A 72089-nucleotide genomic window follows, 5' to 3' on the forward strand; every position below is an offset into this window, starting at 1 on the left:
AATTCATGACAGCTTCAACCTTAGCGGGATCCACTTGGATACCACGCTCACTCACAACGTGTCCAAGAAATTGGACTTCTCGAAGCCAGAAATCACACTTAGAAAATTTGGCATAGAGCTTTTCTTGATGTAACTGCTTCAGAATACATCGAAGATGCTTCTCGTGGTCAGCTTGATTCTTCAAGTAGATAAGAATGTCGTCGATAAAGACGATGACGAATTTATCTAGATAAGGCTTGCAGACGCGATTCATGAGATCCATGAATGCGGCAGGTGCGTTAGTGAGCCCAAAAGGCATCACTAGGAACTCATAATGACCGTAACGAGTCCTAAACGCAGTTTGGTGTACATCTTCATCCTTGACCTTCAATTGATGGTAGCCTGACCTTAGATCGATCTTTGAGAAGTAGCTCGCTCCTTGAAGCTGGTCGAACAGATCGTCGATCCTGGGCAAAGGATACCTATTCTTTATAGTGACCTTATTAAGCTCACGGTAATCGATACATAAATGCATCGACCCATCCTTCTTCTTGACAAACAAGGTTGGCGCTCCCCATGGAGACGAACTAGGTCTAATAAAACCTTTGGCTAGCAGATCATCTAGCTGCGTCCTCAATTCCTTCATTTCTGTTGGTGCCAATCTATATGGTGCTCTTGCAATAGGTGCAGCTCCTGGAATGATGTCGATTCTGAACTCTACTTGCCTATCTGGTGGTAAACCAAGTAGTTCTTCCAGGAAAACTTCAGGGTAGTCAGAGATTACTGGAATATCTTCAATCTTGGGTCTCTCCTCACCAATGGTTACCTGTGCCATATAAATGACACAACCCTTCTTCAAACATTTGGATGCCTTTAGTAGTCACTTGCTTAGGTAATCCATGTTGAGTATCTCCCTGAATGGTAAGTGGCTCACCAGACGGAGTCTTGATCACCACTTGTTTCTTATTGCACACTATCTGAGCTTGGTACGCGATAACCAATCCATGCCTAGGACTATGTCGAATCCGGCTAGCTTAAAGGGTAACAGGGATAAAGGAAAAGAGTGGTTCCTAATGGATATGACACATCCATCTAACACAGTCGAGACTGTTTCCATAGTCCCATCAGCTAATTCTACCTCATAATTCACACTTAAGGCTTTAACAGGCAATTTTAAAAATTCACAAAACTTACTATCCACAAAGGATTTATCTGCTCCAGAATCAAACAATACTCTTGCGAAAACATCATTAATGAGAAACGTACCGGTTATAACGTTGTCGTTCTGGATGGCCTCCTGAACATTCATCTGAAAGACCCTGGCGTTGGTCTTCTTCCCTTCTTCAGCCTTCTTCGCTAGTTTTGGGCAGTTGGTCTTGATATGCCCTTTTTCATTGCAACTAAAACAAGTTGCATCCTTCAGCTTCTTACATTCGAGGGTTCTATGCTCAGAGGACTTGCAAATCCCACACGCCTTCGGCTGGGATTTCTGTTCATACCTGCACCTCCCGAAATGGTGCTTCTTGCAAACCTTGCACTTGGGCCTATCGCCCGACTGCTGATCACCCTTCTTGGTCGCCGACCCTTTCTTGTGGTCACGGTTCCCCCTATGCTTCTTGCTTAACCGACGTGAATTATCATCTTCACATTTCTTTTCTCTGAGTCAGCATTTCTCAATGATCTCTGCCTCACTGCATCCAGTGTGAGGGACAGAGATATATCCGCTACGGATCTGAAAGTAGCGGGCCGAGAGGCTTTCACGCTAGCTTTGATTTCTGGGGCCAAACCCCCAATGAAACGTGCGATTCTTTTGGGTTCCGGGGTCACCAGGTATGGAACCAACCTGGACAAGGTGTTGAAACTTGTGAGATATGCCTGGCAATCCAGGTTCTTCATGACCAGTGATAGGAAATCAGACTCTATCTTCTCAACCTCATGCTGAGGGCAGTAGTTTTCTTTGATAAGAGCAACAAATTGCTCCTATGACATGTTGTACAAAGCAACTTTTCCCGAAGCTTGAATCAATGACCTCCACCATGCTAGGGCTTCACCCTTAAATGACTGGGATGCAAACTTCACCATGTCCCTTTCAGCACAACCACTAATGTCCACAACAGTGTCTATTTCATCCAGCCAGGTCATACAATCCACAGCGCCCTTTTCCCCAGTAAAATCTCGGGGCTTACATGAAACAAAGTATTTATATGTGCAGCCCTTGGCGCGGGGTGCATCATCGAACACTATCTTTTTAGGGTGAACACTGTTCTCATTTGATGAGTGTCGGTCATCATCCTTCTTAGGTTCATCCTTCTTAGACTTAGGCTGGACAGAGGGTGGTTTGCTATGAGCCTCAGAATGGGTCTTTGGCTTGGAATGAGGTGTAGACAGAGTTCTACTTTGGGTCCCAGAGGACTCACTGTACTGTGTATCCAAAGCTTTTGCAACGGCGTTGTCTACTAGTGCTTGCAGCTTCGCACCAGTCAACTGTATTCTGGAGTTATCGTGGTCTTCCACCGGATGGCTATTTACTTCATCCGACCCCGCCATGTAGCTTCAATTGCTACGTATAAATAAATAAATGGGCAAGGTTTTATTTAGAGTTTTTTACAGTATTTCTTATCTTATTAACCATGGTTTTAAATTGTCATTTTAGGTTAATTTGTTAAAATTTTAGGATCTTTATTATTACCCTAAATTATGAAATAATAGCACATAAGGCCTAGTCACAAGGACAATTTTAATTTAATTATGAACCAGGAATTTATAGAGTCCTGGTATTCAGGTTTGAACCAAAGTTCGTTACCTGTTATTTACAGGGAGTCATAAGCTACCACTGTTCTTAGTCACAGAGGACATTTAATTATTGCCCACAGGCACTTCGCCCCTAAGAAGCGGTTATATAATTAAGGGAATTTAAATTAACCCTTTTTAAAGGATGGCCTGTGTGACTTTACTGATTCACAGTTTGCCAAGATCGTTAACATACTAACAGATGTTAACAATAATTGGAATCTATTGTGTGGGTTCTACCATTTTGGCCATGTCTGCAACAACATATAGGCTAGGTTTTACCTCTAAGATTCCTTTAATAATTAATGCAGAATAGTCCTAAATTGAGATGTTAATATGGATCTTAATCTAATTTTGGAACTACCATCTTGGCCTTGTTTTATGATATCACATGGCTAGGTCTTTGTCCTTTTTAGATTTTACCATTTTAATATAACGGCAGATCTTTTTATTATTTTCATTTATTTCATGTTTTATGCTCATAATTAACAATAAGTAAATAAAATGAAAATTTAACTAGAACATCTCATAAACTGTTTAAACAAGTACATCATTTGCCCTAAACGAGACTTCTACGAAAATAAATGCCCACGCAGGGGCGGAAAAACCAAAACAAACCCACGCAGGGGTCAACTTAAAGACATGCCCACGCAGGGGCAGAATACAAAAGACAAGCCCACGCAGGGGCTAAGTACTGAAGCAAAAAGTCCACGCAGGGACTTGATTACAACTAAAATAAATGAAACAAAAGGTCTTCAATGACCTCTTCTTTTGGACTTCCCTTTGATCAAGTCTGATAATCCCTTGAAGAAGCCTCGTGTGTTACTGCGCTCTGTTCGGATTTCCCATTCACATCGGTCCAATCTCTCAAGGACCTCTTGCTGGCGCTCAGGCGGGATCAACTGTGGCTGCGGCGGTTGGTACAGAGGTTGAGGAGGTGGCGGACGCTGGTACCCATAAGTTGGGTAACCAGTGGTCCAAAGACCACCATTGGGTCCCTCTGGGTGACTAGCATTGTAGTCCCATGCCTCCTGGTATGGGTCTACATCAGGATAGTTGTAATGGGTATGCGTCGGTTGCTCAAAAGGGTTATACGCCGTTGAACCGGCGTAGGCAGGGATTGCGTTGTCAAAACCCACTGGTGGCGCCATAGGCGCAGGGTTGACCTCTGGGATGGGGTTTGATGGACCTCCCATCTATGGTTCTTCTTCTTCCTGGAGTGGCGGATAATGACTGCCACTCGAGGGCTGAGGAGTGCTGATGCGGACTCCTCCTCGCACGGACATCCGTGCGGTTGACCTTCTCCGCCTCGGTGGCTCCGGAGGCGGTTGCTGTTCCACTGGTGGTGGTGGTGGCGGAGTGACTGCCACAAAACGGTGATCCTCGAAGGATCCTGCTGCTGCTGGTATGGGGACGAGTGTTCAGAGGGCGTGAAATACCAGTCAATCTACCTGAACCTCGCCTCGTAGCTGTCAGGACCACGATAAGGTGATCCATGGAAAGATGACCCATCGGAGATTTTGATGGGGTGGTTCGGTGTTCCGGACGCAGGCTCCACGGGATCGGTGTCTTCGTCCATGTCGTTCGCGTGATTCCCGGAAAAGTGATCCTCAGGTCCTAGTGGGTTAAAACCCACGGGTTCCTGAAAGATATTAGCCGGGTTGAACCGGCTCTGGAAGACAGGTGAAGGGTTGTCAAAGGAATGGTGTGAGTTCGATCTTTGCAAAGGTATAAAAGAAGGTGGTTGGTTGTTGGGCTCGTTTTCCGAGTGGGGCCCAAAAGAATGCAAATACGAAGGTGAGGAACTGAGAGAGACTGGCCGCCTCCCAGGTTCAACGTAGAGCCTCCATGGCTCCTGTGGGCTAGTACTCATGGTGATTGAAGGCGTTCGCCGGTGCGAAGGCCTGGCTTCATGATCATGGCCCGTAACTGGGCCCTTGCCCCGTCCTCTCAAAAACCTTGGTGGCATGGTTGACCTGCATACATGATTATGATAACAACAAAGATATATAAAAATAAAAGACCGAATAAAACAAAAACAAAACAGAGTTTGTCCAATGTTCGATGTCTAGACTCGGAACTCGAAGAATATGCAATTCGTGTACTGAGATTAAACACAAAAGGCTAGTGTTTAATTCACTCAGTGTTGGCTCTGATACTAACCTGTCACACCCCTAATTTCCACGTGTCACCGGTGGGCCCGGTGGGGGAGTATCGTGACGTAGTTGATATCATCATAGTCAAACAACACAAATTATAATGCACAGCGGAAGCAAAAAAGATAGATTTATTTCAACCAAACAAAATGTAATATCCAAGTATCACAATGTAGCTGAAATAGATCCACAGGCGGATCAAAATAAAAAGGAGAAACTGTTCAACAGATAATGGCATCCAAGCTTGCGAGACTCTAACGATGCTAAGGAGTGGCCAGCCTATTACGTGTAGAACCTGCACTTAATCTTTTTGGGGAAAATACGTCAGTTTACACTGGTAAATACAATTTAACTGACTCATTTTGAAAATCTTTTAAAAAAAATTGGTTTGAATGCACATGGCACAAAACTTTTTATAACTTGGGATAATTGATTAAATCTAAACTTGTAAAAGAATTACATGTTTGTTATGCGTTCAGTCGCCCGGTTCGTGCCGGGTTTAAGGTTGATAGACACACCACATAGTATAAATCCGCGGCGGGAAACCAACGGTTATACCTTAATAAATATGGACACATTGTCGGGTACGCCTACACCCGCGTGTCAAGGTCGTGGCCATTTCATGAATGATGCCAAGGATATCCGGGACATGGTCATTAAACTCCCAAAGGCGTAAAACAAACAAAACTAAATTTTAAACGGGTCACATTGATAATACCCAACTACTAATGAGTTAGGGTCAATTGCCCAACCAAGCGGTATTTTATATACCATACCCCAAGCCCGTATAAGGGAAAATAAGTTAAAAGTATTTACCTGAGTAAGTATAAACCACAATAAGCAAATGCAAGTGTCTTCTACTGGTCTCCTATTCTTGAATGAAGGTTTATAATAACCTATTAGAATCCTAACGGGTCTTTAATATAACCTAAGCTTAGACCGGTTAGTTTCAAGGAATAAATACGGTTTAATCGCGTGGAAGGTGAAAACCGGAAAGGAATGTGATTTTAGACCCAACAAGTTTAGAGGGTTGTATAATATGGGTAAACTAAACACATTCTGGATTTTGAGACAAAGATGATATGGTTTGACCCGTTTCGGCTAACATGCGTAAACTAGTTACATAAGTCGATCCGAACGTGAAAATGCGTAACGGGTAACCATATAAATCATATACAAGTTTCCTGAGATTATAAAATATGTTGTATCAGTAATATATGTCCTATTATGCCCAAAATAATTTTAAACTCAAACTACGCCTCATAAGGGCATTTTGGTCATTTAAAAGGGTATAAAAGAGTTAAACTAGCAATCTGAGTTATATATCTGAATAAATCAGTAAGTATACTTAGTTAACTATGTTATAACAGTATAGTATCACTCATATGTGAATTCTATTATTTATAACCATCCTATGCACCAAAAGGGCATTTTGGTAATTTCACATAAGCCTAAAAATTCAAAACTGGAAACCTGAGTTTACAACTTTAGTTTACTGTTATAATATAAAATTTTACTAAATATTTCAGTAGGTATCAACTCATATATATATAAAATAGTTTTGGTACATACTATGTCGTAAAAATGTCTAAAAAGGCGATTTGGAGCCAATTCCGGGTTTTGTATAAAAAGCTGATATTTATAACATTCCAGAAGGCTCAAAATAATTATTTTAATAAAAACAAATCAGTAGAAAAAGGTTTGGGGTCAAAAGGATTTATAAAACTCATTTTATAGCCCAAAAGGGCAAAACCGGCATTAGCCGAATTAAGCTTAGAACACTAAGTTATGCTCAGCCTAAAAATAAATAAAAATCTTTAAAATTCACAAAATATTATTACATATCAGTGGGTATAAAGTTTTGATATAAAAATCGGGTTTAGATAGGCTACATGCTAATTATGCTAATTAATTACTAAGAAAGCTTCTAATTACGTTAATGAGCATAACTCTTAATCTAGACCTCAAACTGATGTCAAATTTTGGTTATAAGTCTATAATTCAGTAACTAAGATGTCTACCCTTTTATACTTTCAAAAATCATATTTTATGGACATTTGGGCATAATGGTCATCATATGGGCATTTAACGGAAATTTGCATAATAATTAGACACTAGTGAACTAAGCCGTATAATCACAGAGGGTTATACTAACATGTTACTAGGTCCAAAAGAAGCTCTAAGGCAATCTTAAACTTGACTAAAACGGGTCAGAACTGAAAGTCAAAGCGAAAGTCAACTATGCGACTTTCGGTTCCAAACCGGGTCTAAACAGAAAATTGTCGAGTTGAACATGTTCTTACATTAATTACCAAGTTATATTAATGATCAAACAGGTTGCATGTATCCTACATTGCTAATTATGAGTTTATTTGGATGTAAGCATTCTGTTGACTTTTTAAAGTATACTTTGACTCGACAATTAACATCGTTAGAGTGGGAATCTGGAAATACCCTTTTAAGGGTTTGTTACCCACATAATTACATACTTATAGGTATTTTTAATCCGAGATTTGACTGAGTAATTATGGACTAATCTCGAAGTCAAACCTTAATTACGACGGTTTGACTTTTAGCTAATTAGCTAAGCTAAACTTAATTATGAATGATTAGGATTACTTACAAAGATCCTAAATAGGATTAGGGACTTAATGAGAACTTGTTTGCTGTCCAGAAATGCTCCAGAGAATGCCTTGAGTGCAAATAAAACTGAACAAGTTCTTGTGTCACTACTCAAGTCCTTATATAGTGAACAAGGGAGCTTAAGATCAAGACATGGAAGTCTAGGATGGTTACAAGATTACCCCAGGTGTCCCTAATAGGCTAAATACTGCCTAGCAGGTCCCTTGTTTCGAAAACCATCTCAATAAGGCGGTGCAACAGGCTGAACAGGCAGCTGTCCATTTTCTGCTGCCAGCGACAGGCTTACGGATCGTAAGCCTAAGCTCTTGCAGACCGTATGCTGAGACTGTTACGGTCCGTAACCGACCTTTGCTGAAATCGCCCAGGTATGCATCTTACGGATCGTAAGCCTAGGACCATACGGTCCGTAACCACTGACCAGAACCAAAAATTTTTGCAACTTCCAAGTATTGACCATGCAATGTATAATGCCGAATTTCTCATGTTTTTACTGCAGTGTAGGGACCATTTTGCTCAGCCTTTGCATGCCTAGCATGCTTCTTACAACTTTGGCATCTTGTAAAAGCTTAGATTGACGGAAACTTCAAGGATTAAATCTTGGATTCTCACAAAGGTTAAACATGTTTTATTAAGCTAGTTTCAATCCTCCTTATACCAAGATTTAAATCGGGATTTTAGTAGTAACATCCTTAATGACCCAATTTCCATATAAGAGATGGAATTTTATTTATTTAGAAAACAACCGATTAATATATAAGATGTTTGTCAAACGATTTAAGGATCTTGGGATTTATAAATTTGGGTCGCTCATAGGTGTTTTAATAACATGTCACCCTTGGGTCGTTCAGAGGTATTTTTTTAATAACATGACGCCCTCTTTAAAAATCCTACCATACATCTTTTTATTTGTTCCGGATTCCTGACACGTTAGTCCCGCATGACACATGTCTTTATTTTATTGGGCAGGAATTTCCGAGGTGTTACAACATCCTCTACCTCACAATAAATTTCACAAATTTAACTTTTGACAAATTTATATAACCAGACTCCCCCTCAAATTTATCCAGAATGATATAACAATGTTAATAATTGATGAATCCACTTGTAATTAAATATTCAAAACCTTTTCTCATTTAAACACAAGCTCCCCCTCACCACATGCTCATCATGTTTAGCACTTGGAATGCTCATCATGTCAAAAATCTTTTTGGATTTTTCAAAATTTTATGCTAAAACACACTAAAATGTTTTTGGATTTTTGAATGAAATGAAACATGTAGAAAAGAAGTATTTACAATCAATATTTTTGTGAGTTTGTGTAAGAGGATCATATCAGTTTTTGACAAGTCACAAGTACCATTGAGCTTAGTTACACATTAAGAATTAAACAATTCACTTAGATTGCCAATATACTGATCCACTTAAATTTTCACACAAATTTCAACTGATTCAGGATATGAATTAGATGTATTAAGGACTTAAACTCATTCATGTGTCCCACCTCTTGAATATACTCCCGTATCCAGATCCCAATATTCAGTCTTACAGGTGAGTATACCACAGATGATATCTGTAAGGGGTTAAATGCGAAGAACCGTGAGAGCTCAGGTCAGAACTTCCGTTCAGCAGAGAGATGACGGCTTCGACTTTTGGTGGGTCCCCTTTAGAGGATCTTTTTTACAACAGCACATGATTAGCATTTTTCAATGTTTCATCATTTTTTGTACTGAGGGCAGGCTTTTATTTCAAGCAAGCGTAAAGTATTCTCTGGGGACTAGGCCATTGCTTTCGCAAAATCAGAAGTCCCAGGATAATACCCCAGATATCACTGAGCATAAAGACCTAGTATCTCAGAAAGAGGGATCTTTCAAACGAAATTTTAGGGGTTACCTATATATCCAAGTAGTGTTCCCCACAAAATAAGCAAGTTTGAATTTGAATTTAAGTTTATATCCCGAAAAAGCTTACTAAATGTGTAAAAACCTATCGGCATATCATCAGTGAGACTGTTTAACGCTATTTAAACATTACATTTCTTTAGCATACTGTAACTGTCTACTGATGTACTATCATTTCCTCTTTTTCACAACAAACTCATTTTTTCATTTTATCATGTTTTTGGCGTTTTCAATTTTCTAATGTTTTTGGATTTTCTGAAAATTCTTACTCCCCCTAAAATTCACAAACATTTAAAGAAAAATGAAAACAAACTATACAAGTAAAGTTGACAACTAATATCAAATCACATCAATTCGCCATCCGCTTGGCATAAACAATCAGAACTCCCCCTTTCAACAAACTATTTTCTCATTATGATTTCAAAACACTTAAGTTTGTTTTAACCAAAATGATTTTTCCGGAAAATAAGGTTTGCTGATTTTACCACTTGTAGGTTAGGGGTTCATCATAATGTTTTTCTCAACCATTTGACAAATATAACAATTTTGAATTTTAACAACAATATCACTTGTAGAAAATCAAGTACAACTTAATGTCCCTGATTTACCACTTTGAAAGACGAAATATCACAAAAGTGAATTTCTCAAGAAAGATGCCGATTCCTGCTCCACACTTACCAACCTGGGAGCTCCGGTAAGTCAGATTTTTTAATGAAAGAAAATGTCCACCCAAGCCTGACAAGCCTTGGGCGATACCAACTCCTCTTTTGTTGGGGTGTAGGTTGCTTTTTTCGTAGCATAAAAATCTTTTACCCCTTTAACCTTTCTATCGATCATCTTCCCAAAAAAATTCTTTACATTTTCATTAAAAGCTTTCTCAACATCAAATTCATTCTTCTCAGAATTAAATTGATTCGAAATCTCAACTTTCCCAATCTTTTGTTTAAAATTCTCAGCCCTCAATGGTGGAAAGTTCTCATCATCCATCGGAGGAACTGAGTTTTCACTTTTTTTAACAACATGTGGCTCCTCTGATTTTGTGGAATCAGACTCATAGCCAGATTTTACATCTGATTTCTTAACAACCCAAACTTGACTGTCAAGATTTCCCCTTCGTTTGTAAAATCTTTTCGAACATTCACCAACATCCTATGTTGAGTTTTTGAACACTTTAAATTTCTCAGTTGGTGGTTTGGTTTTATCAGCAACAATTTCTTTCAGTTTTTCAGAAACTCCCTGTTTTGTGTTGGTCGCTTTTGGACAGTTCCAAGTGATGTGACCAACTTCTTGACATCTAAAACAAGTTCTTGTCTCTTTTCTCTGATGAGCTTTATTTTTCTTCTTTTCAGCAAGAAATTCTTGATTTGACCGTCTCCAAAATGAGTTCTTCTTTTCTTCCTCAGCAGATGGTCCTGAAACAAATTTTGTATTTTTAGAAATTTTCTCATTTTTATAATTTTCTGGTGGAATAAAACCCAATCCTTTCTTTTTGTAATTACCATTATGGTTTGGTTTCTTTCGAAAGTCTAAACCATAATTGCAACCCATTTTCTTGTTTATCTTTTGTTTTATTCTTGAGGTGTAAGGTCTAGGTTTTTCAGAAAGATTTAAATCTTTTATTTCAGAAATATTAATTTCTGTAATTTTGAAAACCTTTTTGATCATTTCAGGTTTAACACCTCTTATTGGAAACTCTTTATCAAAATATAATTTGTCAGAATCATTCAAAGTATATGCAACTTCAAATGTTTCGTCATTCAAATTTGATTTTGACAACAAAAATTCTTTACTATAAACCCGTTTTCCCGACGATTTTGAACTCCTGACAGACGAACTTGAACTCCCGACTGACAAACACGAACTTTCGGACTCAGACTTTGACTCTGACTCCTCTTCCTTATCCAACACCTGATCGACCACCATTTTTATTAATTCGGACTCATGATCTGTGTCGGACGCTGTGAATGTGACGTCGATATTGTCTGGTAATACATCGGTTATCTTGGACTCTAACTTTATATTGACTGCTTTTTTTAGTTGTTCCTCATTCGGTTTCCTAGGCGAATACCCTTCTCAAATCAGAGGTGGACACTTATTGTAACAGACACTCTGTTCTTACCAGTATCCTTCTTCTTTGACTTCTTGTCTTCAAATGCTTCAAAACCTGCAACAGTTGGATAAATTCTGTCAATTATATAATCAGAACTTGTATAACTTCTCAATAATCTTCTGATTCTTTCATTTTCAGCTTTCTCGGTTTCCAACTCTTGCTTCCATTTCGCACATTCTTCGATGTAAAAGTTTATCTCTTTCTGCTTCGACATCATTGTTGCATTCATCATCTTCAAAGCATTTTCTCTTTCTGATTTTGTCTTTTGCAAACTGTTCACTGTCTTGTTCAAAACATCATACGATTCTTTTACATTCTTAACATCAAACAACAATTTTTCTTTCAATTTTTCTGATTCACTAAACCTCTCGTCTTTCTCTTCACATTGTTTGCAAGAAACTGAACATGTAAGACAAGGTTTTGTGACTTCAACAATCTTTTCAACCTCCACAATCTTCTCCACTTCAACTATCTTCTCCACTTCAACTATCTTCTCAACAATCTTGATTTCCTTCATTTCGTTTGCAGTTTTTCTCTCTTTGAGTTTCTTCAGTTTATCTGCAAAATAAAATTCAAAACTTTCAGAAGATAAATGAGTTTTTCCAACATTAATCTGTGCAATTTCTTCATCCTCATCACTGCTTTCTGTTGAACTGTTTTCTGATGAAACATATTCTCCATCCTGACTTTTCTCTTCATCTGATAACACGGCTATCCATTCCTTTATTAACTCTGGCTTTTGAACAATCTGAGCAATGAAAGATTGAACATTAGAATCAGCTGGAATGTACTTGTCCCAGCTAAATCCTTCAGCCATTTTCTCATCATCTTGATCAATGATGCCATAATAAGCCTTCTTGTTCGCATCTTCGATCATTTTTCCATGTGCAGTTTGTGAATCCTTTTGTTGATGCGGTTGATAAGTGATTTGCTGATATATTGCCTTCCGATAGTAATCATCTTTTCCGAAAGGATTCTTTGCTCCACTATTCTCCTGATTCTTGCACTCTCTTTTGAAATGGCCTCTTTTCCTGCATTTAAAACAAGTAACTTTAGATTTATCAAAACCTAAAGCTGAAAGATGAGCATCCAAAAAGTCATTTCTTCCGGTAATCATTTTGAACTTTTCAGCTCTTCTTAGAACACTTGCTAAAGCCCATTTTATATCCATAAGCTCCAATTCCTCTGCATCAATCTGGTCGTAATCTTCCTTTGTTAGCATCGGATTGCCAATTTTTCCAGCAATCAATCCTTCATAAGATTCCAACGCAGTAACCAGCAGTGCCATATGATTTTTCACTATTTCTTCTGAAAAATTCTGTCCATTTTGAAGATGTAATGCCACATTGCACTGAATCATATGTTCACTACCAGCAGTTGCACTTTGAACACTTGGGGGATTAACATTTTGAAATCCACTAGTGTTAACTGAACTTTGACTGACTGATCCAGATGAATTTCCTGCACTAAACGCGCTTTGGATCTTTGGACTAGCTTCAACAGTTTGAACATTCCCTTTGTAGTACAGTTTGATATCTTGTTGATGACTTGAGCTATTCATTCTTGAAATCTTCTACTGTTCTAGATCCTGTGCCTCAAGCTTTTCAATAAACTGACCAATTGACAACCTGCTAAACTCCCTAGAATTCTTTAAGATCATGAGATAAGTACCCCATTCTTTCTGCGGTAAAGCGTCAGCAAGCTTTTCAACCCATTCTGCTGGAGTTTTGGTGATTTTCAACTGAGACATAGTACGCACAAGATGACAGTATCTCTCAATGAGAGTCTTTGTAGTCTCACCAGGCATACTAGTAAATAATTCAAACTCCTTTTTCATCAAAGATGCTTTACTTTTGAGCATTTATGTGCTTCCTTCAAACTTCTTTTCAAGTGCCTCCAAAATCGAAAATGCACTACCATCATGCTGAAGCAAAATGAATATGTCTTCTTTGACAGCTTGTTGTAGAAGACTGATCATCATTTTCTCTCCTTTATAACTGTCTCTCTCTCTTGTTCTGTGAATTCTGAAATGATTTTATCAACTCTCAAAGCAGTCTGTGGTCTTACATACTTTGTTTCAATACTTTCCCAAGCTCTTAGATTGTTTGTCTGAACCCAATTCTCAAAACGATTTTTCCAGCCATGATACTCTTCAATTCCCATAAGCTTCGGGGGTTTTTGTAAAGTTCCAGTTTTGTTTTCCAAGTTCATGTTTTGAGCAATGGAAGTCGGAGTAGTTGAAGATGTAGCAAACGCGTTATAGAACTCTTCTTCCATGATTCGGTAACGAAGAATTTTTCAAACAAGCTTTCAAACTAACTGGTTCACCTCGTAAAACACTTGTATCACCTGTAGACAAACAAACAAAGAAAACACAATCAGTTTAAAGACTTATCAATTAACTGAATATGACTGGTACTCGAACTGGTGATTATTCTGTGTGAAATGAGGTTTAAATTGTCAAACCGGGCAGACTGCTATGACCTGGATCCAATTCAAATGACCTGACCCTATTACATGCAAACTGATGGACTTTCAAACGACCTGATGAACTTTTGATAACTTGGAACTCCAAACCGTACGAACTGGAACTAACTTTCAAGCAAATTGATGACTTTGATACAAAATGAATTTTCAAGCGAACTGAGTTATCTTTCAAACGAATTGAACGTTTTCACGCAACCTGACCACACTAAACGACCATTTCGTGCGACGTGTAACAAATTTGATGCGACCTCGTGAACAATACGCGTGAAGTGAATAACCTGTTTGGACCTTCAAAACTTGGGCTGAAACAATTTCGAAAAATTAGGCCGGCAAAATCAATTTTCAAACAAATAAGATTGGGCCGATACACTCTTAATTCTTTTATTAATGATTTAACAGTCGGGCCGACACTTTTTGTTCAAATAATGGGATTGGGCTGTGAATTATAAAACAAATCAATTTGATTCCCTTTTAAAAGAATCCGACAACAGTATTCTAATAATCAACTCTCTTGGGCCGAAATACAATGTTCAATGTTAATTGGACCTTTTCAATGACTTCACTTAAGATCACATTCAGCCGACAACTATATGACTTTTTATATGACTTTTATCAACACAACTTTAAATGTATATTGAATTCTATTGGACCTTTTATATCGAATACTGAAACCAATTTAATTCAATCACATGCAACAACACCTCGATCTTCGATTTTATTGGACCTCACAACAAATGATCTGATTGGGCCGCTCAAACTAATGGACAGATGGCCGACAAGCACAATGTTAAAACGATATTATTGGACCATTCAAATTGGGTCACACACTTGTTTTTTATTCAACGTATTGGACAGACAAACCACTTGATTCGCAATATCACTAAAATCTGATCACATTAATATCACTAAAATCTCATTGGACCAACACCATTATCCAATCACATGCACACATGGTTGAAATCTCGTGAATACATCAAGTGTTCAACAAAATTGATTGGACCGAACACATTTACAGACTGTTACTCGACAACACCACGTTTCTTTTTATTTGATCTAGAAACACATGCACACATTAAATGACTGATTTTACTTTGTCCAATGAATATTATTACATGCAGCACTTAAACCGACACCATCAATTTTTATGTGAATATGATTGGGCCGAAAATGTGTATTCAGTCACTTTTCACACGGAATACCAATTTTACAAGGTGATAGCTTTTCAAGCGAAATCAGGACTTTCAACTGTTACAACTTTTCAAGCGGAATACTGATTCCGTTTGAAATAACAATGCAGATTCAAGCGGAATTAGTGAACTTTCAAGTGGAATCAGCGATTTTGGAGCGGAATATGATTTCGCTTGAACTAACACAGACAATTTCGAGCGAAATAAGGTGTATTTCAAGCGGAATTAGGTGATTTCAAGCGAAAATAGGCTGTTTCAAGCGGAATTAACCTGATGTCGCTCGATATCGGACCGAAAAATTCAGATTTCTCCCAAACGGCTTGGAATTAGGATCTGAAACTTTGTAGGGTTGTAGATCAGGTGTTTTCGCACAACATATTAAAAAATCAGCCTATTTGGACCGTAAAAACCCATTCAATTTTGAAATAATCAGTTAAAAACGTGAAAGAATGAGTAGAAATCAGATTTTTTGGATGAAATCAAGCTGAATCGCTAAGAACTCTTCCTCCAGAGCTCTGATACCACTTGTAGGATCGAGTAACGACCAAAACGAGTCTTTCAGAAGAGTTCTAGACCAAAACGAGAGGCGAAATCACACGTTTCGGTGTCGGTTCAGCTTGATTTGCACTAGAAAGTAGTTTAACCGTCTTGTTTATTGATATGACACGTTTACAGACCTGTAGACACTTCAACAGAGCTTCGCTGCTGGAATGGGAGAAGTTACAAATGAAAAGACTAAACTCCCTATTTATAGAGTTTCTAATTCCCCTTGAAACTGCAATGTTTCTAATTCCCATTGAAAGTGCCATGTCTATTGTGTGGGGAATCAACATTTCGTGGGAAATGATCTCTAAAACTCTATTTTCCTGAACTAAGTAACTCGATCTAACTTTTTTATTACAAGACTCGATACAAGACGAAGTCGACAGATGTATGCACCAACATTAATGACTTAAATATTACCGTGAGGTGGGTTATTTCCTGAGGTACCTCCGCTGTGTTCAGAGCGCAAGGCCTCATGTTGTGCGATTGCTTGTGAAATCCGTTCTTGTAGTTCTGCCTCTGCTGTGGGCAGTTGGTTGTTCCTTCGAGGAGGCATCTTCTAAAAGAAGATTGTATAGGTCAGGTCTTATGTATATAATAAGTAGCATGTATATAGTAGCATTTGTCATAACAAGTAAGCATGTAATCATCACAATCATGGCATAAACAAATAATTTAACATCGTATTTAATGAGAACATTACGATTGAGCTTTCATTAATCATCGACCACAAACACAGTTACATGTTTTACAAAGTAGCACATCAAAAGGGACCACAGGGTCACACTACCCTTGTCCAAAATGTCTACCAGTCTACAGTAGTCATATAATCAAAGGCGGTCTCCAAAAGGCTTCACTAGCTCAGCTCAATAGCGGTGCTCTCATCAAAAGCAAGCTACCTACATAAAACCAAAAACTGGCTATGCTGATGGTGGTGGAGAAGGAGATAGAGGAACAAAAGGCAAGCTGCACACATGCACTAGCTCCTCCTCAAGATCATAAACGTGACGCAGCAGATAGCTGATCTGGTGCTCAACAGTAAGAAAACGAGTGTCAAACTCGGGAAATGGAGTAAGCGGTGCAGGAGGATGTGAAAATGGGGATGGTGATGTACGAGGAGCAAAAGCAAGCTGCACGGACATGGCAAAGGTCGCGGTATCATCTCAAGCTCTAAAATCCTGTGACTCATGATCTCATACTGAAGCTGCAATGATAGAAGTAACTCATCCCATGTATAACCAGTAAAGTGTGAGGGATGGTAGGGATCAGAAATCGGCATGATATAGGGTGGGAACCATCTCAGTGGCTCATCTAGTGGTGAAGAAGTAAAATGAGCAGTAGGTGTATACTGAGGCATGTGAGGGAAAGCTGCTGATACATGTGGGTCATGGCTAGGCTGCTGGCTAGAAGGGCCTTCCCCAGGATGGGGTGGAGGGATGTCCTGCAAGAAAGTGATAGGTAGGTCAGTGCGGTGAACATCGGACTCAACAGGGCGAAAAGAAGCATCATCAATAGGTGCAGGTGCTAGTGGGGGAGTGACTGGCTCAATAATAGGAAGGTCAGCAGGGTGCAGGAGCTGGATCTGGTATAAGTGGCGCAATATCAGGTATGCCAAATGGGACATGGTCATGATCAGGCAAAGGCTCAAGAGCAGGTATCGGCTCAGGATCAGCGGGTGCATCAACAGGCTGATCATCGGGAACAAGGTCTAGCTCAAGGCCAGGCTCAATGTCATGTGGAGGAATCGGTGTAGCTGACATAGCTGTATCATCGTTAGAGTCTATGGTGTAACGTCGCAGTCCAACTGCATGCAAGGCGGATGATGAAACAGACTCAAAGGAATCGGGGACAGAATGTAAGCTAGAATCAGAAGAAATCTCAATAACGGGAATCCCCAGAAGTGGAATAGCAACAACGTCCTCATCGAGCTCTCCATCACCCTGAGCGTCGTCGGGAGGACCATCGACAAACAAGTCAAAATCATCGTCAAAAAGATCATCGAATGGCCAATCCTCAAGAGGAATAACCACTAAAGGAACAGGAGGGAGGATCGGTGCCACGACATGCTCACCATCGGGGTGACCGATGATAAGGTGATCGTACACAGGAATGGGAATAACAAATGGATCCTCGTCCGGGATACCATCAGCGAGTAGTAAATCATCTCCGAAATCGGGCAGCGTAAAGGGCTGAAAATCATCGTCATCGTCGGACATCATCTCCGGCTCACTCTCGGTATCAGAAGTAAAGATATCTGGCTCAGGGACGATCTCATCATCAGAAACAACAGCCATAGGGTCATCGGTATCAGACAGTCCACTCTCGGATGATGACATAGTGTCTGTAACAAAACAATCACAACATATGCACATATATCAACTACTCACATTAAACATGCAATAAATAACAATTTAATCACGTATCCTTCCTAGTTTCCCAGACTAAACCACTAGTCTCCTAGACTATCCCACACAGTCTCCCAGACTGAACCACCTAGTCTCTCAGACTAAACCTCCCAGTTTCTCAGATTGAACCACCCAGTCTCTCAGACTGAACCACCCAGTCTCTCAGACTGAACCATAAACATAAACCTTGAGATGTGTTTCGTGTCTTTTTGTTTGTAAAAATGTTTGTTTCATGGATCTGGGCGTTTCGTGTATGCGGTGAAAACATGTTGTACAAATATTTTCGTGAGAGCCCTAATAATTGTAGTCTAGACTCGAGAAGGAATCCTAGTTCACTACAATCGAAGCTCTGATACCAAGCTGTCACACCCTGACTTTTGCTGAAGCATGATTATGTGTGACTTTCTTAATACCATTGCATTCAATCATAACAACAACTATATGATAAGACCATAGATCGTCATCCATTAAATAGAATTGAAAACATCACAAACATCATTGTTTAAACAAGACTCCAAATTCTAGTTTTACAAACCATACGAATTGTTTAAGAGTTCACAAGGACTCATCAAAAGACTCTAAGTAAAAACCAAGATTTGGAAGAGGTGTCTTGTCCAGGATAGGACACCCTAACCAAACCCTAAGACCATGGATGACATCTTTTATTTTTAACAACACTCGGAACTTCCAAACGCCCGCAAGATCCACCTTTAATTCCCTGAAATACATGTAGTTTGAAAACATCAACAAAAGTTAAGCGAGTTCATGTGTTTGTTTGTGAGTATGAATAACCTTTGAAATCATTGAAAGTATGTATGTTCGTATGTGAAAATGAACAGATCAATTAATGGTTTGCAAGGCCATCAATATGTGTGCAACGGTGTAGGAAGGCTCAATCCTTTGCGTATTTCGTACCAGGCCTCCCGGCTGGAACGACATAGTCACCACGTGCGGTCAACTCGCGGACCCATGGGTGGGGCTCGCAACACCCAAATAGATCTATCACTCATGCCCCTCGATCCTTCTAAAGGATTATTGGTCTCAATATAACGCCTACCCTTTCACATGATCTAACAGTTCATTTCATTTGTAAATCATTTGTAATCGTAATCATTTGTAACATGTACTTCACCCCCGAAGTTATAAAACAAAAATAGTTAAAAGAAATAGGGGGACATGAACTCACAGTCTTACGTCTTCAGCAATCGTAATTCGAGCTTCTTTGGTGAACACGACCACCTACAACGTACTAATGTCTATTAGACGAACGGTCGTGCCTTGACTTAGTATTAATGTCCTTGAGTTACGTTTCTTTTGTGTCTTCGATATTATTCCAAGTTATATAATTATTTGTTAAAATAATTAATATTTTAACTTAAATTATATTTACAAATTTTGGAATAATTATTAAGCAATATTATTGTAATAGTACTTCCCAAGTATTTATACTTGTATTTCCTTCCCAAGGATGGGGGTATCTTATACATGTGTATTTTTTCCATGTTTTGGGGTCGTATTCCGGTGTGTATTTATACGTACGAGAATACGTATTTTCATTGTATTCATTAAGTATCCTTACACTAAATTTCACATTAATTATTCCGGAATATTATCTTTAATAAAGATCCAATATATATTTCCAAAATATATATATTTTAAGGAATATTACTTAGAAAATTATTTATAATTTTTCGTTGTCAAAAATATTTGTATTCTCTTATAAGTTCCAAAAATTAATATATTTTCAAGTCCACTTGGAAAATATATATATATATATATAAACTCGTTTTTTCCCAAAAATGATATATTTCATATTTATTTGAGAAAATATATTTCTCCCAAAAGTATTGTATTAAACAATCAATGATCAACAAGCATAACAACTCATATTCATCATTTCTACAAACAATCAATGATCAACAAGCATAACAACTCATATTCATCAAGATTACTTCATTAAACAAACTTATGTTCATGTTTCATGCTTATGATCTTTACTGTTCTTAAAGTTTTTGATTATGATACTTCTTTAACCACTAAAAATGGAAGTAATATAGACAGATCAAGGTTCTTACCACTAGCTCAAGGCTAGGGATGATTCAAGTGAAGAAAATGAGTGGATAAAAGCAAACAAGAGAGGTCTTTCAAGCTTCAAGGCCACCAAGCTTCCTTGTATGATCTCTAACACCCTTCTATGTATGTAGATTGTATGAAGATGAATGATTGAAGATGGTTGTGTGGGGGATGAAGTTTGGCCGAGAGTAAGGGAGGAGAAGAGAGGAGAGTTTGAGTGTGAAGTGTGTGAAGTAATGAACTCAAGATCCTCTCATGTTCTTCTTATATCCATTTTAAGCTCTTAACTCATGTATAATATGTCTTAGAAAGCACAAACATGATCCAATTTAATATGAAAACAAATCCCCTTGTGGGACCCTTGTTGGAGCCGAGAATAGGTGGGGGGGTCTAGCATAGCTTCTAACTTGATTAGTTAGTTTAAGGTTAAAAATCAAGTGTTAGTTACATGCTTTAGTTAGTAGATATTTTGTATGGGGTGTTATGATGTTCGGGGACCATAACTAGCTTGGTAACGTTAAAGCAGTGCTTCTAGTGTAAATTTGATGTTTCGGGTAGTGTCCGGTTGTTCGGTTAGATACTGGTTCGTTAAAGTGATAAACTATACAGTTTAGTGTGCTTTATGTACTTTCAATTCCCGACACTTAGAAAAGCATTCAGGACCATTTAAGCATATTTTTGCATGAAATTAGATTGTTAAAATGCTGATTTATGCTGAATTTTGCTGAATTCATCACTTTGGGTGAGTTTTAGGCACTTTCCGGCACTTAAATTATCACTTAGAAAGGCAGTTTTGGGATCCTTGCTTCCCTACACACTATACTAGTGTAGTACTTAGTTTCTGGCTCATTTTATGTCTCAATGCACTATCTGTCTATGTGCTGAGTTCTATCAGCATTTTCCTGATTTATCAGATAACTGTGCTAACTGTAGTTAATGCATCATTCGAGGCAATAAAGCTTTCATGCAATATTGGTATGACATTAAACAATGTATGATGCACATGTATGTGTATGGAAGTAATCAGAATGCAGTTAATTGTAATTTAGCACAGTCATTAGGCACTAATCATGATTAATTAATTATACGGATACCTGGATTTTTGACAGTTGTCACAGAAGTTTTATTACTTTTTGGGTAAAATATGAAGTTATATTATATCCACCAAACAAGAGTAAATTGTCCGAATTGTCACACCCCCACCAATGGCGAAAACATTAGGGCGGGACGAAATAGATTGCTCGAGACTTCATAACGTTTAATTGTGACAATATTTAAATAACCAAGATTTCATTTCATTACTAAGCAAAAGTAGAACGTCGGAAAAGAAATTACATCAACTTGTTCATAACAAAATCAACAAGGAAATACAAAACATAAATTAATAAATGCATTTCTAGTCTACCCTAAGTAGATTTTCTTGAAATGTCACCATCAATTTCCTGTAACATGTATTAAAATACAATTAACAAAAGTTGGTGAGTATACAAGTTTGATTACATAGCATACATACAAAAGATTGTCTCAAATCTACCATGGCAATTCTTATACTAAGTTCAAATTTCATACAAGAATGCAAAAACTATAAGTCAAGCCAAAGTGTCCAATAGCGTAATCTTATCATTGTAATAAAAAGAGCGTAAAGAATGATTGAATACTTAACAATGACCCAACCAACGAGCGGTATGCTACTCCTATAGCGTGTTATACATGTTAAGGTAGGCTTGCGCAAAGTTAACGACAAATAGTTTGCATGTATGAGTATTTGAGTATCTAGCATGAATAGCCTAAGCATAGCAAATAACATGTTTGATGGATTGAGTGATTGTATAAGTTTGATTGTGTGCATAAGTGTTTTTTATTAGGTCATACATGTTACACCCCAAAAGTGTTTAAAGCGTAAAAGGGGATTCGAGTATAATCATGGTTTGCATAGAAATTCCACGAAAGTGAGTTGATGAGTCGGAGGTGTTTGAGAACCGCCTAGTTATCCTACAAGGATAAACGAGGCATGTGAGTTCGATGGATTTTGGATTAGGAATAACTATGAGATGTGTGGTTTAGAATGAAAGTATATAAAAAGTTTTCTTGACAAAACACCCGATTTTGGACACCATGATTATGTGTTTTTCATAGGCACAAGTTTGCATATTGGAAGTCCATACATGAGGTATTTCGTCTAAGATAGTATAACCTATCCCTTAACATCGAACCCTGAGTTGGTTAGTGCTTAGGGTTAGGTTAGTAATATATATATATATATATATATATATATATATATATATATATATATATATATATATTATGTCCTATAGTCATGTATTAACAAGTATGTCAAGTAAGGAGGTATGATGATTTTCATCCATTAAACCTCATCATATGTTTCACCAAAGCACAAAATCATCAACTTTGTTGATGATTTCGGTTGGTCATCAATGTGTAAATAAAACTAATAAACCTAAAAACAACCAAGTGAGCTAGCTAGATGCGTGCATCCCAAACAAGGAGAGTGTTTGGGGACGTGATGTAGCCTTGTCCCTTTATTGGAAATTGTTTTGAGGTTTAGTGGTATGAAGATATTAAATCAAACAAACGAGGTAGTAGAACATATTTGGAAAGCCAATGCTTCCATGATTCACATGTCATCAAAACCCAAGTCTCACCACATTGAATGTGGTGAGCTTAGGATGACCTCGACACTTGAAGGTTGCTTGGAACCTTGTTTTAAACAGAAAGATCAGGAGGTATTTAGACCTCTAATCTCATGGAAATCAATCATATTCAAGTCCCACAATCATGAGTTTGATTGGGAATAAGATAGGCACAAGATTTCTCAAAGATTAACAAGTTTAAGAAAGTTTATGTAAAATTTTAGTAAAACAGAAAGTTTGGACCTCAAAATGGTGATGTTCAACCTTAGTTTACCATGGTAAACTTGTGGAAACACTCCTAGAGGTGTTCCAAACAAATGTGAATCAAGAATTCATGAAAGAAGAGAAAGAAAGGTGAGTTTGAAGCTCACTTTTGAAGCTTGCAAGAATCTGTCCTAAACTTGATATTTCAGTATTTTAAAAGTGTTTTGAGTGAGTTTAGCATGTAGGAAAAGTGAAATGAAGGTGTGGGAAGCTTATTTATGTAATAGGTGATTAGGGTTTGTGTTTTAATGGTGAAATAAGGTGATTAGGGAAGAAAGGAGGTGAGAAAAGGTGACCAACCTGGAACTAAGAAACAACTCACTGCGGATTAAGCTTGCTCGCGTCGCGCAGCGTGTGAGGCCAAGGAGTACGCGCGACGCGGCATGTTACTTTTTCAGCCGAAGTTTGTTTTTTTTTTCATTTTAGCCCCTAAACTTCTATGTGATTATAATTTTATGCCCAAAGTCTATGTTTTAACATATTTTCAAGTATGGAGCGCGTTTGTAAGTACCGTGTAAGTATTGTGCACGTATAAATGATGATTCAAGCTTATGATAAATCTCGGTTTGTACATAAATGTGTACCCAAAGGTTGATTGTGTATAAATATAAGTATAACATGTATATGTATAAAAGTGAATTTTCATTATGATCGAAGTCTCGGATTACATGTTTGGAAATCAAATACGAATATGATATGATTACAAGTTTCTAAAAGTAAAAATGCGAAACCGACTTACTAAACAAATAAAGTACAAAAATGTGAAGCGTTACACGAATGGTCCGTGTGGTTTACCATTTATTCACCTATAGTCCTCAACTTTCTAAAAGTACATGTATGTTCCCTGTGGTATGATCATTCTTACTCGGATAGTCCCCTGAATAGATGATCGTGAGTTTGCTCAGTTAAGTTAAGTTGGTGTAAAATTACAAAATTACCCTTACTTCTATTGATAATAATAGTAATAATAAAATCTTATTATTTTTTAACGGTTAATTTCTTTTTAAATCTTGTTGTCTGTGGGACTTGAACCCAAGACCTCTCTCTCTCAAACCTAGGTGTTTAAAGGATTTTCCTTTACCAATGGACCATCACCCAAATAATCACATTTAAAGTAGGTCCCACCATTATATCTAAATAAAAAAACTAATTAACAAGGACAGCTTATCCCCTATCCAGATCACCGCAATGTGCTTCGCGTTTCAGACCACTGAACCACCACCGCATGGTCTCCAGACCACTGTCACTCCATTTACTACAATCCACAACTTTCTAGCAGGAAATCCCTCCCTTCGCTTTCCCAAACTGCATGCCACCACAACGGCCACATAGCGCCGTCAGTAACCTACGTAAACCCCGTTCATCTCATAGTCATGGCAGCCACACTTGCAAACTCTCAGGTGCGTCTTGAACCGTGATGCAGCCTAGACCATAGACAAGCCCAAAGATAGGCCCAATCGCTTGCGTAGGAAAGCCAACAGGATGTTGGGCTGAACTGTGGGGAATAATTGCTTGCTGGAATATTCGGGAGCATCTTTTGAAGTGCAAAATCTTCTTTATTTATCACATGTTAAATTCATTGTTGCATGGTTAAGTTAGTTATGCATTTTTAGTAGTGGAGCACGGTAGGAGTTTGTTACATGCATGTCTCCATAGAATAAGGCAACATGGGCAGCATGTGTTCATGACCATGGCATATTTATATTCTTGTAATTTGTTTTGAGAAGATACTATAAAATTTCCGCAAACTCTAGTCTCTAATTTGAATTCTTCTTGGGAGTTTAGCCTACTCGAAAATGCCTCATCAATTTGGTGCTTTCATTCACTCGATCATGCCTCCTCGCTAAGATCACGGCGACATCTTGCAAACCCTATGTGATCAATTCGCACAGTTCCTCACCCATAATAGCACCACCAATGCCAATAATGAAGCTCGTTCCATCGCTCAATTCGATGCCATACAAGCCTCCATTAAGCAACAAACTGATTCCACCAATCAACTTTTAGCCGTCCTTGGTATCAGAGCATCAGGCTCTAGGCATCACAAGGATTCGCAATCAGGTTTTATTTTTCAATTCGCAAGTTCAATTCAGTTTTTATTTTCGGTTCAAGGTTATCGAACCAGGGGGTTAGGAATCTAGGTTTTTTTGATTCCGGGGTTTAGTGCGAATTAGATTGATTGATTATTACGCGTCAGGCTATACGCAGGTTAAGGATTAGAGGTTTAGCGAAACCAAGAAAATAAAGTTTATTAACAGTGAAGATTGTTCGGTCAGAAGATATGTCAAGTGTAACCGAACCAAACCCACAAATCGTAATTCAAAAGGAAGGAAGTTCTCTTTCCCAATTCCAGTGTCCTATTTTGAAACCGACAAACTATACGGTTTGGGCAATTCGCATCAAAACGATTTTGGAAGCGAATGGACTTTGGGAAACCCTTTGAACAGACAGAAAATATACAAACAGATGTTAAGAAAGATAAGTCGGCAATTGCTTATCTGTTCCAAGCAATACCGGAAGATGTTATATTGCAAGTTGCAAATTGCAAGACTGCAAAAGAAATTTGGGAAAATTTAAAAACAAGACATGTTGGCGTGGATCGGGTACAAAAGGCTCGCTGGCATACACTAATGTCAGAATTCGAGTTAATGCAAATGAAGGAAGATGACACTGTGGACTCTTTCTCCGCAAAGATAAACAGTGTTGTTACATGGGTAAGTGAATTAGGGACAACACTGAGTCAACCAACTTTGGTACGCAAACTCCAAAATGTCGTGCCAGATAAGTTCACTCAAATTGTCTCCTCTATGGAACAATACTCCGATCTAGAAACAATGACGCTAGAAGAAGCAATCGGAAGGTTAAAGACTTATGAAGAAAGACTAAGTTTAAAGAAAGGAAGCCCATGAGATAGCCAAGATAAATTGATGTTTACACATCATGACAACAACTCAGGTAGAGGAAGACAGTTCGGAAACCGCGGGCGTGGCAGGTTCAACCAACCGCGTGGAAACTGGCGAGACAATAAAAAAAGCAAAGTACTAAGAATGAAGGATCTTCATACAGACCTTGAGGTGGAAATTCTAAGAATTGGGAGAAGTTTGGAAGGAACTAAACCGACACAAGTAAGATCCAGTGTTTCAAGTGCCAAAAGTTTGGACACTTTAAGAAAGACTGTCCTGAGAAAGATGTTGTACAAGAACATTCAAATCTCGTCGAGGAAGACGAAACACCAGTATTGCTAATGGCAATACAAGAAGAAAATGTTGCTCAAGAAAGGGTTCTACTAAACGAAGAACACATAGAACCAGCAAGTTACGCAACAGAAGATGAAAGTCTATGGTACTTAGACAACGGGGAAAGCAATCACATGACAGGAGTACGAAGTCACTTCAGAGAATTAGATGAAAAGGTGATGGGGAAAGTACATTTCGGTGACGGGTCGCACGTAGAGATTAAAGGCATTGGTTCAATACTGCTGGAATGTCTGAACCAAGAACAGAAGATTGTTTCTCAAGTATACTACATTCCAAGTCTGAAAAGCAACATATTGAGCCTCGGACAACTCATAGAAATCAGTTGCAAAGTAGTTATGGACGGAGACCTACTGAGAGTCCACGACAGAAATAGAAAGTTACTAATGCGAGTCAGGAGAGTGAGGAACATGCTGTATAAAGTAAAGTTGAAGATTGGAAGGCCAATCTGCCTGCTCTCAAATACAGAAGATTTAGCATGGCTATGGCACGCAAGGTTAGGCCATTTACACTTCGATGCTATTAAGGAAATGACTCGAAAGAACTTGGTACATGGAGTTCCTCAAATAAGTCATACCAATCAAGTATGTGACGCATGCTTATTAGGAAAACATAGTAGGACACCATTTCCAAATCAGGCAAAATTCAGATCTTTAAGACCTCTAGATCTAGTCTATGGAGATTTGTGTGGTCCCATATCCCCACCAACACATGCTGGGAGGAAGTATATATTTCTACTTGTAGAATATTATACTCACTATATGTAGGCATATCTACTAACTTTCAAGGTTCAAGCATTCGAAACTTTCAAGCAGTTCAAAGAAAAGGTGGAGACAGAAACTCGAACCAAGTTAAAGATGCTAAGGACGGACAGAGGAGGAGAATTCACGTCAGTTGAATTCAAAAAGTATTGCAAGATAACGGCATAGCGAGACAGCTCACAGCGCCGTATTCCCCACAGCAAAATGGAGTAGTGGAAAGAAAGAATAGGACGATGTTGTCAACTACTCGCAGTATGCTCAAGGAGATGAACATGCCATAGAATTTTTTGGGTGAAGCAATAAGACATATGTTATACGTATTAAACCGGATTCGAATGAAGGCTTTGGTGAACAAGACCCCGTATGAAGCCTTGAAGGGAAGAAAGCCGAATCTGGAGCACTTAAAGGTTTTTGGCTGCACAGCATACACTAAGGTATTACCACTTCAACAATAGAAGTTAGACGATAGAAGTGCACCCATGGCTTATCTTGGAATAGAGAAGGATCAAAGGCATACAGATTATATGATCCGGCGAAAAACAAGATATGTGTCAGTAGAGATGTAAAGTTCATGGAAGGTCAACAATGGAACTGGAATAGTTATATGGAAATAATACGTTCAGGGAATCCCGAATGGACAAACTTTGTCATTCAAGAAGCTGACAAACCACCAGAGTTAGAAGAAAATGCACCAAGTAGTCCTGATAGTAGCGGGCCACATCATGAAGATTCAGGAGTAGATCAGACAGAAGAACCAGACTCCTATGTAACCCCACCAGTACATTCGTACAATTAGAATTCATCAGGAAGTTCAAGAAGATTATCAAGTAGAGGTCCATCTACATCTGAAAGTACAACGGGAAGTATTAGTGACACTCCAGTAAAACTGAGAAGTCTCGAAGAACTATACAAAGAAACAGAAGAAATTCAAGTAGATCCACAAGAATTACTACTTGCTGAAGAAGAACCAAGGAATTATAAGGAAGCATCTAATGCCAGAAAGTGGATTGAAGCAATGAAGGTTGAGTTAGACTTAATAAACAAGATTAACACTTGGAAATTGACAGAGTTGCCAAGAGATCACAAGGCAATAGGTATAAAGTGGGTATTCAAGACTAAGAAAGATGCAAATGGAGAAGTCGTGAGATACAAAGCAAGGCTGGTAGCAAAAGGATATGTTCAACAACATGGGATAAACTTTGATGAAGTCTTTGCACCAGTAGCACGCATAGAGACAGTTCGACTAATGTTGGCTTTAGCAGCATATCAAGGTTGGGAGGTTCATCACTTAGACGTGAAGTCTGCATTCTTATATGGAGAACTCAATGAGGAGGTCTATGTCTCACAACCAGAAGGATTTATAAAGCTAGGATACGAAGGAAAGGTTTACAAACTATCAAAATCTCTATATGGATTGAGACAAGCACCACGTGCTTGGAACATGAAGTTAGATCAAACCCTAAAGTCACTTAACTTCAAGAAGTGTACTTTAGAGCAAGCAATCTATACAAGTACAAGTAAGACTTCTACACTAATAGTCGGAGTCAATGTTGATGATTTGATAGTCACTGGAACTTCTAGGAAGGAGATAGATGTTTTCAAGTCTCAGATGGAGAACAAGTTTGAAATGAGCGATCTAGGATTGTTAGCATACTATCTGGGAATAGAAGTTATTTAAGTAGGGGGTGAGATAGCCATCAAACTGATAGGCTATATCAACAAGATACTCAAAGACGCTGATATGTTAACCTGCAACGACACAAAGATTCCTATGAATCCAGGAACACAGTTAACAAAGACCCAAGAAAGAGATCTAGTAGATGCAACACATTACAGAAGCCTAATAGGTTCTCTCAGGTACTTATTGCATACAAGGCCAGATCTATGTTACCCAGTCAGTCTGCTTAGTAGATTCATGCAAGAACCAAAGGAGCAACACTTGAAAGCAGTGAAGCAAGTACTACGTCATATCAAAGGAACCAAAAAGCATGGAATTATCTACAGGAAGCAAGGAGGATGTAAGATCATAGGTTATAGTGATAGCAGTTATGGTATTAATACAGACAAAGGAAAAGGTACAACTGGTCTAGTATTCTACTTTGGAGAATCACCTATAACCTGGTGCACACAGAAGCAACAGACAGTGACATTATCATCATGTGAATCAGAATTCATGGCAACCACTGCAACAACATGCTAAGCACTATGGCTTAAAAGATTACTAAGTGAAGTTACAGGCTGGAAGGAAGAGAAGATAACACTTAATGCAATTACTGATTCACTTTAAGACAGGCGTTCATCTTGTAGATATCCTCATTATAACTTAGAGAAAAACTTAGATATTTTATTTGAAACAACTTGAGCTTGATTAACAACTATGCTCCAACTTGAGGAGTTTTAATTATATTTATGTATTATTTCTCAGGGTTATTATTAGTTTATGGCCCATGGGCTCAAGTATAGGCTTCCATAGGGTGACTTGTATATATTGAGGGTTCAACCTCCATCATTTTCATTTATTGTTTAGATATTATTCCAATCCATGTTACATTATAAGATCATGTTCACTTAAATGTTCTCAGACCCTACTAATGAGTGGCGGACTCTAGCAGGTCGGGTCGGATCATTTAAGACAAAAGAACATCAAACTAAAATTTATATAATCATCAAAAACACGTCAAACGTCATTACAAACGTATTTAAAATTGTGACCTACAGGTTTTCATTTTTTGAAATTTGTCCAAAACATCATCTAGAGATACTAAACACTCTATAAGTTTATTACATTCTTCCTCATGGTTCCTATCACATATAAATCGCTCCATAAGTTCATAAAACAACATTAAACACTTCAACAAAATAAACAATCATGCTCAACCATAGTCTATAATTTTCAATTTTATTTTCAAACATTCAAGCTCTAGTACTAAATGTTGATTACTTGTAACTAATCATTTAAACAAACAAGGCTATAAATAAAACAACAAAATCATTTAACTACAAGTCTATAACAACCAAAAAAACATCAAAAAACATAAAAAGATCAAACCCTTATACGTCTATATTTTTTCCTAATCATCACATAAAAAAAACAAAAATCAATAAAGAAACCATACTAGCTCTATATCGGAATTTTGGCGTAATATGGGTCGGTCTTCTTGGAATTTTGGGTTTTTTCAGGAAAAAAAGTCGCACGGTCGTGAGCAGTGGCGTCAAGTCGCTAGGAGGTTTTTTTTCTTTTTTTTTTTTGGGGGGGGGGGGGATTTGGAATTGGAATGGGTGGATGGGTTCATGGTTTAAAAAAACGCTCGAGGCGTCCGTTTTGAGGCACGCCTCGAGGCAAAACGTCAAGAAATCGAATCTAAGGCGGTGCCTCACTGCTTGTTTTTATACGTACGCCTCAAAGGTATGAGGTGGACGTTTCTTGTCGAGGCAGAACGGAAATTAAGAGGCGTACATGTCTTTTTAGGCAAGAGAAATTAGGGTTTTATAGGGTTACTGAAGAAAACAGGGTCAATTCTGAAAGAGGCCGGACAAAATACAGAGGTAGATTAAAGATGGAGACGTACCTGGCTTGTAGCGATGAGTGACCAAGAAAAGATAGGGTTTCAGGAATGGAGAAGATGATGGAGGCGTAACTCTTTTAGGGTTACTGAAAAAAGGACGGCTCCGTTATCATTCCATTTACAAAAACTTACATTAGGACCCTTAAACATTAAACTTTTATCATATTTAACCCAAAACAATTCTCACAAGTTTATTTACATTAGGAAAGTTGTATGTTTTACGTTTCGTATTTTATTTTTTAAAATATATATAATTTTTATATTTATTTTTTAATTCCGCCTCGAGCTTACGCCTCGTTTCGCCTCGAGGCTTGCGCCTCGTGAGGCGGAGGGAAAACAATTCATAATATTTTTTTCTAAGTGGGGCGGTTGAAAATTTTTAAGGGGTGTAGGTGAAAATTTCCAAGGGGTACGGTCGAAATTTCTGACGAAAAATAACACTAAAATATATTTTTTAAAGGGTGTGTCTGTCCACCAACGGCTTGGGGTGGGTACGCCCTTGCTACCAATAGCTTTGCTATGAGTAACATTTTACTACTTTACCTAAATGTCAATTTACGAGGAATCTTAGATAACTTATTAATATTCAAAAAAAATTGTTAACCCATGTGCCAGTTAAACACTGCATTTTTAGGCTGGAGGAAATACTATACATACAACCAGTCAACCACTATCAAACTGATATGTAAATTCAACATACCATTGTTGAAAGGACACAATTGAAGAAACTTTCAATATGATATATGAATCCAACATATTATTATTCGATTGTAATTTAGCAATGCACAATAAGATTCTAGGTCTTTATCTTCACCATAACTTTAGCAACCGTGCAACAATTGCGTTAAACATTTTCAATGCTCTTAAGAGAAACTAAAACCGAAACCACCCAATCAAAACAGCTACCTCTTCAACTAACTATCCAAAAACACTAAGCCTCACTTGTCAAAGGTATGCAAAGTGAGGTCCTTACAGTAAGAGAATCATCTTACCTCAAAGTTGAAACATCAAATAATAAAGGAGATATATGGGAGACTGGATCAAACTAAGCCATGCTTAGACGAACCATCTTCGGGTCGAAATTCTAAATGCCCCCATCTCATGATATTTGTGTTTGATCACTAGCGGGATTGATTTTTACGACCTTGCAATGTTTTGACAAATGTGACTTTAAACTGGAGTTGGATGCGGCGGCAAGAAACGTACCACAATTCTTGCACCTAGCCTTTTGACTTCCATTCGTCATTTCGCATAAGTCGAAATGTTGAAATAGTTTTGGATCCCTCGTCATTTTTAGGATCCTCTTCACGCTTACATCACTCGAGGAACCACGACACCAGTCAAATCATGAACACTCGAACTAGCCATTTCAAGCGTAAGAAACTTTGAAAGTTTTTTTGTGATTTTTTATTTCTCAAGTGTTTTTCTAGCTTGGAAAAGTTTGTGGCTGACCCAATACACAGAACACATAAATACATGTTATGGTGGTGAAAATAAGCAAGAAAACCAATGTAATGGCTCTTTAATGGCTATAAAGCCGTTTTCCAACGGCATTTTAACGGTCTCCAACGGCTAGTTCGGGTGAAAAAAAGTAGACCAGTTAACCGGTTAAAGTCGGTAAAAAAACCCGGTTAAAAAACCAATTACTCCTGCAAAATCCCAAACCGGCTACTAATTTGTGGTTAAAAATACCTAAAATATCAGTTACTCCTCTATCCATTAATAACAAGTGTTCCAGTTTCAGTTATTACCTGGCAACGGTTATTTAACCGGTTTTTTTACCACCTCTTTACAAGGGCACTTGCTTTATACATGGTATTATAATCTATTTTTAAATTCTTCTAAGTTCAAATATAAACTTATTGTAAAATGTAAAATTTGATTAAGAAATATTTTTATGAAAAGACAATCAAAATTATACGATCCATAAAATGCCAAAAAAGTGGGTGCTTTAGAAAAAATTAAATCAAGGGTATCCCAAAGAAAAAATTACCGTGCAATCATTCAATATAAAGAAAAACGACAATAAATAAATAAAGTAAAACAAATACCTAACTAACTGGGCCACAATATCAATCATATTATTATAAATTTGGGCAATTGGGCTGTTGTTTCAATCGGGCTCCCTTATTCTACAAGTTTGGTTTGGGTTGGTTACCGGTATCCTTGTATTATTTTAGGGATATCCTTGGTATAAAACCGAAAAAAAATAAAAAAAAAATACACTACGAATACGTAGTTGAGCCGTAGCCCGTGCTACGGCTGCTAAAGCATTAGGTCCGCCCCTGCTCACCGCATCATGGTATGTAGTGAAGAGCAATTGAAAAAATGAAAATCAGACTAAAGGAATGTACAAGTACTGGGGAACAAAGTACAAAACTCAATAGCCTCATTGTTCTGGGAAAATGATATACAACTGTCCCATATATAGATACAAACTCAACACACCAAATCTACATTTGCAATTTTGCACAATTTTGCAAGACAAGATCATGAACACTTAAACCTCCTATGCAATGAAGAACAGATAAAAAAATTCAAAACCATGATATAAATAAATTATATAATCAACTCATGGTGAAGTTACCACTTACGAAAACTGATAAGATTCATTTAGGAAGACTCGACCATCTTCGTTAAATCTAATTCTTCATCGGAATCGATCACGTCTTCAAAGTCATAGTAGGGGTTCACCTGGATCAAGATTTGATTTTCATATTGATCCCTCTGTTTATTACAAGTAATTGATGATAAAAAATAAAAATAAAAGGTCATACCTTGGGTCTAGGAATGCTAGCTTCAAAACTATGAAAGATTGGAGTATCGAAGTTGGGGGAATTCAGGACAATGTATGCTCCTTTGTTTTTGTACCGCTCCTCGGTTGCCTGACATGTCAAAAGAGAGTGTTTGGGTACAAGTTTTTGATTGATTTAAAGAATATTAAGATAAATAATGTGGATTTTTATAAAGGATATTATTATAACTAAATACATAAGGTTTCAAGTTTGTTCAGAGCTAGGAAAGATGCTCATACAAACACGCAGTCAAGGACATTTATATACCTATTATAGACATCCTTGTTGTACAGCTCGAACTGCTGGTAATTATCATACGCTCTACCTATGAACAATCCCCCTCTGACTCTTCTCCTTCTACGATGTTCTTATTCCGAGCGAAAACGTACAAGACCTGACCACTAACCTTTATCCCATATACTCGAAATTCAAATTGTGATTGTATATCACCTACCTTCTCTGTTAGTGTTGCAAGTCTTGCATCTATTCCTAATCCTAATCCTAAGACTACAGGGTGGTGTCAACTGTCAAGCAATGCTTATGAAATTATGGAATTGCATTGCACTGCAATCCACCGAGACTTGGGAGTTGGTTCCTTTACCTCGTGGAAAAACCAACGTCGGATGTCGTTGGACTTTACTCCAAAAATGGAGGCACATATATTGAACTGAATCAGAACACTCTTTTGTCGCTCAAACAATCTCTCTCTCACACAATGAGACAGAAATCGCAAAACAGAGAAGAAAATAACACCAGTTAACCTAATCTGACCTATGTCCATGGCTGCAACTAGCGAGACAATTATATTACTTTGGAGGTGATGTAGATAACAATTACAAGACAATTATATTTGTAACGTGACCTAATCATAAGCCATGAAATCTTCCTCCAAGTCCAGATCAACCAAGACATCCAAAATAACGGTCAATATCGTCGATAATGTCGGAACCGATATTTTGTAGAGGGCCGATAACCGATATCCAACCGATATTAACTGCATAGCTTGTAACTCTCATTGGGAAGTCGTATTGAGGTCTGCAAATGCTAGCTGGAGTATATCAAAGGAGCTCCTATTAAAGGATCAGTCAGTGTACAAGAACCAAGGGCGTATGAGGTTTAAATGTTATTCAGATGCAGGCTATGATGGATGTCCTTTAATTGACGATCAACTATTTCATATTGTGCAAATGTATATGAATTAAATTAAATAACAAATATTTTTATGAAAGAAAGTTTATTCTTAGTTATCAGCAAAATGAGATTACAAATACAAATGATTCTTTTATCCTTAACTATCAATCAGCAGTTTCTACAGATTATTTCTTCTTTAATCAATCACCGTTTATTAGAATTTGGATCAAAAAGGATTCTCTTATACCTAATTATATTGCTAATCAATGACATGGCCTTGTTTTTTTATATGTTGTAAAAAATAATAAAACTAAAAAAATTTGAAAGCAAATCAAATTATGTTTGACTTTATACATTTACAAGATCATGTTTACCTAATTCCTATATGGTTAATTTTGTTTACGAGGCATCTTAGCCAACTAATCAATATTCAAAAACACTTTTATCAACCCATGTGCCAGTTAAACGCTGCATTTTTTGGACAAAAGAAACAGTATACATACAACTACTATCACACTGCATATGCAAATTACATATATTAACGTATGAAAATTATAGCAAATAGTAAATATCTATTTTCAACATCAAGTAACAATGAGAAGCGTCTGATACTAAACTTAAATTAACTATAGCAAACTCAAATCAATATATAAGTTTACATTAAATATAATAAATAATCATATAAGTTTATAAACAGATTGATATGTATTTTCAAGATACCATTATCTTATAGTAAATAATTTAGAGGGTTCAAAATTCAAAAAACATGAGATATATGAAACATTTAATAAATAATTATATAAGTTTATAAACAGACTAATTATTAGCTTACCATATGAGAGGAAACATATAAATATAGGCTCAACTAGTGCACATATATAAAAATGAAAGAACTTGGAACATATGATAATTCTACTTCAAGCAATCAAACATAACGTATAGCATCAATAACAAACATAACGTGCAGCATTAAGTAGAGCAATTATAATCAGAAACCGAAACACACCTGAAACTGTGGATAATCAGGAGCACTGAAGACTGTAATCAGTTTTCCCGATGGTACCACATGATCTATCGTGTACCCTTCATCCATTCCTCCAAGACCGGGCCGCTTTTCCCTTGCATCGGGACCTTCATGAGACCTAATAATTAACTGCAATAATAATGATGATGATTTAGGGGCGCTAAACGGGTCGTGTTAGTGGTTGGCGGGTTCAACCCTACCCGAACATGAAAATATGTCATACATGTGAACCCGAACACAACACGAATATTTGCGGGTTGACCCGACCATGACCCGTTCAACCCGATTTTTTTTTACCTTTTAATTTTTTTCCGCAAATTAATATATTAAAATTTACTACAACGAACACAAATGTATAAAATACAATTACATTTAAATTATAAAATCTTATGTCAATTTCTCTTTTTAAGTTTATAATTATGGTATAAAATACACACCCAATTTAATTTATGACATAAAACATATTGTAAAAAAAAATATAACATAAATGGGTTAAACGCGTCAACCCGCCGACCCGAACAGGTTGACCCGAACCCGACCCGTTTAGCTAAACGGGTTCACGGTTACCTATAAACGGCGTAAAAATGAAGAACATATTTATAGCATCACCTTAAGACCGAATTTCTTTAGGAAGTCTTCGGTGCAATCTGGACCCCACAAAAGGCCAATGCCTCTTTCATTATTTGGAGAAAGGCCCGGTTTCATAGATGGGTCGGACCATAAAACATCTCCGGGGATCAAATTTGGGCCTTCCCATGGAGGGTTAAGTACAGTTCGTCTAGCTTTAGATAATTCCTCTAGAGAACCAAGAGATAACGGAACCGACTCTGCGCTCAGTATAACTTTACGGTTCTTTTTTCCTTTAGCCCGTTTTGATGGGGTAGCTGGTATATTACGAAAAACCCCTCCGTGTGCTGTATACACACGCCCTGCTATTATTGAAGCAAGAGGAAGTCCTTCGAAACACCCCAAACACTTACGATAGACGTGTTTTCCTTTATTATTATCGCCATATTTGGCTAAAACTTCCTTTTCAAATCCGTAAACTGAGGTACAGTATTTAGATTCGTGATTCCCGCGAAGGAGGAAAACTCTGTGTGGCATAAACACCTAGAAAACATGTGGTTATCAGAATGAGAAACTCAGCCTTGGTGATCAAATTAAACAAAATAAACACACTTTCTTAACACAGAAAAGGGTTTAAACAGTCATCTTTTTATATATCCCGCCTTTTAACTACAAAATTAACATTGAGTATGAACATATAAGGCATTACTAAGTACCAACAACACCAGGTTTAAATTTTACAAAAATATGTCCTCTAAAAGGAGACACGTACTAATTACCAGTTTATTAGACTAACTAAACAAGTTACACAAGAGACTTTCATTAAATCAACTAATATCATAATGACAACACACGACATCCAAACTTGAACAAAATTAACAAAACAATCCACACAAATTAAAAACTCTATCTACGAAAACCAAAACAAAATTAACCATAAACAGATAGAATCACTCACTTTCATATCAGAATGAGAAACTCAACCTCGGTGATCAAAATAAACAAAATGAACACACTTTCTTAAGACAAAAAAGAGTTTAACAGCCATCTTTTGTTATCTCCACCTTCTAACTATAAAATTAAACATTAAATACTAACAACACCATGCTTATATATTGTCAAAGATGTCCTATATAAGGTGACACATTACTACTTACTAATTACCAATTATTACACTAAGTAAATGAAGTTACACAAGAGACTTCCATTAAATCAACCAAGTTCTTTATCATACATCATACATACTTATAAAGCATAACATATTGTTAGTTATGTGATCTGAATTCAAATTACTATCTATATCTCAGTTTTGAGTTCTTATCTCTGCAAACCCGAGAATTTCAAGATTTTTTGTTCCCTCTCTTATTTGTTTCTCATCTGGGATAAATTCTAAGTTCTGCACACTGATTCTATCAACAGATCATAATGACAACACATAGCATCCACACTTTAATTAAAATTAACAAAACAATCCCCACAAATTAAAAACTCTATTTACAAAGTCAAAAACCAAAACAAAATTAACCATAAACAGATAGAATCACTCACTTTCGTATCAGAATGAGAAACTCAACTTCGGTGATCAAATTAAACAAAATGAACAAACTTTCTCAAGACAGATAAGGGTTTAACAGCCACCTTTTATCATCCCCCACCTTCTAACTATAAAATTAAACATTAGATACTAACAGCAACATCCTTGTATACTGTTAAAAATGTCCTCTACAAGGAGACACGTTACTAATTACCGATTTATTACATTAGCTAAACAAAGTACACAATGCACTTCCAGTTCCATTAAATCAACTAAGTTGTTTGTCAAACATACTCATAAAGCATAACATATTGTTAGATACTTAGATATGTGATCTGAATCCAAATTACTATCTATATCTTAGTTTAGAGTTCTTGTTTCTCTCCAAACCATAGAATTCCAAGACTTTCTGTTCAGTGTTCCCTCTCTTATTTATTCCTCATCTGGAACAAATTCTAAACTCTGCACATCTAATTCTGTCAACATATCGTTATTATAACACACAGCATCCAAATTTTAACAAAATTAACAAAACAAAACAAAACTAACCATGAACAGATACAGATACTTTCCAAGCCAGTAAGAGAACACCATGTTGTCATTAAACCAACTAAACATTTTTAAAAAATATATATATATGTCCTCTAAAAGGAGACACGTTACTAATTAGTAATTACCGGTTTATTACGCTAACTAAATGATGTTACACAAAAGACTTCCATTAAAACAACTAAACTGTTTGTCATACTTACTCATAAAGCATAACCTATTGTTAGATAATCTAAATCCGCCAATGACCTTGCGGTGCATTGGCAGCCCCATGACCTTCCAAAGTGGAGGTCATGGGTTCGAGTCTCGCCTGGAGCAAAAACGCCATGGATTGAGGCACAGTGGGCCTTCGGGCGGTGGGTTTCCTCTGGAAGGGTGGCCAGCTGGGTCACGAGCACCGTCTGCGTTAGCGGGCGTAGGTGGCCTTTTCCCATTAGATTTACGCGAGTGATCGCGCTTTGTTGGTCGTTCAGTTTAGAGTTCTTGTTCCTCTCCAAACCCTAGAATTTCAAGACTTTGTTTCTAATTCTAACTAGTAACAAATTCTAAATTCTGCACATCTAATTCTATCAACAGATCATAATAACAACACATAACATCCAAATTATAACAAAATTAACCATAAACAGATAAAATTTAAATTTAATCACTCACTTTCCAAGCCAGTAACAGAAGAAATGTCTCAAGTCCCCAAGCTCCTCTATCAACATAATCACCATTAAACACATAAAACCTATTCTCACACGGAAATCCAGAATCCTTCAACAAAAACAACACATCATGCAGCTGCCCATGCACATCACCAACAACCACCACACTAGCTCCCACCGCATCCTTATCAGGCTCAACTGGCACACAATTCGGCTCCTTATGCAAAATCTTCGACGCAGTCAGTATTAAACCGTCGAACGCTTCCAACGGCAGCACCGTCGGAAGCTCCGACGGCCGGAGGTTGCGAGAGGACCAGTCGAACGTTGACATGAGGTTTGTTACCCAATCTAGGGTTAGAGTGCCGCCGGAAGGCCATGTGATAGGGATCTGAGGACGGTTTTGTGACGGATCGGGTGAGGGGGAGGGGTTTCCGGTTTCGTCGGAGGAGGTGGCGGCGGAGACGGACGCGGAGGTGGTGGTGGTTGACGACGGTGGTTCGGTGGTGGTGAGTTCAGTGGATTCCGGTGGTGGTGGCGGTGAGGGTTTAGGGGAATCCGGTTGGGCTAACATTTGGTAGCTGATTTGTGAAATTGCGAAATTGTGAAAGGTGTTGGATGCTGTGATTTAACAGACGCCGGTGTTGTTTGGTTATAAAAAGGAGTGTGATGTGTCAGAGACGACTCAAAGGCTTGGTCAAGTTGTTAGAAGAAAATCATATTTTAAGGATCATGCTATTTACACACGGAGAAAATTATTTTCACACCCCAAAGCGCCGCGCTATGGCCAAAGCTGGGCGCTTTGGTGTAAAGTCAACCGACAAGGACTGACCGCGTCAGACCTTGTCTGTTGCTTTACATCAAAGCGCCCCGCTATGGCCAAAGAGGGGCGCTTTGAGGTTTTTTTTTTTTTTTTTTTTTTTTTACATTTTTAAATTTTCGGGCAAAACTCCCCTCTTAGGTCAAAGCGCAGCGCAATGGGTCTTTTTTAAATTTTTTAAAATTGTTTTTAATTCACAAACGCATCGATAATAGTCTAAATTTTACGCTTTTTCCATTATACATTATTTTTTAATATATATGGACTATACTGCAAGTTCCGGATCAAATCGGTTACGTGTGATGTCGTATTCCATTATATCGTATCATTTCGTTTTGAAAGCACAAGTACTCCTATGAGTAGTGTTATGTGTATTAGCCGCCTACCGTACATGTACATGACGTATTTTTTCATTAATTGTAGTATTATGATGTATATTGTCATTTGGGTCATACAAGTGCGTATTGAATCTGATTGGGTCGTGTCAGTGACATTCGGCTTTTAACGTGATGTAACGCATATATTGAACAAACACAAACGTACTCTTGGATTGTAAAAGAATTAACCTGATTATTATTAAACACATTTAACATACATCTTGAATGTGTAATATATGCCTGTATAATATATGCCTGGCTGCTGCGCGCTCTGTCCCACCCCCTTGAAATTGATCCGTCTAACTAGCGCATCATAATGTCCTATGTTTTCCGGTGAAAGAGACTATACAAAAATCTAAAATAAGACATCTCCTTTCACGAATTCCAACTATAATAAGCTCATCCAATTATTTTTAACCTTGGCTTTTTAAAACTTATTTTAACTTTTCCTGAAATATTATCTTTTCCCACATTATAAGCTTATCCAATTATTTTTTAAAACAACTTAATGACTTTTCCAACCTAATAAGCTCATCCAAACACATTTTTAGAATTGCTTTTGGATAAGTTTTCCGTCTAACTAGCGCATCATAATGTCCTATGTTTTCCGGTGAAAGAGACTATACAAAAATCTAAAATAAGACATCTCCTTTCACGAATTCCAACTATAATAAGCTCATCCAATTATTTTTAACCTTGGCTTTTTAAAACTTATTTTAACTTTTCCTGAAATATTATCTTTTCCCACATTATAAGCTTATCCAATTATTTTTTAAAACAACTTAATGACTTTTCCAACCTAATAAGCTCATCCAAACACATTTTTAGAATTGCTTTTGGATAAGTTATAACTAAATAAGTTGTTTTGCCAAAAAGTATTTTTTAAGTTAAATAAGTAATTACAAACACCCTCTATAAAAAAAAAGTAAAAAGTGAGACTATAATACACAAACAAACAATTTTGTTTGGGCGGGAATTAATTGAACAGTGGAAAGGTACTCTAGTCTTTCCCTGCAACACTGCAAGGCTGTACCGTGTTGTCCTATTTACACTCATTACATGAATTGTTAATAAGAAAAGTAAAAAAAGGACAGTAAATGATGTTGATCTAACATACACATTTACATTAACTTGTATCTTATGCGTTGAGAGTTGTACAATGCTTTGGCTTTAGATATTTTAGTTTTGTACAAACAAGCCCTCCACACATAAACCAAACTTCATCTATTAAATTAAAATACGCCCAAAATGTAAAAAAAAAAAAAACCAAAGCGCCCAGCTTAGGCCAAAGCGGGGCGCTTTGGTGTAAAGTTAACAGACAAGGACTGAACCTGTCAGACCTTGTCTGTTGACTTTACACCAAAGCGCCCAGCTTTGGCCATAGCGGGGCGCTTTGGAGTGTTTAAATAGACTAAGGGCGTGTGCGAATAGACCCCACCTATTTTAATGGTTTAAATCTTGTCAAAAATACGAGAAAATCATATTTATTTATTTAATAATTAATATATATGAACTTACTCATGCAACATATTTTGGGTCGGTTTTGGTGTACCACATAACAATAACCACGATGTCGGTTAATGGATAACTATAATCATAACTGATCAGTTATGATCGTTATGGTTAATCAATTTTAATGGTTATAGTAGGTCAGTTGTGGGTGATTAATCGTGTATTTAGCTTAACTAAAAATAGCTTAGTTTTTTTAACATGGAATAAATTGTTATTGCATATTTCCATATTATAAATTAGCAACTTTTTATTGCATTATGGTGTTGTACCCCAAATTTGAGGAGTTTTTCAAAAAAAAACTTTTGTTTTTCACTTTAACCCAAACATTTTCATATTTTGTATTTTAATCCCTTTTAATTTTTTTATTTTTTAACTCAAAGTTTTCCATCTTTTATAATTTAACACAACACTTTATTATTTACAACTTTGGTCCCCCATGCTTTCTATCTTTCGCAAGTTTTACGTTTCGTTCTAAATTTTACGAGTTAACACGTCGTAGCGTGCATGTGAGTTTCAACGTTTTTTGCTCTATTTTTTTCCTTTGACAAGTTCGCCACAACGGGCGGGTCCTAGATCGACTAAGTTATTATTTTCTACGTTTTACGTTTTTGGTTAATTTCTTCGCATTAACACACTGTAACGGGTGTGCGTGATTCAACGACTTTAAATCTGCTTTTCGTTCAGTGTAATTTTTCCCATTTTATCTATTTTATTTTTACGATGTTGAGAGTCGATGCCGTTGTGACATTGGTGCTACTTGGCACTATTTTACGAACGTTTTTAACCTACTAAATTTTTTACTAATATTTTGTTTCGGTTTACCCTAAACTTTCTTTACTTAAAAACTATTTTTTACGTGCATATTTTATGTATGGGTAGGTATAAATATGATTTGTTGTGCATTCCGACGTAAACTATTTTTATAGACGAGTTAGGTCAAATATAGTACGTTTTCGTTTAAAGAAACCATTTTTACATGCATATTTTATGTACGTTTTGGTATAAATTCAAGTTATTCTACGTTTCGACGTAAACTTTTTTGAGAAATGATTCAGGTCAAATATAATATTTTTCGTGTTTATTTTTATGTATGTTTCGTAAAGTTTGTTTCGAACCGAGTAGAGTCAAATTATGGTTTCTTTTTCTCCCCTTTTTTCGAAAACTCTAATTAATCTCTTTCGATTACATGTGCATATTTTCCTTCATACCCGTTACGTTTTCTATGTATGAGTTGGGTCACATATAATACCTTATGATTGTTTGATATGAATTTGATTTACTTTATGTTTGATCCAATCACAATACTTATACAGGTTACATTGTGTTCAAATGGATACGTCGAAATGTGTGTTTTCATATGGTTATGCATCATATAACGGTTGGACCAATCCATTCAATGTTTACGATGTACCCGCGCTGCAACGCGAGCTGGTCTTAATCCTAGTTTGTATATATTAGCATATTGCATAGTATGATAAATACATATAATCTATAATATTAATATCACTATTACCGAATACTATTGGTTATGTTTATTATACGAAACACTTTGACAGTATAATATATGTATTTGATGTAACAACTCAAAAACTATTAAAGTCATGATACGTGTTTCACATCAATCGAAAAACATAAAACCAAATATTAGTATGGATGTTGGATGGATGTTGGTTTTAGCTCGATTCATCTCGACACTGACATGTTATAATTTACGATACAAAAAAAACACCTAGCTTTGAATAAAATCCTAATTTCAACAAAATGGCTACTGAAATGTCTAGAGAGAAAATGAATGTAAATTATTAGAGAAAAATCAAATTACTAAAAATTAAGTGGGTTATAGGGGTAAGGTGAGGTTCATGTAAAAAGCATATGGGACTTGGAATATGCTCGGAAATATTGTGGATGTCGGTTCGTTTGGCTGTACGTTTTCACTTAATTACGACGAATGCTCAAACGGACGTGAAAACGATCCAAATTACGCAACGAAGGATATTTTTCATTCTCATCACTAAAATACAAGATTTTAATGATTACAAAAATTTTTGGATGTGCGTATATGGTCTGTATGCAGAAATATGCAAATTGGAAAACTTTCACGAACTTGACATAAATAATCCCTGAGCATGAATAAGTGTGTTTTTGCCATACCGAACCCTCCAAAACTTGTTTCTATGTTATATTAAGGGTATTTAGGGTATGTTTAGCTTATGTCAATATTCCGGAATGTATGTTGCGTTAAATTGAGTACGTTTACGTAACAGTTTACGTATAACCTTCTAGAAAAGGTTTAAGATCTCGAAATTGAACAAGGATTAATAATGTGTAATTGTTATGGATAATTATACAATCCCGCAAATAAAACATAAGGTTTCATTGATTATGATATTGTTTGGGATTGTACAATGATAACTGAAGGCACAGTTGTCACACATTGGACTAACCGAAGGGCATGATCACAAACTCGTAGTGAACATATCTAGTACGGAAAGTGGTTTTGGGAATGTCCTCTTCGAGGACTCGAAGTTGATGATAACTGGAACGAAGATCGATCTTTGAGAAACACGTCGCGCCTTGGAGTTGATCGAAGAGGTCGTCGATGCGAGGAAGAGGATAACAATTCTTGATGGTGAGTTTGCTAAGTTCATGATAATCGATGCACATTCGAAAAGAACCATCCTTCTTTTTTACAAAAAAGGACCGGAGCGCCCCAAGGAGAAGTGCTAGGGCGTATGAAGCCTTTATCAAGTAATTGTAGAAGTTAGCTCGATAGCTCTTGCATCTCCGATGGTGAGAGACGATATGGGGATTTAGCAACAGGTGTAGTGTCGGGTTTGAGATCGATACGAAGGTCAACAGAACAAGGAGAAGGAGGACCGGGTAGGTTTTCGGGAAAGTCACTAACGATCGGAATGTCACTCATGCTTTTTTCCTTTGTTCTTTTTTTCCACAATGTGGGCTAGAAAGGCAAGGTACTCCTTTTGCAAGTAGTTATTCGCTTGAACGCACAACATAAGCTTGAGACCTTTTAAGGGTTTCTTGCCATAGATGTGTAAGGTGTCACCAGATGGAAGTCGGACACGAATGAATTTTTCAAAACAAACAACTTTGGTATGGAATTTGCAAAGCCAATCCATGCCTACTATGATATCAAAGCGACCCAATTGCATGGGTATGAGTTCGATTGGGATTTCATGCTTGTTGAGATTAAGGGTACATTCACGAAGAACGGAATCAACGATTGTGGATTTTTCGTTGGCGACTTCGACGTTAAAAGAATTTGGTAGCTTAGATCGTGTATATTTAAGCAACGGTTCGAATTCAACGGATACAAAACTTTTATCCACATCAGTATCAAATAGCATAGAAGCACATAATTCTTTAACGAGAAACGTACCGTTCACAACATTGTTGTCGTTCTGAGCTTGGTTGGTGTTGATGAAGAATGCATGACCACAAGGTATTTGAGCTTGAGCTTGGGCGTTACGTTGCGGGCATTGCGGGCTTAGGTGATTTTGGGTCGCCACACTTGTAACACATCTGATTGTTGTTCGCCGGTTGTTGATTCTGGTTTTGAGCTTAGGCTTGGGCTACATTACCTTGTGGTTTAGGACTACTTCAGTATTGGGCGCTAAAGTGCCTAAACCGATTGCATGTAGTGCACATGTAGTGCAATAGAGGCATGCGGTTGTGGTTGGGTGGTGGTAGCCGCAAGTGTTACACTTGAGAAAAGTTCTAGTGTAGTCGGCTAGGGGTTTGGGTTGGTGAGTTGTTGTCGTTGTTGGGGTTGGTTTGTGGGGTTACCACGGCAAAATTTCGGCTTGATTGCTTACGCTTCTTACCGCTAGAGTTGGTTTGGGTAGTGGTTTAGATGGAGTGGGCCCAGTGATCAGTTCGGTGGTGGCCTTGGCTAACGGTCTTGGTAGGAACCTTGGGTTTCAAGGATCCATCCTTGACTTGGTTGTGGCAGAATTTGGCGGCTAAGCAGAAAATTTTCTCGAGTGTGTCGGGCTCGGCGGAGTCCACGGAATCGCGGACGGTCGGTGGAAGTCCTATAATGTATTTATCTATGGCCCATCTGGTGGTGTTTACTTGGTGGGGACATAACACACTACGTTGCTTGAACCTAGTGGTATAGGTTAGGTTGTCACCTTCAATTTGTTTGAGGTGCCAAAGTTCCTCTTCGAGTTTCTACAACTCGTGAAGAGGGCAAACTCCAGAATCATTAGTTGCTTCACCGCTTCCTAAGGCAAAGTGTATGCGGCGTCATTCCCATGGAGCTTCCTCTTATTCTTCCACCAATCGAGTGCCCTTGATTTGAAGACACCATTGCAGGTCCAGAGGTACTCTGGGCATTCGCTTTTGATGAATGTGGCCTCGATATCATCGAACCACTGAAAGCATAGTAGTGTCACCATCGTTGCTCATGAAAGAGGCGGGGTTGCAAGCAATGAATTGCTTGTAAGTGAAGTTGGTTTTGGGATGAGCGACCTTGGAGTCGACCTAGGCATTTGGGCTATTAGTGGTTTGGATTTGGTTGACAATGTCGGGTATGACCTTGTCCATTTTCCTGGCCATGAAGTCATCATTTATTTGTTTCAGCTAATATGTGAGCTTCTCTTGGAGCTGGAAAGTTTCTTGGAAGACATCTACAAGGTCGAGTATGATAGAGGATGAGACTTGATCATAAGGTGTTTTAAAATACTTTGCATGATTAAGCATGATAGTATGTCACGTAGCACGTAAGCTTCACATAGTTTATATAAGTATAGCATGAATTTACTGGAGTATAACCAAACAAAAATGAAAGAGTCATAAATATCATTTGTTCTTGAATATTATTATTGTTTTAGATTGTAAGTATAGCGCGATTCGGGATTTTGACTTTTGAAATGAATGAGGTATCAAGTGTAAAACACGTTAAAATTGATATAAAATAAAGAAATTCAATGTAAAATCTTGGAGTGTCTCGGAATGAAACTAAGACTATTCCAAAGTGAACACAAATTCTTTTGAGTTCGGGAAGCATGCTTTGGCCTAATAGGTAGAATACTCTCGCCGAAAATTCGGTTAACGTTATTCACCCTTCCAGTTACTACATGTCCCTAGTCAATTGAAAGCTCGAGACTTTGGCGGAATTGAAAATAGAGGAGTGGGACTAGTTATCAAGATGTGGATATCACTCCTAGCTTGATAATGTTGTTCCCTAAATGTGGTTGGTGCTTACCAAACGAGATAAAGAACTAAATCTGACTCCTTGGTAAGGGTCCATTAGAATGAGAATGGTGAAAGATACATAAACTAGCATGCAACAAATAGATGTCAATCCAATTTTGTCCACATTGTGTAATCTTGTCACCGAAGTGAACAAAACCGTTTGATTGAATAACTTAACATAGACCCTTCCTAAGGGTTGTGTGCTACTCCTATAGCGCTATACATGTTAAGGTTGACTCATGAAGTTAATCACAAATAATGTACAAGAATGGCTTCTAGCATGTAAGTATCATAAAGCATAACACATTAGCATGTATAAATGGATTGATTGATTGAACTGTGTGATGGATTGTGTCAGTGTGATTTTGATAATTCATATATATTGCATCCAAAGTGTATAAAAATAAAAGGGGTCATGTATACTCACGCTTTGCGTAGAAGTTCCACATAAGTGAATTGATGTTTTTGAGAGTTTGAGAAAGCTGAGTTAGCCATTGTTGGGTTTTTCACATGTTTATCAAAGCTAATTTTATCCAAATAAAATCAAAATGCAGCGGAAAAAAGATTTAAAACATGTTACTTTACAAGATTTAAAACCATTTTAAATGCAAAACCCAATAACCGGATCCATATATGACATGCATGCTATCAAAATACAACCAAAGGGTGTTTTAAGAAACAACCTTTCCAAGAGCAAGGAGATGGAAGATGATGACGATGATTCTTGAATGGTAGCTTCCAAACAAGAAAACCTCAAGCTAGTATACCCTAAGCCTCCAACAAACACCTTAAGATTGCTAGGATTTTCACTAGTGAACTCTCTTAAAAAACTACCCTTGGCCGAAAATTCTCAAGAGAATTTTGAGAGTTCTTTGCACTTGAATTTGTGAGAAAAAGTATATGAAAAATGATAAGAATGGTTGTTCTAAAAACAAGCAAAATCATATATCTGTTTTTCTAAAAGGTTGCATGAAATATTAGTGGTGAAAACATCTTGGGAAGCTCCCCCAAGGCCAACCCCCCTTTGCCACCATATTCAACCAATGAGCATTTTTCCTTTTTGCATTTTTAAGTCTTGGTTTTAATTTATAACTTTTATAAAAATATAATATAACCTTTTATAAAATTTTTGCAACCTTTTAAGTGTTATTTAACCCATTAAATAACAAAACAAAATATTTTCTCAAAATAAATTATCCATAAAAATTATTAGTTTCTCAATTGCAATTATTTAGAAAACCAATTTCTAAATATTATAAGTGATAATATTTATTTGTTTGATCATATCATAAATAAATATTGTAGGTGTTTGTCTAGCGTGTTATTGGGTATGACCCGACTTGGATCATAACGTACTAGCCACATCAATTTAATATGTGTCTGGGGCATACAGACTCCAACAATCTCCCACTTGCACAAGATACATAGAAGATTGATGCAAGTAGTAAATAAAACCTAACAACGGTTTACTACCCCTAATACGTATGACGAAGTGCCATTCAATAACATCATCCCCTTCAAGTCCCTTACTTGTACATGATTTAGGTGAATCTATCATTTATCCTTTCGTTGCAGATGTCTTGTCAAATCCAGAGACACAGTGTGATCATTCTCTGTTGATTTAACTTTAGCAGGCCTTAGACATCTTACTCTCAACGAATAAGAGGAACAAATCCCTTCTTGACTACATACGTCTCTCACAATCACCTCGTACCACACCTGAGCTTAGCCTTATGTACTGTCTTATTACAGACAGCGAAGAACTAAGTCAAGGTATAATATTTGGTGAATTTCAAGACCCAATATGTATCTCAAGTCAGATGATACTATGATATTCGCCTTTGCTCAAATTTAATTATGATTAATCACAAATGATTCCATGCAGTAACATTTGAGAGCGGGTCAGTCCAATATTTGTATCCCACAAGTATCTATGAACTTTGGCAGCAACACTTTGCTCTATATTCATACTTAATGAATATCCACCAATCCAAGTTCATAATAGTCTTACATTCATATTTGTTCCCACAAGTATGATCGACTACGGACATTTAGAATAATTAATCTATTCACGGATTTAAACATGCTAAAATGGAACATAACTCAAAATACCATAAAAGAGTTAAAATAACAATTGTTCCAATATCCAAATACAAAATAGATCAAATCCAATCACTAGAATATTGAAGTCCTAAGGCACAAGTATGACCCTCATGTTTTGGCCGTTCAGGGAGCTTCGTGAGTGGATCCGCAATGTTTTGATCGGTGTGAACTTTGCGAATACATATCTTTCCTTTTTCAACTTCATCCCTTATGTTGTTGAATCTCCGCTCAATGTGCCTAGTCTTTTGGTGTGCACGAGGTTCTTTGATTTGAGCAATCGCACCCTCATTATCACAAAAGATCTCTAGGGGGTCTTGAATGGTAGGGACTACCCCTAGGTCGGCAATGAACTTCTTTAACCATGCAGCTTCTTGCGCTGCCAATGAAGCGACGATGTATTCTGATTCTGTAGTGGACAATGCTACAACATCATGCTTCGAGCTCTTCCATGAGACTGCAGCTCCATTCAAAATGAAGACATACCCAGATTGTGATCGAGAACCATCTCGATCAGTTTGGAAACTCACATCCGTGTAACCCTTTACAACGAGTTCCTCTTCACCAGATCCATATATTAGAAACATATCCTTAGTCCTCCTAAGGTGTTTCAATATGCTCTTAACAGCCATCCAATGACTGTTACCTGGATTTTGCTGGTATCTACTTGTCATGATTAAAGCGCATGACACGTTCGGTCTAGTGCATATCATTGCATACATTATTGATCCTATAGTAGACGCATATGGGATTCCTTTCATTATTTCTTGCTCATCCTTTGAGCTTGGACATTGGGTAACATTCAATATTGTCCCCTTTTGAATAGGTACCAAACCTTTCTTAGAGTTCTCCATCTTGAACCTTTTCAAGACTTTGTCAACGTATGCACTTTGGTTCAAACCTATCAAGCGCTTTGATCTATCCCTATAGATCTTTATTCCCAAAATATAGGCGGCTTCTCCAAGATCTTTAATGGAAAAACAACTTCCAAGCCAGGCTTTTACACCTTCCATGGTTGGAATGTCATTTCCAAATAGTAGAATATCATCGACATACAATACTAAGAAAGTGACGGTGCTCCCACTAGCTTTCGTATACACACAAGCTTCATCGCCGTTCTTGATGAACCCAAAATTCCTAATTTCTTCATCAAAACGGTGATTCCAACTTCTCGATGCTTGTTTCAATCCATAGATTGATTTCTTTAACTTGCACACTTTTTTAGGATGTTTTGGATCGACAAAACCTTCAGGCTGAACCATATAGACATCTTCATCAAGATATCCATTGAGGAAACCCGTTTTGACATCCATTTGCCAGATCTCATAGTCATAATATGCAGCTATGGCAAATAATATCCTAATCGACTTTAGCATCGCCACGGGCGAGAAGGTCTCATCATAATCAACCCCTTGAGTTTGAGTGAAACCTTTTGCTACAAGTCTTGCTTTATAAGTATCTAAGTTACCATGCATATCCGTTTTCTTCTTGAAAACCCACTTACTTCCACCTACTTTGGAGTTAAGAGGTGGCACAACTGACTCCTATACTTGGTTGTCATACATGGATTGCATCTCTACGTTCATGGCTTCAAGCCATTTGTCGCAATAGGATTTTGACAATGCATCATGGTATGTGTTTGGCTCATCTGAATCCACCACATAGCATCCATCCATGAAAAATCCATATCTTCAGGTGGATTACTAATTCTACCAGATCTGTGAACGTTTTGTGTATGTTGATCATCCATTTGATCATCTTCAACAACCTCTTGTTGAGTGCTAGTATCAACCAAACGTGTATCGGCTTGTGGTTCTTGATCCTCATCAAGTTCCACTGTTCTACTAGTTCCTTCCATAAGGAACTTATCTTCCAAGAACTTAGCCTTTCGAGCAACAAATACCTTTTGCTCTGTTGGATCGTAGAAATAATATCCTATATCATCTTTAGGATATCCTACGAAGATACACTTAGTGGATCGTACTTCTAACTTGTTTGGGGTGTATTGCTTCACATAAGCATCACAACCCCATACCTTCAAATATGATAATGATGGAACCGTTCCATGCCATATTTCAAAAGGTGTCTTATCCACTTTCTTGGTTGGGGCCATATTTAATATACGAGCCGCGGAGAGCAAAGCGTAACCCCAAAATGATGGAGGTAATGTGCTTCTAGCCATCATAGATCAAACCATATCCAATAGAGTTTGATTCCTCCTCTCAGATACACCATTATGTTGTGGTGTTCCAGGTGGAGTAAGTTGTGAGATGATCCCACAACTCCTAAGATGATCTTGAAAAGCATCACTAAGGTATTCACCTCCTCTATCGGAACGAAGAACTTTGATTGTCTTAGTGAGTTGATTCTCTACTTCATTTTGGAAGATTTTGAACGTTTCAAAAACTTCATCTTTGTGTCTTAGCAAGTACACATAACCATAACGATTGTAGTCGTCGGTAAAAGTTACGAAGTATCTTTCACCATTCCTAGTCATTGGCTTAAAAGGACCACATACATCCGAATGTATGATGCCTAATAAATCTTTTGCCCTTTGGTTGGTGCCACTAAAGGGTTTCTTGGTCATTTTATCTTGTAAACAAGATTCACATGTATCAAATGAACTAATTTCATTTGTTTCCAAAAGACCATTCTTTTGAAGTATTTGCATGCGATTTCTATTTATATGACCAAGACAACAATGCCAAAGATAGGTCTCACTCAAATCCATCTTGAGTTTCTTGGTGTTTGCTTGGTACATCGAATTATCAAATGATATATCATCATGAACCAATTCATAAATACCATTTGAAGGCGTAGCTTTAAAGTAGAACATGTCATTCATCAAAGCATAAATTTCATTTTTCACAAACTTCAAATCAAATCCATATTGTCTTAAAATGGAAACAGAAATAATGTTCCTAGTCAAACTAGGAGCATACAAAACATTTTTCAAACAAATTTCCAAACCACTTGGATGTTTTAAAACATAGTATCCTTGGGCTTCAACTTGAACTTCCGCTCCATTGCCCATGAAGAGACTAGTGTCTCCCTTCTTGTAATGCTTATTTCTTTTGAACCCCTGCAATGAATTGCAAATATGAGTTCCACATCCAGTATCTAATACCCATGTATTAGAAGAAATAACATTTAGATCAACATGTATCATAAAGATTGTACCTGAGGTTTGTCCCGCATCCCTCTTGTTTTTCAACTCTTTGAGATAGGTTGGACAATTCCTTTTCCAATGTCCTATCTCCCCACACTCAAAGCATGGATCGCTCGTGGCAACCTTTGCCTTCTTTTCTTTTGGTTTTGGTGATTCTGCTTTAGTCTTTCTTTTTCCTTTCCCTTTGACGTGTCCCTTTCCCTTGGCAACATCTGCTTTGGTGTCGGGGTGATGCCCTTTCTTGCATCCCTCATTGATCATTAGAACGGGTAAAGCCTTTTTACCCATTCCCGCTTCAGCCGTTTTGAGCATTGCATGAAGCTCACCAATGCTCTTGTCCCATCCATTCATGTTGTAGTTCATAACAAAGCTCTCAAATTTCTTTGTTAAAGAGTTGCGGATCAAATCTGTAGCCAACTCTTTAGAGACGGGACAATTTAGCCTTTCGAGGCGATCAATGTGGCTTTTCATCTTAAGGACGTAAGATGAGACTGATTGGGTTTCCTCCATTCGACATGCATGAAGCGCTCGAACCGTTTCGAAGCGTTCTACCCTTGCTTGTTGTAGGAACATTTCCTTCAATTGGGTAATCATGTCGTATGCCCCATGATGTTCAAAATCCTTTTGAATCTCGGGAATCATAGTTCCCAACATGAGGCATGAGGCTTGAGGCTTGCATGGAGTCCTCGATATATTTAACCCAATCATTGTAGGCTTCTACATCTTCCTCGTCTAGTTCATCGGGAATAGGATCGTCCAACACATAGGATATCTTCTCTTGCTTGAGAACGATTCTCAAGTTTCGAAACCAATCCATGAAGTTGTTAAGGTTGAGACGATCCTTTTCAAGGATGGTTCTTAGTGATAGGTTTCGGACGGTTTGGGTAATCGGGTTAGCATTGTTAACGACCATCTACAAAATTTAACAAAGTTCAATTTTAGTATTTTAGATATTATTAAAATTTTAATCATTAATACCCTTTTATGTCTCATAGACAATTAATAATTAAAATCTAGAATCCAACGTTACATTTAAATATTGGTTATGTGACCTTTATCCCATTATTTAAATTAACAAGGTAGTCAACGTTTGACGATTGCAACCCTTTGCAACTTCTAGCCATATGGGATCGGTTAAACATCTTTATGTTTAGTTGGCATGTTTAATCCCATCAACACCTTTGTTCCCCATGCTTCGGTGACCCTAAGTTCATGGTTTCCAAATCAAGTCGTCCAACTTATACACACATGTGAGTTTACACATATAAGTGGTTAGGTGACCTTTATCCCACAAACATGGTAACCCCACCTCAAATATACAAGTTCCCTCAAATGTGGTTAGGTGACCTTTATCCCACAAAGAGTTCCCAAGTGATTCGAGTGTTGTATAAAAGGATGGTGTTTGACTTGTTTTATAAAAGGGGTTTTTATTTTTCAAAATTCTAGTTTAGAAAAATTTTATGTACCATATATTTGCATGCATTCAAATCAATGGTACTTTAGTGAAAACCAATTTTCAAGGTTCTTTTAATAAAACCCATTTTATTATAAAATCATTAACTTTTAATAAAATCTTTTATTAATCATTTTAATGATTTTGTTAAGAACCAATTTTAAGCTTGTTACGGATTATTAGTTGTTAAGCATGCATATCCAACTATCATCCAAACAACCATAAATAAAATAACCATACAAGCACAACACATATATCAAAAAGGTGCATAACCATAGGCAACTATTTTAACCACACTTGTTAGCCGAAACAAGTGTGTCAAAAGGTCCTTCCTAAAGGGTGAATATAAACACAAATAATGTGTCGTTGAACTCCCACTTGATCCCGCATCCAGATGCTTCAAGTCTTCTTCTTTTGTTGTGATTTCTTCACATTCTTTGGGCTTCCAAATGTCTTTTATATTCAGCTCCAAACTCCTTTGGACTTCAAAAATGAGTTTTGGTTATCGGGCTAAAATCCCGTTACTATGAAGTCCTTTATGCCCGAAATTGGCAAAAATCAAAACCGCATTTTTGTGTGCATCTTCTTTTACAAAAGGTATCCTAATACATTTTTCTAGTAAAAAATAAAATGCACCTAATCTATTTATTTACATACCAAATGAAAATAAATAAATTACATATTTTTACAAATGGAAGAAAAAAAAATAATTATTACAACCCATTGAATAATTAAATACAAATCACAAACACAAACATTCAACATATATTCACATAAGGTCATGGCTAGGTTATGAACACCAAAATATATATATATATATATATATATATATATATATATATATATATATATATATATATATATATATATATATCCAAATATGTATAAAATTCAAGAGCAAAAATGGTTTCCTTTTACAACCTACATTTTCGGTCAAGAATGAAAAAACCGAAAAATGTGAGTTTTTGTCCAAACAAAACAAATCATCCACATGACATAATTTTTTCAAGATTCCTTTATGCATGTATGAAATAAATCTTGAAAAAACAAAAGGAAAACCATGGATAAAATTTCGGCCATAAGGTTTCTACAAACCCGAAAACCCGAAAATTTTAAATCCGATGAAGCATGTACTCATATAAGCGGCTCTAGATGCCATTGTTGGGTTTTTCACATGTTTATCAAAGCTAATTTTATCCAAATAAAATCAGAACGCAGCGGAAAAAAGATTTAAAACATGTTACTTTACAAGATTTAAAACCATTTTAAATGCAAAACCCAATAACCGGATCCATATATGACATGCATGCTATCAAAATACAACCAAAGGGTGTTTTAAGAAACAACCTTTCCAAGAGCAAGGAGATGGAAGATGATGATGATGATTCTTGAATGGTAGCTTCCAAACAAGAAAACCTCAAGCTAGTATACCCTAAGCCTCCAACAAACACCTTAAGATTGCTAGGATTTTCACTAGTGAACTCTTTTAAAAAACTACCCTTGGCCAAAAATTCTCAAGAGAATTTTGAGAGTTCTTTGCACTTGAATTTGTGAGAAAAAAGTATATGAAAAATGATAAGAATGGTTGTTCTAAAAACAAGCAAAATCATATATCTATTTTTCTAAAAGGTTGCATGAAATATTAGTGGTGAAAACACCTTGGGAAGCTCCCCCAAGGCCGTCCCCCTTTGCCACCACATTCAACCAATGAGCATTTTTCCTTTTTGCATTTTTAAGTCTTGGTTTTAATTTATAACTTTTATAAAAATATAATATAACCTTTTATAAAAATTTTGCAACCTTTTAAGTGTTATTTAACCCATTAAATAACAAAACAAAATATTTTCTCAAAATAAATTATCCATATAATTTATTAGTTTCTCAAGTGCAATTATTTAGAAAACCAATTTCTAAATATTATAAGTGATAATATTTATTTGTTTGATCATATCATAAATAAATATTGTAGGTGTTTGTCTAGCTTGTTATTGGGTATGACCCGACTGGGATCATAACGTACTAGCCACATCAATTTAATATGTGTCTTGGGCATACAGACTCCAACAGCCTTCAAGGATAAACAAGGCGTGTAAGTATGACAGATTGAATTAGGAATTCGTATGCGGAATTTTAACTTAGTACGAAATTACATAAAAGTTATCTTGTTAAAATACCCAATTTGGACACCATGTTTATGTGTTTTTCATGGGCACTATTTCGCCCATTGGAATTCCAAGTATGAGGAATCTTAATTCAAGATAATGTTCATTATAACGCATAACATCCAACCATGAGTTGGGTTGGTGTTACGATTCAGTTTTGGATATATATTATAGCTATCTAGTTTGTATAATCATCATATGTATCATAGAGTACCATGTAATGGTCGTGCAAGGAGGTAGGATGAATCCCATCCATTTAACTCATTAAATGGATTTACCAAAGCACAAATCATTAATTTAATAGATGATTTCGGTTGGTTAAGAATATGAACAAAATAAGATCTCCTAATTCACCAAGACAACCAAGTGATTAAACTAAACGAGTGCATTTCAAACATGGATAGTGTTTGAAGACTTGGTGTAGTTTGTTCACTTTGTTTTCTTAAAAGTTGTTTGGTAACTTAGGGAACAGACTACCAAATTTGCTAAGTAACAAGTGAAGTGGTGCAATCTAAGTTGGAGAACCAAGGTTTCAATTGTTCACACCAAACCAAAACATAAGTGTTTCAACATTGAAGCTTGAAGGCTTGGTTGGTTGCAACACTTTGTAGGTCACTTGGGACGTTTTAGGGCAAAAAGTAATTGAGGTTATGAACCTTTAATCTTCTGGAAATTAACCAGAACACAAGCATCATAACATGAGTTTAGTTGGGAACAAGGACGTTGTAAGATTTCCTCAAGATGAACAAAGAACAAACAAGTTGTAAAAGTTTTATAAAAACATAAAGTATAATCTGACTTTAGACCTCAAGTTTGGTGATATACCACCTGTTACTTCTTGGTGAACATTGAGTAACATCCTTAGAGGTTATCCAAGTTGATTGAAGTAAGAAAAATGTGAAGAAAAGTCAGAGAAGTGAGTTGAAAGCTCACTTTTGGTTCAGAGAACCTTCTGCCCAAAGTTGCAAGATTTGAGAGCTTGGAAATGATTTGGGAGCGAACTAAGAGTGTGTAAAAGGTTAGGAGATTGTGGAGGAGGCTTATTTATAAGTCGGAGATTAGGGTTTTGAGTTAAATGAAGTTAGTTGGGAGTTAGTGTGGTTGAAAGGTGAGGAAAAGTGGGATTTAATGTTCAAATCGTGAGTTGTCAGCATTTCTACCCACCAGATGGGCTGCGGTCCATAAGGACCCTCATATGACAATTTTTTGTCTTTTGATCCTTCTTGTTTGGTTGTTTGCTCATTTATGCAGTTTCTTGAATATGTTTAGTGTTTCAGGGCATTTTAAGGTATGTTTAAGCATGTGTTTAGTATGATTAGGTATGAATAATGTTCTGTACATAAAATATACACAAGTATGGTTCGGTTCTCGCATATGAGATGCGTATTTGTGTTTAATTAAGTATCATGTATGTATGAACAAACAAGTATGATTAAAAATGTATTTCTATTATGATCAAAGTCTCGAGATTACAAAGACGAAATACGAATACAAGCTTGCTAAAAATAGAAAGTATGAAATACAAATTGTTACATAAATATTTACATGCTTATTTATAAACCAAATTGAACTTGTTATCATGGTTATTAATAGAAGCCAAGGAAGAAGATGATTGAGTTTATCAATTTGGATAACAAATATTTATCTAAAATAATCATTTTTGAGTCAGTTAACTATCACATCTAATGAGTCTACATATTGTTTGAATAATGCAGAAAGTTAAACCTTTGTAGTTTTATTCTATTTAAATTTAAGTAGATGGCTTATTTATTTTAGTAAAAGCCGATAAGTTATATGTTGGTTTTATTATCTGTCAAACTAAGTTTTACAAGTTCACGAAGAATCAGATAATGTATTAACATTCATGAATCTGATTCCACTCTTAACTACAATAAATTATAGGTTCTTATGTTTATTAAGGACTACTTGATTCATGTTCATAAACTGTAGGTTCCTACGTACATAAAATGTATTGAACCCCTAATTCTAATCATTAGAGTCGCTAGTTAAGGAATGGTTCAAAAGCCTTGAGAATGAAGAACTGGTTCTCTAATTTCATTTGAATTTTTCCAACAACCCTCGTGACTTTAATAATATTTTAAATAGGATCTTAACATTTATAAAACCTCTTAAATAATTTTACTTGTTATTAATATCTTTATTGTTTTTATTATTTTATTCAATTAGTGTTTTATTTATAAAATAACACATTCGGTATTTTTACAACGTAATAAATGGTATAAAATTCGACACAATAATATGATATTTATTGTTTTAGCGTTTTCAAATTTTCTTATATGACATTAATATTGGAAAAGCCATTAGCTACACAACCGACAATGCAGTAAAGACAAAAATGAAATAGGTAAAGTCATCATTCATTTTGCTACCATTCTTGTTGTGTATATATTTTCTAAATTTTAATATATAAAGTAAAGTAGCATTTTTTAAAACACCTTTTATAAAATGCAGAAAAAATGCAAACTTTTAAAAAACAGTAAACATCTTTTTTCATGTGTGCAGGTAAATCATGAAAACTTGAATTCGTAAATGCGATGTATATTTAAAATGCTTAGTTTAATATCTAGGTAAATTCGTAAATGTTTCATCATATTAAAATGTAGTTGCAAACTTTCAAATTGTAGTTATTAACAATGCGAAGAATTTTGTCTCAGTTTTTTAAACTTGTATCTTGATGCATGTATGACTTGTAGATTATAATTCATACCTTGGTACTCAATGAAATTTGCATTGAAACATTGACAAAATAAACACGTTGTAACTGTACATTCGAATTTTTTTTAAATATGATATTTTAAGAGATATAGATGGAAAACACTAAAATAGAACCTGGGCATCGTATTGGGGGTCGAAATTTGAAACTAAAGAAATATATGAGTACTCTTTAAAAAACCAAAAGTTTAGTAAAGATAAGGGGCAAAAGTGTAAGTATTCTTTAAATAGCAAAAGTTACATAGTAGATGATAGTGGAAAAAGATAAATTTGTCTCTAACTAACTAACAGGAACAAGTATCATCCTGCAAATTGTCGGCTCCACGAGAGGCGACCGAGGCGTTTGGGCTATTAGTGGTTTGGATTTGGTTGACAATGTCGGGTATGACCTTGTCCATTTTCCTGGCCATGAAGTTCATCATTTCTTTGTTTCGCCTAATATGTGAGCTTCTCTTGGAGGTGGGAAGTTTCTTGGAAGACATCTACAAGGTCGAGTATGATAGAGGATGAGACTTGATCATAAGGTGTTTTAAAATACTTTGCATGATTAAGCATGATAGTATGTCACGTAGCACGTAAGTTTCACATAGTTTCTATAAGTATAACATGAATTTACTTGAGTATAACCAAATAATGAAAGAGTCATAAATTTCATTTGTTCTTGAATATTATTATTGTTTTAGATTGTGAGTATAGCACGATCTGGGATTTTGAATTTTGAAATGAATGAGGTATCAAGTGTAAAACATATTAAAATTGATATAACATAAAAGAAATTCAATGTGGAGTGTCTCGGAATGAAACTAAGACTATTCCAAAGTGAACAAAAATTCTTTTGAGTTCGGGAAGCATGCTTTGGACTAATATGTAGAATACTCTCGCCGAAAATTCGGTTAACGTTATTCACCCTTCCAGTTACTACATGTCCGTAGTCAATTGAAAGCTCGAGACTTTGGCGGAATTGAAAATAGAGGAGTGGAACTAGTTATCAAGATGTGGATATCACTCCTAGCTTGATAATGTTGTTCCCTAAATGTGGTTGGTGCTTACCAAACGAGATAAAGAACTAAATCTGACTCCTTGGTATGGGTCCACTAGAATGAGAATGGTGAAAGATACGTGTAGTAGCATGCAACAAATAAATGTCAATCCAATTCTGTCCACATTGTGTAATCTTGTCACCAAAGTGAACAAAACTGTTTGATTGAATAACTTAACATAGACCCTTCCTAAGGGTTGTGTTCTACTCCTATAGCGCTATACATGTTAAGGTTGGCTCATGAAGTTAATCACAAATAATGTACAAGAATGGCTTCTAGCATGTAAGTATCACATCATAACACATTAGCATGTATAAGTGGATAGATTGATTGATTGAACTGTGTGATTGATTGTGTCAGTGTGAGTTTGATAATTTATATATATTGCATCCAAAGTGTATAAAAATAAAAGGGGTCATGTATACTCACGCTTTGCGTAGAAGTTCCACATAAGTGAATTGATGTTTTTGAGAGTTTGGGATAGCCGAGTTAGCCTTCAAGGATAAACAAGGCGTGTAAGTATGACTGATTGAATTAGGAATTCGTATGCGGAATTGTAACTTAGTATGAAATTACATAAAAGTTATCTTGTTAAAATACCTAAATTGGACACCACGTTTATTTTCACTTCTATTTATATGGACTATCTTGAATGTTTGGAAATGGCTGATAAGCATTCATGCTTGCTCCAAATATAAAGCCATGGTTTCGCCTTTAGCGTCGTAATGACCATTGACTTGTTCCACCACTAGCCTGGAATCGACATGTGCTTCGAGGTTCTTTGCTCCCATTTTAAGTGCCAGATGGAGGCCCGCAAGAAATTCTTTGTATTCTGCCTCATTCTTTGTACTTTTGAAATCTATGCGTATTGCTTATGTGAGCTCGTGATTGTCTAGGCTAACCAGTCGAAGGCCTGCGCCAGCACCGTCATCGTTGGAGGCACCGTCTGTGTGCAACGTCCAAACCCTATAGTCGAAGACTGGAGTAGGGTTTTGGATTGCCTTGCATTCTTGTATTTTGTCAAAGGGAACTTTGGTGGCGAAGTCCGCTAATACTTGTCCTTTGATTGCCGGTTGAGGTTTGTATAGGATATTGTATCCTCCTAGCTCGATGGCCCATTTGGCCAAACGCCCCGCTACATTGGGTTTAGACAGAATTTGACCTAGATGATAATTAGTGAGTACTGTAATAACATGGCCAGAGAAATATTGGCGTACTCTTCATGACACATGTACCAGTGCGAGGACGAGTTTTTCTATCATAGAGTAGCGTGTCTCTGGGCCAGTTAACATCTTACTAATGTAGTATATCGGAGTCTGAATGCCATCTCTTTCTACCATTAATACCACGCCAACTGCTACTTCCGCTGCGGACAGATATAGGATTAGCGGTCTTCTTCCCGTGGCGATGTTAAAGTTGGTAACTGGATCAGACATTCCTTCATTTGTTTGAAGGCTTTCTCCGCTTCTGGTGTCCATTGAAAATGGCTCTTCTTGGCACAATTGCGCAACGTGCTAATGAACGGATAAGATTTCGCTTCGTGATTTGCCTAGAATCTGTTCAGTGCTACTAATCGACCCGCGAGTCGTTGCATTTCTTTAACTGTTGCTGGTGACGGCATTAGTTGGATGGCCTCTACTTTCTCTGGGTTGACCTTGAAACCGTCTCTGGTTACTATGAACCCTAGAAATTTGCCCTCCTCCATTCCGAAGGAGCACTTCGTTGGGTTCAGTTTTAAATTGACGCTGCGCAAAGAATCAAACGTGCGCTGAATGTTCGCGAGCATGGTCTCTTCTTCTTGGCTCATGATGATGAGGTCATCCATGTAAATATCCACTGTCTTTCCAATGTCTTCTCCGAAAACTCTATCCATCAAACGTTGGTAAGTAGCCCCTGCGTTGTGGAGACCGAAAGGCATTTTTGTATAGCAAAAGATGCCTTTATCTGCATGGAAGGCTGTTTTGTCTTCATCTTCCTCTTTCATCGGCACTTGATGGTAGCCTTTATAACTGTCTAGAAAACACTTCCAGCGGAAGGATGCTAGAGAGTCTACTTTCTTGTCTATTTTCGGGAGTGCGTAACAGTCTTTTGGGCAGGCTTTGTTGAGGTCGTTGAAGTCGACACACATGCGCCACCCGCCATTATGTTTTTGTACCATTACTGGGTTGGCTACCCAGGTTTGGTACTATACTTCACGCAGGATCCCAGTGTTAAGCAATTCTGTTACTTGCTCGTTCATTGCTTCTGCTTTTTCTGCGCTGAGATTGCGCCTTCCTTGCGCGACGGGTTCTGCTGAAGGTCGGACATTTAAACAGTGTTGCGCTATGTCTCGTGGTACTCCAGTCATGTCCGTTGGGGACCAGGCGAAGATGTCCATGTTTTTGCAGAGCAGTTCCTTCAACCTTATCCGGATTACCGAGGAGATGGCGTGCCCTAACAAGATGGTTTGTTCTGGATGCTCCTCATTGAGAACCCATTTTACTGGTTCGTTTGATGTTGAGGGTTTGGCAACCTTTGCTGGTGGTTCATCGTCCACATACATAACTTCCTTGCTGGAATACAAAATTGCTACCCCGGTTTCCGTCGGAAAACCACAAGCGGTGTGTGGTATGGAGGTAATCATGCTGAATTCTCTCTGAGATCGTCTCCCTAGGAGTACATCATGTCGTGACGTTGCTGGCATAACCATGAAATTGATTGTGACCGTGCGAGAATGTTCACCATCTGAGAGAGTCACAGGAAAAGCGATTTGGCCCAGCGGAAAGACAGCTTCGTTGCAGAAACCAGTGAGAGGAAAATCGACTGGTTTTAAGCGTGCCTTATCCCGAGTTGTTTGAAACATTGTTTATAGATTATATCCGTTGAACTTCCTGGATCTATGAACATATAATCAGTTCGGTAATGGCCGAAGATACAGGTGATAATTACTGGACATTCTTCCTGAGGACCACCGAGGACAACAGGGAAGACTACTGGTTGCTCCCTCCAATGCTGATTATGGCTTCGTTTGTTTGACCTTCGTGAGGGACCTCCTTGTACCATATTTATCTGCCTTGGTTTGACTCCCTGGTGATTGGTATCTTCTGAATGTTGTGGCATACCTCCTTGGCTACTGAATTGGATGTCCCACTGACGAGCTGACTATGGGTCCAACGTTGTAGTGCCAGATTTTTCCTTGTTTACTTTTTGAGTATCAGATCTGTTGTTTAATAACTCAGATCTGACGTTTTGTGTAAAAATTTGGTTCATGGCGTTCTGGAACCTGGTGAACCAGTACTCTGGGGTTTCCTCTGGGAGTAGATCTGGATGATTATGAACTCTCGTTTGTACCACGGAGCCCTTTTCCTCCAGATGACTTTTGTTGTTATCCACGTTGCCCATGATTCTGTCGATCTAGATACCTTGAGTTTCAATACCCTCTATTTCAGATCGAGGACTTGATGGGTGAATTGTCGAATTCTCTGTCATATGAAACAGAGAATGAAGAAAAAACGAATTGAAATAAGAAGAAATGAATAAAACTGAGAAATCGGTGGGCACCAATGAAGAAACACTGGTTTAATTGACCGGAATCAACTGAACCAGGGGGTTTGAATCTGCATAGAAGGGGTGAAATCTTCTCGTCCGATTCGTGGATGAATGGTTTTCTTCTTCTCACAATAACTGCAAAACAACCACCGTTAGACTCGTCATGGGGAGAATGGAGGTTCTCTCCGTGACCACCCTCCGGCGTGAGAATAAGTATAGGTTTTGTTGAAGAAGAAGTAAAAGTGAAGTGAACGTAACTTGAGAATTATACCTGAATTATCCTTCTATTTGTAGCCGAAGTTTGGGCGGGAAACCTGTTGGTGAAAAGTTAACGGAAAGTGCTTTTTTCCATAAGTGGTTATTTTTTTCCTCCGTAAATCGCTAACGAGTTTATAAGCACACGGATCGTGATCTCGATCAACGGGTTGGGGTGTTGCCACGTGGAAAGTGGGCAAGTGTAGATTTCTCTTCAATTTCGTGCCATCATCATGACTTTGAGAGAGCCTGGGATGATGCCACATGGCCATTTGGTTATAACCGAATAGTGATGCATGATAGAGTCTTCTAGAAGGATACAGCTGTAATCCGGTGTGACTCTTCCTCATGTTAACTTTGTATAGTTTCAGAGAAGTTATTTTTATCCAAGTCTGGATGTTAATTATGCGGAAGTGTTTGTTAGGATTTTAATCCTACCTGTTATGGAGATCGGCGCAAGGATTTGTTAGTCTCCTTTTGGTGCGCAGGTCTTGATCATCGTTTTTTCCTTTTAAGTTCTCTTTGTAGGACCAGTGCGCGGTCGCGCAAGTTCTAAAGAGGGTTTATTGACAAGGTTATGGTATGGTCCTAAACACTTAAAGCAAGGTTTTTGGGACCTTACCCCTTCAATTCCCTCCAGTTTAGTGTTGCTCTTATGCAAATAAGTGGAGCACTGGACTATGAGAAATGGGTGTTTTTGCTGTAGAGTTTTTTGGAGAATCTTCTTGGGGAAGATACTCTTGCTTATGATTTTTGTTATTGAAAATCTTGACTTTGGAAAAATGGAAATCTTCGTGGAGAAGATATTTGTATTTTTTTCTTTATTCTAAACTGTTCACTTGAGCGAGAAGCTTTTGTAATCATGGGCTGACTGTTGTTTACGTCATTATAAAAATGTATTTTGTATTACCTCTTCGTCTTCTTTCTGAACTGTAGCCTTGGGAATATGTGCGGGCCTGTCAGAGATCGTTTAATGTGATATGACGATTGCAGTGGCAGCGCCGTTTCTAAGGGGAGTGATTTGACACTTAATCATCACAAGTTCCCCTTTTAATGCTGACGTTAACTTTCCGGCTTATATATTCATATTTAGTGTGTGGATATTTTTCCCAATTTGGAAAAAATGAGGGCTAGGCGACGATGTCGATGTCGGAGGATTTCCGAAATTCTCAAGGTTTTTGTTGCTGCTGACGGTCTGCTTCTCCTTTCCGGCTTGTCGACTAGAACTGTTGCCGGAGACGAGGGTGCTCGTAGAGCCGTTCTCCCGGAGTCTTCAAGGAATCCTGCCTTCTCTCCCTCTGCAGATGATAATAACGAGGGGGTTACCAGACTGTCGGCATATGTCATAACTCGGGCGTTTCCGGCTGATTGGAGAGGCCGTTGTTCGATTGTGTACCGACGGCGTCGCCGTGGTTCCTGTTCAGCCCCTCCGGCCGAGATTCCGACCGGTGAGCATGTGGTTGCACCTGTTGTGAGTGATGGTGAGGGTGTAAACCCTTGGATTGTTGATCCTCATCCTATTACCTGCTATGGTGAAGTACTGCACACCCCGTTGGGTGTTTTGGATATGTTCTCTGATGTGTAGTTTGTTTATTTAACATCTAATATTTTGATACACTGCCGTGTTTTGTAAATTTTGTTAATGTGCTTTGTTGCACAAGTAACTTTTTTGGTGCACTTTTTTGCGTATATGTTTTATTGCGCGTGGCGCGCTGGTGGTTAAATATAAGTTATGTTTGAATTACAATACGTTGCATGTGTATAATTACTTTGTTTAGGTAAAGCGAATAAGGATGGTATTGAGCTCATGTGTGAATGTGGGACTTGTGCCCATTAGACCGTTCATGAGACTTACAATGTTTTACCATATTGTTTTTGCGTGTACCAAAAGGAATTACATGCATTTTATAATAAACACTAAAACATATAAGGATAAGCTTTGTACTGATAAGGTGCGGGGCCGATGGATACAAAGTGGATAATTAGAATAAATACATTGCCTGCATAAGTGTCTGGCCTTCTGCGCCAGATGGCTTGACTGGTCACATGTAGCACCAGCGCAGCTGCTGCGCGTTCCAGGTGCGGGGCACGTCTGTTCCTTCGAGCCTCTTTAAGGTGTATGCCCCTTTGCGCAGGACTTCATGGATGATGTACGACCCTTCCCATTTAGGTGCTAGTTTTCCTGGCTTTTCCGTGTTGGACGCTTCGTTGTCGCGCAGGATGAAATCTCCTAGAACGAAGGTGCACACGCGTACGCGCGCGTTGTAGTATTTCTCTAATTTGGATTTATACCTTGCTTCTGCGATGGCTGCGTTCTCGCGCCTTTCCTCGAGAAGGTCCAGAACCATTCTTCGTTCTCTTTCATTATCTTGTTTTTCCATGGCGATCATGCGTGGCGATGGGAGGTCAATTTCTGCTGGTATTACTGCTTCCGAACCATATACAAGGCTAAATGGAGTTTCCCCTGTACTGGTTTTTGGCATGGTGTTATGGGCTTATAAGATGCTAGGGAGCTCATCTACCCATCCCCTACGCGCAGTCCCCAATCTTGCCTTGATGCCATCTACTATTTGTTTATTCACGCTTTCAACCTACCCATTTGCTTGTGGGTGCGCCATAGAGGCAAAGTTGTGCTCAATTTTCATTTCTTTAAACCACTTCTGGAGGTCTTCCGAATCAAAGTTTGTGCCATTATCGGAAATGATGCGTAATGGCAACCCGAATCGACAGATAATATGTTCCCATATGAATTTGCGGATTACCATTGTTGTGGTCGATGCTAATGCCTTAGCCTCTGCCCATTTAGTGAAGTAGTCAACTGCCACTACGATGAATTTAACTGCACCTGGCGCGTCGGGGAAAGTACCGACGAGGTCGATACCCCATTGTTGAAAGGGCCACGCCGAGGTGACTGGTACTAGAGGATTTTTTGGACGGAAAGTTTTTGGCGCGTGGCGCTGACATGCTGCGCATTTGCGCAATAGTTCCACTGCGTCCACATGCATTCCTGGCCAATAATAGCCTGCATTCATTATCTTCACCACTACCATGCGTGGTCCAGCGTGAATCCCACATAATCCTTCATGATTTTCTCTGACTAAATATTGCGCATCCGTTTTATCAACACAACATAGGAGTGGACCCATGAATGATTTCCGGTAAAAGATATCGTCCGCCATTTCGTAGTTCAGCGCTTTGTTTTGGATTTTCCTAGCTTCCACTTTTCCTTCTGGAAGTTTGCCATGCTGTAAATACGTAATGATTAGGGACATCCAGGATGGATTGCCAACCTCGATGATGTTCACTTGCCTTAGAGGAACGGATGGGTTAGATAATACCTCAATGCGGACTTGTTTTGCTAGATGTTTGAAAGTGGTGGCGGCCAGTTTGCTCAGCGCGTCCACATGTTTATTTTCACTTCTATTTATATGGACTATCTTGAATGTTTGGAACTGGCTGATAAGCATTCGTGCTTGCTCCAAATATAAAGCCATGGCTTCGCCTTTAGCGTCGTAATGACCATTGAATTGTTCCGCCACTAGCTTGGAATCAACATGTGCTTCGAGGTTCTTTGCTCCCATTTTAAGTGTCAGGCGGAGGCCCGCAAGTAATGCTTCATATTCTGCCTCATTGTTTGTACTTTTGAAATCTAGGGATATTGCGTATGTGAGCTCGTGATTGTCTGGGCTAACCGGTCGAAGGCATGCGCCTGCACCGTCATCGTTGGAGGCACCGTCTGTGTGCAACATCCAAACCCTATCGTCGAAGACTGGAGTAGGGTTTTGGATTGCATTCTTGTATTTTGTCAAAGGGAACTTCGGTGGCGAAGTCCGCTAATACTTGTCCTTTGATTGCCGGTCGAGGTTTGTATAGGATATTGTATCCTCCTAGCTCGATGGCTCGTTTGGCCAAACGCCCCGCGACATCGGGTTTAGACAGAATTTGACCTATATGATAATTAGTGAGTACTGTAATAACATGGCTAGAGAAATACCAGTGTAGTCTTCATGACGCATGTACCCGTGCGAGGACGAGTTTTTCTATCATAGGGTAGCATGTCTCTGGGCCAGTTAACATCTTACTAATGTAGTGTATCGGAGTCTGAACGCCATCTCTTTCTACCATTAATACCGCGCCAACTGCTACTTACGCTGCGGACAAACATAGGATTAGCGGTTCTTCTTCTCGTGGCGCTGTTAAAGTTGGTAACTGGATCAGACATTCCTTCATTTGTTTGAAGGCTTTCTCCGCTTCTGGTGTCCATTGAAAATGGCTCTTCTTGGCGCAATTGCGCAACGTGCTAATGAAGGATAAGATTTCGCGGCGTGATTTGCTAAGAATCTGTTCAGTGCTGCTAATCGACCCGCGAGTCGTTGCATTTCTTTAACTGTTGCTGGTGACGGCATTAGTTGGATGGCCTCTACTTTCTCCGGGTTGACCTTGAAACCGTCTCTGGTTACTATGAACCCTAGAAATTTGCCCTCCTCTATTCCGAAGGAGCACTTCGTTGGGATCAGTTTTAAATTGACGTTGCGCAAAGAATCAAACGTGCGTTGAATGTTTACGAGCATGGTCTCTTCTTCTTGGCTCATGATGACGAGGTCATCCATGTAAACTTCCACTGTTTTTCCAATGTCTTCTCTGAAAACTCTATCCATCAAGCGTGGTAAGTAGCCCCTGCATTACGGATACCGAAAGGCAGTTTTGTATAGCAAAAGATGCCTTTATCTGCATGGAAGGCTGTTTTGTCTTCATCTTCCCCTTTCATCTACACTTGATGGTAGCCTTTATAACAGTCTAGAAAACACTTCCAACGGAAGGATGCTAGAGAGTCGACTTTCTTGTCTATTTCCGGGAGTGCGTAACAGTCTTTTGGGCAGGCTTTGTTGAGGTCTTTGAAGTCGACACACATGCGCCACCCGCCATTATGTTTTTGTACCATTACTGGGCTGGCTACCCAGGTTTGGTACTGTACTTCACGCAGGATCCCAGCGTTAAGCAATTCTGTTACTTGCTCGTTCATTGCTTCTGCTTTTTCTCCGCTGAGATTGCACCTTCCTTGCGCGACGGGTTCTGCTGAAGGTCGGACATTTAAACAGTGTTGCGCTATGTCTCGTGGTACTCCAGTCATGTCCACTAGGGACCAGGTGAAGATGTCCATGTTTTTGGAGAGCAGTTCCTTCAACCTTATCCGGATTGCCGAGGAGATGGCGTGCCCTAACAAGATGGTTTGTTCCGGATGCTCCTCGTTGAGAACCCATTTTTCTGGTTCGTTTGATGTTGAGGGTTTGGCAACCTTTGCTGGTGGTTCATCGTCCACATACATAACTTCCTTGCTGGAATACAAAATTGCTACCCCGGTTTCCGTTGGAAAACCACAAGCGGCGTGTGGTATGGAGGTAATCGTGCTGAATTCTCTCTGAGATCGTCTCCCCAGGAGTACATCATGTCGTGACGTTGCTGGCATAACCATGAAATTGACTGTGACCGTGCGCGAATGTTCACCATCTGAGAGAGTCACAGGAAAAGCGATTTGGCCCAGCGGAAAGACAGCTTCGTTGCAGAAACCAGTGAGAGGAAAATCGACTGGATTTAAGCGTGCCTTATCTTCTAGGTCGAGTTGTTTGAAACATTGTTCATTGATTATATCCATTGAACTTCCTAGATCTATGAACATATAATCAGTTCGGTAATGGCCGAAGATACCGGTGATAATTACTGGACGTTCTTCCTGAGGACCACCGGGGACAACATGGAAGACTACTTGTTGCTCTCTCTAATGCTGATTATGGCTTCATTTGTTTGACCTTCGTGAGGGACTTCCTTGTACCATATTTATCTGCCTTGGTTTGACTCCCTGGTGATTGGTATCTTCTGAATGTTGTGTCATACCTCCTTGGCTACTGAATTGGATGTCCCACTGACGAGCTGACTGTGGGTCCAACGTTGTAGTGCCAGATTTTTCCTTGTTTACTTTTTGAGTATCAGATCTGTTGTATAATAACTCAGATCTGATGTTTTATGAAAAAATTTGGTTCATGGCGTTCTGGAACCTGGTGAACCAGTACTCTGGGGTTTCCTCTGGGAGTAGATCTGGATGATTATGTACTCCCGTTTGTACCACAGAGCCCTTTTCCTCCAGATGACTTCTTTTGTTATCCACGTTGCCCATGATTCCGTCGATCTGGATACCTTGAGTTTCAGTACCCTCTTTTTCAGATCGAGGACTTGATGGGTGAATTGTCGAATTCTCTGTCATATGGAACAGAGAATGAAGAAAAAACGAATTGAAATGAGAAGAAATGAATAAAACTAAGAAATCGATGGGCGCCAATGAAGAAACACTAGTTTAATTGACCGTAATCAACTGAACCAGGGGGTTTGACCCTGCATAAAAGGGGTGAAATCTTCTCGTACGATTCGTGGGTGAATGGTTTTCTTCTTCTCACAATAACTGCAAAACTGTTGGTGCATACATCTGTCGACTTCGTCTTGTATCGAGTCTTGTATGTGTATAGATAGATCAGAGCACGCTATTCGAGGAAACTGTCAAAAATAGGTTAGAAGGTAATTTCGCACGAAATATCAGAGTGTAATTTCGCACGAAATCAACCAGTGATTTCACACGAAATCAGCGGGTAATTTCACACAAAATTGGCATTTCGTGTGAAAGTAATTTCGTATGAACTTGTTCAAACGAAATTAGCTAGCCTATAAATAGGTGCCTTGTGATTTCGTTTGAGAGAGATCCAACTTTCCGGCTTGAGTACCGAACTGCTGCCGAAGTGTCTACTCGCTGTAAAACTTTGTCAAATCAATCAAAAGACAGTTTAAAGTGAATATCTAGCTGAATTGACTTGATACAATTGTTTCCGCCTTTCGTATTGAGCAAAAACTCTTATGATCGACTCATTCAGGTCAGAAAACGATCCTACAAGTGGTATCAGAGCTCAGGAGGAAGAGTTCTTACCAATCCAGCTGCAAATTCTGATTTCTACACCTTCTTTTTCACAATTAACAAGTTTTCATGGTCAAAATGACTTGAATTTTACATATAATGTGCGAAGCAGTGTTTTAACAAACCCTTGAAAGTTTCAGACTTAAAATCGGACTAACCTGATTAATTTTGACAAAAACAGCTCGAGATGATGACATCAGCAGTATTTCGCACGAAATAGAGCTTTGATTTCGCACGAAATCACATTTTGTGATTGATTTCGCTTGAAAGTGTTGTTAATTTCACACGAAATTAGTATTTCGTGTGAAAAGTTGGTTGATTTCGCACGAAATCAGTGTATTTCGCACCAATTTGTTATTTCGTTTGGTCATTTCGCACGAAATCAGTTATTTCGTGTGAAAGGGGTTATTTCGCGTGAGCTGATTTCGTTTGAAGTTGTCCTGCAGGTTGTTTTCATTTGAACAGGGTAATTTCGCTCCAAAAGCTATTCTGCGTGAAAGTTAATTTCGTTTGAAAGCTAAAGTTTGTGAAATTTTGATACCGAAACATGGAAGAGGAATTCTACAACGCCTTTGCTACTCCGATTACCATTGCACAACACACAATGTTAGAAAATGAAACGGGCACCATGCAGAAACTGCCTAAACACATGAACATTGAGGAATATAAAGGATGGGAAGAACGATTTGAAAATTGGGTACAAGCAAATTACTTGGATGCTTGGGAATGTGTTGAAACAAAATATGTTAGACCAGTGACTGATGATGAGGAGATTATTGCAATTAAAGATCTTAGTGCTAAAGAGAAAAAAAAATACAAAGATGAGAAAATGATGACTAGTCTTTTACATCAAGCTGTTAAAGAAGATATCTTGGTTTTATTGCAACACAATGGAACTGCGTATTCTATTTGGAAAGCATTAAAATCAAAGTTTGTTGGGAGTAAAGAAATGATTAAGAACAAAAAATCGCTTCTGAAAAAAGAGTTTGATCTATTTCATGGTTTGAGAACTGAGAGCACCAAGCAGATCATTGAAAGATACTGCAATTTGTTAGTCAACATGAAGAGAGTGAGCATCACAAAGAATAATGAAGAGTTGATTGAAAAATTGGCTGATGCATTGCCACATGAAACTTGGGGTACATACCTCATGATGTTGAGAAACAAGAAAGATTTTGGGAATCTAACACTAAGTAAGTTCATTGAGAAACTTGAAGCTCAAGAAATGGAACAAAGAAAGATTTCTAGAATGAAAGATTTTGATGGTGAACAAGATATCGGTCTTTATTACAAAGGAGGTATCAGTGATAAAACCAACATGTCACCAAAGGTTGAGACTGCATTCAATGCAAAGAGTTCGTCTGCAGGTTCATCTAAAGGATCTAACAGCAAAACTAGTTTTTCTTCATATCCGTCATTTGATCCAAACTTGTCAGCAACCAAGAATGGCAAGAAGTTACAATGCAACATTGTATTGAGTCTTGAGAATGATCAGGATTACTCAGAAGAAGTTGCAAAAAGTCACATGTCTTTGTTGGGAACTGTGTTATGTAGGATCGTTGTATGACCTGACTGAGTCGTTCAGAAGAGCTTTATATCCGGATCAAAGGCGGAATCAGTGAAACGGACGTGGACACAGCTTGATACTATTAAATCTGTCACATATATTGATTATAACACTGTTTACAACCTGAACAGATTTTGGCAGCACTTCGTTAGAAATCCGGAAGTCGCGTACCAAATGAAATGAC

General features: G+C 37.8%; 1 protein-coding gene across 2 annotated transcripts; it reads right to left on the reverse strand.

Annotated features, from left to right (window-relative positions):
* Positions 1-33127: 33127 nt before the first annotated feature.
* Positions 33128-39704, reverse strand: LOC110886765 (serine/threonine-protein phosphatase 7). Of its 2 annotated transcripts, XM_022134605.2 has the most exons (6): positions 39022-39704; positions 36327-36827; positions 35700-35846; positions 33545-33652; positions 33362-33461; positions 33128-33276 (listed from the first exon to the last, which is right to left on the reverse strand). In XM_022134605.2, the coding sequence occupies exons 1-5, from the start codon at positions 39586-39588 to the stop codon at positions 33381-33383; spliced, it is 1404 nt and encodes a 467-aa protein (XP_021990297.1). In that variant the 5' UTR covers positions 39589-39704; the 3' UTR covers positions 33128-33276; positions 33362-33380. The 2 variants fall into 2 exon arrangements, with proteins under 2 accessions (XP_021990297.1, XP_021990296.1); XM_022134604.2 differs by having other exon boundaries at positions 33128-33461.
* Positions 39705-72089: the final 32385 nt, after the last annotated feature.

The sequence above is a fragment of the Helianthus annuus genome, chromosome 7 (genome assembly GCF_002127325.2).
Source record: "Helianthus annuus cultivar XRQ/B chromosome 7, HanXRQr2.0-SUNRISE, whole genome shotgun sequence".
NCBI lineage: Eukaryota > Viridiplantae > Streptophyta > Magnoliopsida > Asterales > Asteraceae > Helianthus > Helianthus annuus.

What these genes read in the sequence shown, in the direction of transcription:
- LOC110886765 (XM_022134605.2), bottom strand. Translation starts at nt 39,588, where the DNA reads ATGTTAGCCCAACCGGATTCCCCTAAACCCTCACCGCCACCACCACCG. An exon ending in TTCTGTTACTGGCTTGGAAA is followed by an intron (nt 36,828 to 39,021) that starts GTGAGTGATTAA and finishes CATGTTTTCTAG; the next exon opens with GTGTTTATGCCACACAGAGT. An exon ending in CTGATTATCCACAGTTTCAG is followed by an intron (nt 33,653 to 35,699) that starts GTGTGTTTCGGT and finishes TTGACATGTCAG; the next exon opens with GCAACCGAGGAGCGGTACAA.